Source organism: Puntigrus tetrazona, chromosome 13, assembly GCF_018831695.1.
Source record: "Puntigrus tetrazona isolate hp1 chromosome 13, ASM1883169v1, whole genome shotgun sequence".
Taxonomy (NCBI): domain Eukaryota; kingdom Metazoa; phylum Chordata; class Actinopteri; order Cypriniformes; family Cyprinidae; genus Puntigrus; species Puntigrus tetrazona.
This window is the reverse complement of record NC_056711.1, coordinates 15581458-15635596: the sequence shown is the minus strand read 5'-3', so window position 1 is coordinate 15635596 and position 54139 is coordinate 15581458. Positions and strand designations below refer to the sequence as shown.

General features: G+C 36.0%; 2 protein-coding genes across 2 annotated transcripts; one reads left to right on the top strand and one right to left on the bottom strand.

The window, feature by feature from the left end:
* Positions 1-3026: 3026 nt before the first annotated feature.
* On the top strand, positions 3027-25731 carry crtac1b (cartilage acidic protein 1b). The gene is given in 15 exon segments (XM_043254712.1): positions 3027-3226; positions 4093-4289; positions 4382-4518; positions 8726-8839; positions 8842-8884; positions 10186-10320; positions 10407-10552; positions 13175-13311; positions 14370-14452; positions 15821-15921; positions 17799-17967; positions 20250-20395; positions 20478-20520; positions 21524-21667; positions 22919-25731. Coding segments are annotated over 15 exon segments (1911 nt in total). The 3' UTR covers positions 23035-25731.
* A 1984-nt stretch (positions 25732-27715) lies between these two features.
* Positions 27716-53729, bottom strand: golga7bb (golgin A7 family, member Bb). The gene is made up of 5 exons (XM_043256128.1): positions 52204-53729; positions 43793-43918; positions 42661-42813; positions 39225-39326; positions 27716-36296 (listed from the first exon to the last, which is right to left on the bottom strand). Exons 1-5 carry the CDS (start codon positions 52213-52215, stop codon positions 36213-36215), a joined length of 477 nt encoding a protein of 158 aa, XP_043112063.1. The 5' UTR covers positions 52216-53729; the 3' UTR covers positions 27716-36212.
* Between the last annotated feature and the right edge of the window lie 410 nt (positions 53730-54139).

Genomic DNA, 54139 nt, shown 5'->3' with positions numbered 1-54139 from the left:
ATAATTAGTAGTAGTAATTGGAGTACTATTGTTACTAGTATTAGTTTATTTTCAAATGTATTAATTATTTTTTTGTTAACCATATTTTGAAACTTTATTCAATTCAAAAAACCTCCATCACCTTCATCTAGACCCAGATATTTTTTTTTTTTTTTAATATTTTCACTAAGCTCTATATTTTCACTAAGTTTACTTTAAAGCAGTGTCTTTTTGTAAGAGGAGAGATGCTTGAGGGACTGACTGTGCTGGTGTTTGTCGCAGTCCGATCAGAGAACAGAAATGCATGAGTACACCCTCAAGATGAGTGTAAATATTACTTACGAGGTGAAGGTCACAGGCAGAGAGAGTTCACGGTTTAGTAGTAAGCATTGTAAAGTTGTATATATGTGATATTCTTTATATATATATATATTTCTATATTTATATGACAAACTTTGATTTAATAGTTGTATGAAACATACAGGGAGAAACGTTCCTATGAGATCGTAATGCATATCGTCTAACATCTCTGTGATAACTGCAGTAAGTGTGCTGTGTGATGATAGCTGCAGTGAGATGAAGCTGATCGCATCATTTCTAGTCAAACTGCCTCCTCGAGATGCAGAGCTGCTGCAAGGACAGATTCACCTCTTCTTGTGGTTCCTCTGCCTGTCTGTGTCTGGATTTATGACCCCGTAGCTGTGAAGACTTTTTAGTTTGGAACGCGTCCAGCTCTCACCTCACCCGAAAAGCTTTTACATCATCATATTACGATGACAGATGACAGTACATACGGTACTCTCGGAGCACTGGTGTTCCACTGCCCTTATCCAGCCGTTTGGAATCTTAAAGCTATAAACACTAAATAAATAACAATAAAATGACATGTTTACTCTGCTTTTACTGTTTTCGCTCCGGCTGTTTTGCACTGAGTTATTAATATGAAAGAGGCAACGCTAATGATACAGGACAGGGTAGAACAAAGTGACAACCTCTGCTTAGGCCTTTAATCAGTCTGTCTATGTACATTCTGTCATCGGCACTCAAATTATCAGTGTGCTCAAACCTTTGCTTCAGTAATATGACTAATACAATGCTTATTTGAGTGCTTTGATTACACTTTCATCTCAAACAGCAGAGCATATATTAAGACAACCTTAATCTAAATTAATTACATGGCTTTGATGTTAGAGTTCAGTGGGTTGATTAGTGGAGCAGAGACATGCATATTCCTGAAATTGTTGCTGCAAACGCATACACTTAGCTCTCCACTTTGTGTTTTTACACCAGCATGTCATCTCTCTTATTTTGCAACATACTGCACATATGGCTTTGTTGGAATCCAGATTTTAGCTTTCCCTTATAAACTGAGAATGATAACCATATAGACAACTATAACTGTAAGGGTCTACCAAGGCATAGTAATGTTCTGTTTATTATAAGCACTTCAATCTTGTTGCCTGCCACTTTAAATGCTCAAGCTCTTTAAAGGTAGACACTGACTGGCTGTCGATGTTTCATCGTTCATCAGCTGGAACAAATTTTTTTGAAAGTGATTCCAACGATATCATTCCGCTGTGCTATTATTATTATAGTTCTCGTTGGACTCTTGCTGTTCTTTTACAACCAGAACGATAATATATATCAGATATAAAAAACTTTATCATTATAGTTATTTTCCATTTTATGAATAGGCCTGTGTTATACAAAGGAATTATCCATATTGAATTTTAACAGGTGTTTCACCCGTTTTATTATAATTTTAATAATTATAATTATGCGCTGCATGTGTTTTAGGGTTAAATTAAATATCTGTTAATGTCTGAAAATGTTGTGACGGATAATTACTAATAACCTTTCCTGTTTTTATTATTATCACTATTTACTCACTGTCATGTCATTTCAAATCTATGTGGAACACCAAAGAAGATCTTTAGCAGAATGTCTGAGCTGTTCTCTTCCATACACCCAAACTATCAAGATCCCAATATGGCTAAAAGGCCCATAAAAGTATAGCCCATATAAATTAAAAACCTGGCTCCTTTACCACTTTCATTTTATGTTATGGAAACATTATTTCTGATTGTTCTCTAAAATGTGTGTGTATATATATATATATATATATATATATATATATATATATATATATATATATATATATATATATATATATATATATATATATATATATATATATATATATATATATATATATATATAATAAAAATAATAATAAAAATAAATAAATACACGTGCTCTTACATTTGAGAGAACCTTTCCAGAACTTTCTGAGAATGTTCCGTGTTTGGTGAGAAATGGACAGCTGCTTTTTGTGCTCCATTGAAAAGATATGAAAGACATAATTTTTACTTTTGGGTGGAGTTATCCTTTTACAATTATGACCAAGGCCTTGTTGTCTATGGCTGTGCCTGCATTTACTTTCACATCTACTTAGATAGACAGACAGGTAAATAGATGAGTGGCTGAATGGATAGATCATAAATGTGCAAGTGAGTTCTACAATTGTTTCTAAGAGTTGTTACTCTTAACAAATTTTATTTAATAATAGATAGATAGATAGATAGATAGATAGGCAGACTTACACTTAAATGGATATATAGATGGAGAGACAGATCTACAAAGTTCAGGTTCTCATGTTTTTTGTCATATGGATTGTGCCGTCTAAATGTCTGTCTCATGTGCAGTAAAATGGCTTCTACTCTCAGATCTTAATTTGGTCCATTCTGACCTGTCACATGTCTGCGGTCTCTGTATTTATGTCTCTGTGCAGTGAGTGTAATGCTGGGAAGGTAATTGCCTCTTAACACTGTAGAAAGCAATTCAGTCTACTAAAACTCAATGAAAGTGGAATATCTCGATTGTGTGGCTCAGTTCAGGATGTTTTACAGTTCCTCTCACTTCAGTGAGTCACAACCTCCTTGAAAGCATTTTTCACAGATCAGGAGGTGAGCACGACTGTGATCTTGTTATAGTTTCCAATCCAAAGTGTGGTTTTTCTTAATAAATGATGAATTTCACAGGTGACAATGTCAGCATGGATATTACTGCTCACTGTGGGTGTTTCTGTCCTGGGACTGTCCTGGGGTCAGCGGACTGAACCCATGTTTGCTTCAGTAACTCAGAATGTTTTCCCGCCGGACTATGATAATAACCCCACACAGCTCAACTACGGCGTGGCAGTGACCGACGTGGATGGAGACGGAGATCTGGAGATGTTTGTGACGGGGTGAGTGTACTAGTCTTCTGTTTTCAGCAGAGTAATGAAGCTAAGCATGTATGACTTTATGTTTCTCAACAGAAAATACTTTTATCAGTGTCTAGAGGTTATATGGTGCTTTTGTGCTCTTTGATTGAGCTTACATGTTTGCGATATGGACACAAAGCAGATACATCGGCCAAGAACGTTACCTCAGTTTGTGGCACGAATGTGATATTTTCTAAGAGAGACATAAATGTCAAAGCAATTAATTGGGATTATTTGTAAACCGTTTGTGAAATGATTTGGATCTCTGTGAATTCGTGTTGATGAAAATAGATGTAATTGGAGAGTTCAATGTTTTGTTTGAGTTGGGCTCAAGAATGAAATTAAGTGCAACTGACGGAATCATCTCTAGGGAAACTAGAATCTGTTTTCCCTTCTATTAAATGACAGCCGAGGTGGAATTGTGGGATTGCAGGTCAGCGAAATACACCAACAAAGATGTGCCTTGTTGGAAACTGGAGACAAGAAAATGGAATAGGGTTATACATTAATCCTTCAAGGCATGTTTTTATCTGAGTTAGGTTTTCGGGGAATATATCTTAAATTAAATGTTTTTCTTTTACCCCACTGGCTTAGTTTGTTCTTGTTTTAAGCATTTTTAACGCATAAGAACATACATGCCTAAAAAGCAGATATTAAAACAATTGAATATTTTCATTTTACTATTAAATATGTACTAAAATGGGTTTATAGTATTAAATACTTAAAAAAAAAATATCATATGAAAGGTTTTACTGAAGAACAAGATATATCAATCAAGGATTTTAACATGTGGCATTTTGTTGATTTGTTTGAAATAAATAGCATAGCTCTACCTTTTTTCTCTTTAGCTACAATGGCCCAAATCTGGTGCTGAAATACGACAAGTTTAAGAAGAGGCTTGTTAACATCGCGGTTGACAACCGCAGTTCTCCGTATTATGCACTGAGAGATCGACAGGGCAATGCCATCGGAGTGACAGCATGTGACATAGATGGTGACGGCAAAGAGGAAATTTACGTCCTCAACACTAATAACGCCTTCTCAGGTATGAAACGGTTTCATAAAAGAGGCTCTGAAGGAAATGCTACAGTAAACGGATGTTAGTTTCATGTAAATTGTTCCTGTCGTTTCATGCAGGGAGAGCAACGTACACCGACAAGCTCTTTAAGTTTCGTAATGGGCGGTTCGAGGATCTCCTGAACGATGACATAAATGAACATAGAGACGTCGCCAATCGCGTGGCTGGCCGGTCAGTCGCCTGTGTGGACAGAAAGGTAACACCTCTGCTAAGTTTGCTTCAAATGAGAGCTTTTGGGAACAATTGGTGGTGAAACATTTTCCTCAGCAAAACTAACTAGGTGGGAAAAGGAATAATTAGCATGTTTCCCTCGCACAAAGTTTGTTTTCAAGGTCAATCTTTTCCATGTTTGGATTAAATGATATTGGGCGTGTTTTCTTCTGCATTTTAAAAGATGATAAGCTCAATTATTTTTCTTCCTCTGCATTTTTCTCCCTGTGGTTCTTTTTCAGAGAACTATTGTTCTCAGAACTGGTTTTATGAACAAATTTTTTCCATGTTAATAAAACGTTCATTCGCCTGGTCTTTAATAATCTTCTTAAAATATTAGCGCAACATTTTTTTATATTTCATTATCTTTTTAATATTTTAGTTGGATATTTTTTAAATATTATTACAGTACTTATTTCAGAGAGAACATTCAAAAGTAAAAAAAACTTTTGAAATGTTTAGAGAACATTCCAAAATAGTGTTTTCGTAACATAATGGGAACTTTAGCATAACGTTCTTAGAACATGCAATATGGTTCGGTTATTCTCATCTTTAAAATGTTACACAGACTAGAAATTGCTCTTCTTGAGTGCAGTCTGTATAAAATGATGTTTAGAAATGCTCATACAGTAATCACGAATGACTGAAAATCATGGAAATTTCTCGCTCAAAGGCTGGGAAGACCGTTAGAGGAAAATGTGAATAGTAAGTTGCAGCCCGAGGTATGTATTGATCATCAACAGAATTGCAGAACATCAGTATATGGAATCTGAGGGAAAGTGACTTCTTAAGGGTGTTGAGTGACTGTTTACATCTCGTTACTGTCTGATCGTTTCATCCTGAAATCCTCTGTGGCCATCATTTGCTGTCCGCCATTACCGTCGAGTCCTGCCCCCCTCAGCCAACCAATTTGATTGTTCACTTCAAGCGTTCTGCAGCATTTGTCTCTGACACTGAATCATGTGCTGTGATAATTAGAAAACTCAAGGCCTCATTTGTTTCTTTATGTAAGGAGACGTAATAGGTGGGAAGTGCCGCCTTCATTTGTCTCGCTGCATGTAGGTTTTCAGAGCTCCCACCGTCTGACCGCGCTTCACTGGTACCTATAATCCCAGACGGCGTGATGAATGGCCAAACATGTCAATGATTTGTATTTAGTCCAAAACACAATAAGCTGAGCAGCATATTTGCGCAATTACTTCTGGACTGCATGCCGTTGTGTGGAGCAGTCAGCGGTGAAGGATGCTCAGTAATCCTGGGGAAGAGTTGCGAGGGATTGAAATGGATTTTTTCCACCCGCAGTCATTTGACTGGGCTGATGATAGTGAGACGGTGCTGCTTAAAAGTCCTTCATCAATGATTTTATGATTTAAATGATTTAGGACCATGCTTATAATAGGTTTGGAGAGAAACAAAACAAAATGTGTTTGGAGTTCAGTTGGGAACCAAAAAATCAGCCTGTCGTCGGATACTACGTCGATCCGAAAGGAAATTTTCACAAGTTGAAATGAACTGCTGATGCAGATTGTTGAGTTTGCCTAACTACGGTCATATAAGGTTAAGACCAAGCATCTTGTTAAAATATTATACATTTATTTAATTACATCATTATATTATGTTACCTATATTTATGCTACTGTAACTTTATTGTCAAATAATTAATTGTCATGTCAGAATTGAAAAGGGTCCTGTCCAAACTGTTTCTATAAAATCAGAACACAATTCCCTAGAATATCATTATATGGTTTAACACTGAGATTTGTACACGTGGATATACTAAAGTAGCCAAACCTGTTCATTAGAAGGGGGTGACTTAATACTTTTGGTAATATATTGTATGATACTAGTAAACTATTTGTTATCGCTTTTAATGGGAACCTGAAATAATGGGTTTTCAGTTAAGCTGTCTTTAAACATATATACGGTTTTCTCTGGGAACTGTGAACTTTGACTTTTTAAGCCTAAAAATGAATGACAGCACTTTCCACAGTTAAATGTAAAATGACCCCTGTATATTCCCTTCTGCTTCAGAGACATTAGTATTCAAATGCACTGTGTAGTTTTTCTCTCCTTGAAACCAAAGCATTGTCATTTGTCACTTCAAAGTGGACAGGAAGACACATGGGCCAGTGTCTGTAAGGAGATGGATTGGTCTTCACATTCACCCATCTTCATGGGTTAGTGATTACCTGCATCATGTGCTTATTGCAGCTTTCCTTTGCAATAATACATAAAAGGCAACATTTTACAGTATAGTCAGTAACAACATAGTTTTCTCTCTAAAATATTGGTTTAGAAATGCTAAACGTTAGTTAGTTAGTGCTCAAATGACTAAATACTGCTACAAAAGAATTGTGTATACAATGTGTGGTTGTATTGACTTAATAATAATAATAATAATAATAATAATAATAATAATAATAATAATAATAATAATAATAATAATAATTTATTTAGTGCACAAATGACTAAATACTGACTAACAACTAAATATTGTTAATAATGTTTTGTGGTAGTATTTATTATATCATGATGATAAATAATAATGATGATAACAACAAGCTTTTTTTATTTATTTAGTTAGTGCACAGATGACTAAATCCTGCCACAACTAAATATTGATAATAAAGTTGTGTAGTATTATATGCTTAATAATTACAACAACAACAACAACTTTATTTATTTATTTAGTTGGTGCACAAATGACTAAATATTGACTAAAAACTAAATATTGTTAATAATTATATAACATTTGTATAACAATAATAATAATAATAATAATAAAAATAATAAAACAATATAAAATAATAATAATAATTATTCATAATAATAATAATAATAATAATAATAATAATAAGAAGAAGAAGAAGAAGAAGAAGAAGAATAACATCAAGAAGAATAACAACAACAACAACATTATTTATTTAATGTTTATCGGGTGGAAATTCTGTAGATTTTACACCAACCTTTCAACCCATAATTTACAAACTAACAGGTTTTTTTTTTGCAGGAAACTAGGGTTTGTAAATTATTCTTTGATAGTATCAGTTACCCTTACTTTGCTGGCCCTTGTTACTGGTGAAATTTCTGTAAATCTAATTCTTTATCAATAAACAGAGCATGAAAAACATGGAAACCATGACATTAAAACCTAAGCTTCTAATACATTCCGGGGCAGCATCTGTTTTAAATCCATTATGCTTTAATCTGTATTTTCTGACCTGAAGTGGCGGTTATGTAGAAACCAGAGAGCGTTTGACATTTTCATTGTTGTGCCTCATTAGGATTCTGGTCACGAGCTGCTGATATTTATATACTTATGTATATATTTCTTTATTTCACCATTTCCATGCTGTTGGATTGTGGGTGTCTTTATTGAAACTGTGTGCGTAAGTTCATTTGCTTGGCTACTTCACTGACTTCATGTCCACAGGGAATCTTTCTGATAATGGGGTGTGAAATTAATATCCAAGGGGAGGCAGTTGAAATATGCGTGTGGCGTGTGACGGTATGTGTGCGTGTATATGCAGCTGTATGTGCACGAGCGTCTCAGCTTATTTCTCTTAAGTTATAAGATCACATAAACGCTATGTTGTTTTGCAAATCTTTACTGTGAGAAAATGATTTGAAATATATTAGATTTTCCACAAATTACATGCCACTGCAACTAACGATTTTGCCCCTAATTGAGTTTTATACTTTATGGCCTCTAATAAAGTTAGTGTACTTGTTTACTAAAGAGACAGAGGCGTCAGTGTAGAAGAGCATTTCTGAGATGAAATATGAAGTGTGTAATGTTTGTAAATCAGTGCCACATATGAACAAAATCATTATGTAAATCAACGTTATTAAAGCTGTAATTTTGTAAAACAAGATATGAATTCATGCAAAAAGTATAAAATATTATTTGATGCATTGTGTATAAATTAAATTAAAATTGGAAATACTTTTTAATAAAATTAAATAAAATGATTTTATTTTCTTATTTCAGTTTTAACCATTCTGCAACAACATTAAACTTTAAAAATTGACTCCAGAAAAATGACAAACTATATGTGAAATGTGTAGAAGCATAAAAGTTAGTATGTTTTGTCTTTGCTTTATTTAAAATTAGAATAATGTTTTTTTTAGTTGTTTACGAAATCATAATTAGTTATGACTCAATATTTTGATATTTTTTAAATATTTTTTAGGGAACAGGCCGCTATTCCATCTACATTGCCAACTATGCCAGCGGAACTGTAGGTCCACATGCTCTGATTGAAATGGATGAAAGCTCAAGTGACCCTTCCAAGGGAATCATCGCCCACTGATAAACGTGGCTGAGCAGGCCGGAGTCAACAAGTTCACAGGTGCGTGTCCGCTTATTTATGAATGCGTGAGCGGGAGTGTGTAAGTGTGCGATGATGTCAGTGAATATATTACCCAAGACTCTTTAACGGCCATGAGCTGTAGGATCCAGGTTTTTTGCCTTGTGGCTGATTTACAGTAGAGCTCAGTGCTCATATCAGCTTTGAATCACTGAGTTATAGACAGTGTTTATCAGCTAAAGCAGCCAGTAATAGAGAGAACAGGGCCCTGGAAGGCAGCGCTGAATAAAGAGATGGAGGTTTTGGCCCACTCAGCTGTTTACTGCACTGAAAGTCATGTGAAGGCACAAGGACAAGTGAGCCGTATTTCAGCTCTGACTTACTCAATGAAGCAGCCATTCCATTAATCACTACGAGGAGAGCAGGGCTTTGGACCACCGTTCAGAGCGGTTTCGGAGAGCACTCTTGAGAAGTGTTCGAGCAGGACAGTCTCAGAAGGGAAAGCAAGAAAATTAAGCTTTCGTGATACTCTTGACTTTCTATAGAGGTTCTTGGCTGACTTCACAACCGAATGAAACGGCTTCAACCACAAAATAAAATAAAAAATAAAATAAAATAAAAATAAAATATTTTTCATTATTTAAATGACCCAAATGGTTTAAACAACCAGGTTTTTTTATGTATAATTAATTTAATTGAATTTAATTCACAGTTTAATCAATGATTTCAACTATTTTTATTTGATTTATGTTACACATACAGTTTTATTGTATTTATCCACTTCACATTTTATTTACATTATTCACCTATTATTGCATGTATAAATGGCACAAATATGTAATATACATATATTATATAATGCATATTATAATATGATTTTATATTACATTTTTCATATTTCTTTCACATTGTTGACATAAAACATATATTTTGTTCAATTAAATTCAATTACATTTAATTTAATTTCATTTAATTTCAATCCTGACTTGTCTCTGCATCAGTATAAAAGGTTATAATAATTTAAAACACCAAATTAGAATTTCTGTTCAAATGTCTTTCAGAAAAACATGCATCACGAAAACCGCTATACAAACTAGAGAATCGCTTGCTGCTGTAATTCAACTAGAGGTCAGAGCTGCAGAATAGTGACCGCCGTGTAAGATGTGTGGATGCAAAGCTGGTTAAATGCACATGTTCACACTCCCTGTAATGTGATTATGGGCAGTCAGAGTCTGTGTCAGCAAAAGCAGCGGAGAGCTGCTGCTGGGGAAATGAGCTGGAAAGCCACTAACGATTTCTGCGGTGCGTTTGGTGATGATGGCCGTCTCTGCTGCGTGTTACAGGCGGACGGGGGGTCGTGGTCGGTCCCATCCTCAGTCAGACCCTCCCTGACATTTTCTGTGACAATGAGTACAGCCCTAACTTTCTGTTTCGCAACAACGGAGACGGTACGTTTGCAGATGTGGCGGCACAAGCGGGTAAGCGAGCGCTTTTTGCTTAAAGGTGAGTTTGTTCGCCTTTCACAAGCAAATATGCAATGATGCATCTGTGTTTGTTCTCTCAGGGGTCGATGACCCGATGCAGCATGGCCGCGGAGTGGCTCTAGCAGATTTTAATCGGGATGGCAAGACTGACATTGTCTACGGAAACTGGAACGGGCCGCATCGTCTGTTCCTACAACTCAGCAATAATCGCAAGCAAAGGTTTAAGGTGCAGGTTTTAAAATCACTTTTCATTCTTTTAGCCGTAATGGAAGTGGAAAGGGGTTTACTGCAGTTGCTTAGCTGCCTTCAAAACACTGGTGTTTTACCAGAAAATGCAAATCTAGTTGTTTTTTAATTAGATGTGAATATACTGAATGGTAGGCTTCATCTTTGTTATGCAGAACTAAACGTGATCACTTACATTTTGATCTGTATAATTAAATCCTTCTGAGAGAAGACAGAGGATAAAATAATACCATCTGCTGTCTGATTAGAGTATTCAATTATTCTCTAATCATTGTTCTATTGTTTGCGCAGCGACCTGGCTCTCGTTTCAACTGGTAAAGCGCAGTGATTGTAATTAGTCACAGTAAGATTGAAGAACCTCTTTATTTTCCTGAGACTTACCCAGGAAGTTTTAAAAAATTTGCTGATAGCTTGACTGAATCAAGTCTGAATTTTTTGCATAACATACTTTTCAAAAGTTTGGGGTCATTACTGATTTTATTTCAAAAGAAATTTATTACAGAAAGGATGTAGTCATTTGATCACAAGCGGTGATTGAGACTTTTACAGTGTTGCAAATGATTTCCATTTGAAATAAATGGTGTTCCGTTGAAAGTAACCAGAAAAAGTATGTTTTTCACAAAAATAATAGGCAGCATTTTTATTTTGATTAATTAAATGCAACCAGGAAAAAACAACAACTTTATAGTATGGTATGTGATGTTACCTTTGTGGTACAGTACAATAAAACAATATAAGCTGCAAAAGGCTGTGCATTGTAATCATTTTACCACAGCTTTTGTAAAACAGTGACAAAATCTTAAAATTCAACAAAATTCCCCTATGGTTTATGAAAGGTTTATATTTTAGTTTCAGGAGTTCCCAATAACAATTTGTCATGCATGCAAGGTCGCAAAAAGCTTTCATTATTGTATAATATGCATTTATTTATACCTTATTTACTCCCAAACGATACTCCTCAATGACTAATTTTTCTGAACCCCTCATTTGTGTGACGCTAATTAGCGGTGATTGGTCCGATTTAATTTCCATTCCATAATAAAAGCAGCATTTATGCGTGCATTGTTACCGGAGAAAGAACTATTTTACCGGTCCACCTAGTGGCAAAGAATGAATTAGTATTTTTATGTCAAGTGGGCGGGCAATATGCTAATGTTTCATGTTGAAGTCAACACGAAACGACTTGGGACTCGTTTTAAAAATGACTCGTTTCAATGATTTAGAGTCGACTCTTTCTTTTGAGAGACAATAACTTTACACACGGTGCAATTTCAGATTGAAGTTTTCGTGCATGAAGGGTAATTTTCAAAAATCTGTAATTGAGCCATTTTAAGTTCAAAATGATATTTGTAATGTATTTTAATGGCGGATTTTGTGGGCAAAACTAAGAACATTGTGAATTCTTCTGAAACTCTAGATGAGACGCATATAAGGTCACTACGGTCTTTTTTTTCTAAAGATAAAACTCTGAAATGCATAAGAACTTCTATCCGCTCTCGAGGAGAAACTTTTGCCCCGTGTGGCCAATCAGAATTTGTAAGTCTGCTGCTAATCTTTAACTAATGGTTTAATTAGTCTACATGCAAGCAAGCCTGTCCTTAAATAAATAATAATAATTAAAGAAGTAATGAACCCAAATATTATCCATTTATTTTCCGGCGGTAGTTAGTCATGAACCTTTAGATCTGTATCACCGGAGTGTGTCAGGTAATTGTGTTTGGTATGGATCGGTGCTGTGTGTGTAGGTCTTTCTCAGCTTTGGTTTGATCCCAGTGTTAGCAGCAGTGATTGTCTTCTTTAGCACAGAGATAAATGTCAGCAGGAAGCTGTTTTATGGGGGTCAATTGCTGGGTTAATGTCTCATGGGAGACCTTACAGAAGGATTTGTGCATCAGCTTAGGGCATTGTGACCTTTGCCACATATAATTGCATTGTGATTAAGATGCTCTGTTATTCCGTGCGTTAATTAAACTTTGGCTGAACAAGCACACCGGCCAGTGAAAGATCACATGTGAGTCATAATAAGGGTGAGCTAATTCAGGCTATGGATCTATCTATCTATTGTTCCCACTCCATCATTTTTTCAATCTTTTTTTCCTTCCTTCGTTCCGTCTTTCCATCCATCTGAGATGATCAGTATTGTGTCATGCTCAGCTGTACCTCCTCTGCTGGTTCCTGTCCAGAGATGGCCATCACCTCTCCTTCAACCAGACAGCAGAAGGTCACTTCATGGGCTTTCACCTGCAGGTTTTATGAGCCCTATAATTAAAATTGGGGTTAATACTTGAGAGTGCCGGCTTGCACGATAACTCTTCCATGACTCGTTGCCGCACTATTGAAGCGCGACGATAGCAGTTACTTTTTTCTGCTCCCACTCCCTGAAGTTTTTAGGCCGTGATTTACCCGCAGCTTAGATCTTTATGTCATAGATATCATGCATCTGACTCTCCAAATCTTAACGCTGATGATCTCCTGTCAGCAAAGGAAAAAATACTGTCCCGTCCCATAGAGACGACTGTATCAGAACGAAGACGTTGTTCAGTTTTTTTATGTTACCGAGTGTAGAGTGTGGGGTTTCAAATTTTGATATTCTCTGTACCAGGACATCGCCACACAGAAGTTTTCCATGCCATCTCCTGTTCGCACCGTCATCGCAGCCGACTTTGATAATGACAACGAACTGGAGGTTTTTTTCAACAACATTGCCTACAGAGGACCTTCAGCCAACAGACTGTTCAGGTGTGTACTGTACTGACATGCATAGGCTACCTCTTTTATCGTTGCAGAACACATAAAGGAGACATGTTCACACCGATTTAGATATTAATTAATATTTTGTTTTTATTTAAATTTATATAGTAATAATCGCTTTAACGTTTTTTTATATATTCATTTCATATTAATTTCAGTAATTTTGTTTTGCTTTTTTTTATTATTCCTATCTAGCCTGAATTGATTTTCATTTCAATCATAGATTTAAAAAATATTTTGCTTTTTTTTTTACATTGAATTGAATTAAATTTCATTCTTGTAGTTTTAGTTACCAATAAAAACTGCTGCTCTCTGTTCACTTCCATTGTATGGATAAAACCTTTGTCCCATACAAGATATCAGTATTAATGAAACCACAAATTCAAAAATGTCATAATGAATGGACAGTAACAGTCTTGGATCTTTTTATACATTATTCAGTCGCCTGCTTGATCGAAACGACCCGTATCATCGTTACGTAACAGAGCTATTTCTTTAACATTTACATTGCAAGGTAGGAAATAATTATGGAAACTCTCTCTCTATTTTGGGGATTTGGTGGTAAGCCCAGGCGGCACGACAAGCCAGCAAGTCCAACCGCCAGACCGCAAACAAACCCAGTCCAACCACAACTCTACCTGATGGGAAATTCCCCCAACATCCGACCTCACCCGTTACACGATGGCTTTCTAATGAGAAGACTGGATGTAGCATTAAACAGAACATTGTTTCAAATTAGTTTCTAATCCCATACTCAAACAGTCTGGACCTCGGTTCACAGAAAGTAAAGTCTTGGGCTTTTAATATAAAGAAACCTTTTAGTTAGCGTTATTAGTCATCAAAATAGTATGAACTTGCAGCCCTAGAAATGTTTTAACTGAATCAATATTGCGGGGGTTTCACGAGCCTGTAAATGAATATCTCCTTTGAGACATGTTGTATAACATGCAGCTGACAAGGTACATTTGTCTCTGACTGTTCCTTTGTGTGGAGCTCTCTCAAGCCAAAAGGCAAAGTGAGTAAGTAATTAATCTTTACCATGGCAGAGTTTCTCGGAGAGAACACGGAGATCCACAGATCGAGGAGCTGAACGTCGGGGAGGCCGCCGAACCAGAGGGACGGGGAACCGGTACGAAGGGTTTGGCTGGTTCATTTCATTAAAATGTAGTGCTGTTTATTTTGTAAATCCATTTCATGAGTTTTACAAATGATAAATTGAGAATTCCCCCTTAAAATAACATAAAAATGAACCGAAGCTTTATTATTTTAATTTAATATTTTTTTTTTTAGTTACGAAGGACTATTAATGTTCTCAACCTCATGCTTTTTCAATGCATTTCACCACCTCAAATTTATCGTGTGAAGGCTAGTTGTCATGATGCATCAAAGTAGCGTACTAGCTTGTCAACCATCCATTGTGCTTCAACTTTTCAAAGTTAAAACTAACTTTAGTTAATACTATTAGTATCTCTAGTGTCTAGTAAGTCTCCTTTTTTGACGTGGTTAGTGAAAAATGTAAACTATTATTCAAATTGTAAAAGAATTTAATTTAAAGAAAGAAAAAAAGTTATATTTTTATTACTTAACATCATGACCAAAACATTATGTAGATTAGCCTAAGCTAGGCCATTTAATACATTTTTATGAACATGTCTTATAAAAAAAAAACATTAATGGTGTGCGTCTTGAGATATATTTGTAAAATATATTCTGATATATTTTAAGATCAGTCAGTGCATGTTTGTTTCAGTCGAAACAGTCCAGATTTACATTTACTAGGATTTGACTTAAGCCTTGTCTGTTGAACCAGGGGTATATTTCACATATTTTCTAAAACCTTTTCTTCAGAAAGCTCTTAAAAATGTGTGATGATGTTTACAAAATTTATAGCAGCACAACTGTTTTCAAGAAATGTTTTTTGATCACCAAATCATCACATTAGAATGAATTCTGAAGGATAACATGACACTAAAAACCGGAGCAACGGAAAATTCAGCTGTACCATACAAAATAAATAAATTACAAAAATATATTATTGTTTTTAAATTGTAACAATATTCATTTTATTGTTTAATGTATTTTTGTCTTTCAAAAAACATTTTAAAAACTTACTGAGTCCGAACCTTTAGTGTAAACACAGTGTTGAACGGTGGTGTATGTTAACTGGGCACACATATACAATAGAAATGAGAGATGCACAAACAACTAAACTGTGCAGTGATGGGATGGTTGAGTTTATCTCCAAACCTTAATGCTAGTTATCTCCTCTCTACCACTAGATGGCATTATAAATCCAGGCTTGTGTGTAACTGTATCTTGGGTCATTTACTGACATTTACAATCGAGTGCAGTCACCGCTCAAACTGAATTATCATCATCATCATTAGAAAGCCACTGTATTAATGTAGAACTGGTCTAAATTTACAATTTTATTTTGGTATTCGTGCATAATAACATTCGTTACAGCTGTGTCTGAGTAAAATGACCTGTATTTCAGGAGCAGCCGTGACTGATTTTGATGGAGATGGACAGCTGGATCTTCTGGTGACGCACGGGGAAAGTGCAGCTCAGCCCATCTCAGTGTATCGAGTCACTCAGGTGAGGATGCGTTTTTGACAGGGCAGCCACTTTTAGGCTGAAAACGAGAGATTTTGTGGAGAAACTAGTTTTGTTTTACATGTGCAAAAACAGTCCTTTACTGTATGCTGCTTATAATACGAGCTGCAATGATGCATGCCCGTTATTCCAATTTATTATCATAATAATAAACACGCCGGTTTGTACAGCAAATAGTTAATATCATATACTTAACTTAGATTGCATGGATTATTAGAAATAAAATATAACGAGATGAAATGCTTCCTCTTTTCACAGAATTCAAAATTTCCTAAAATTTCACGGTTTTGGCTTTATTTTCCTATTGACGTGCTCTCTGCAGTCTTCATATGTTATATGTATTAAGACAGAGATGTGAAGTACATGAGCAAATGTAACTAATTACATTTTGCATGGCACCTAGCTTTTCTGAAACAGTTTATTTATGCCACAAAAGATGTCCTTTTGCAAACTAGGGCACTGAAAGTACTATATTTTACCCTTACCCAAACTTGTCAACAGGTTACTTTATAATGTGAGTTCCTCAGGCTGGGTACACACCACAAGATAATCGGGCTGATTTTGAACTGATTTCTGACCATCCCAGGTAATGTCCTGATTATCTTGGTGGTTCTAAAGATCATTTTATCAGATTTTCCTGTGGTGTGATGTGCGTTAAGAGTCACCGAATCTGCTCTGGAAGAACATCGGAGCTGTCCCGATCGTGAATCGTAAATATTCAACATGCTGAATATTTACAATCGGAAATCCTGATGTGTCGGGGGAGCCCCGAGAAGAAAAACATGCGTAAGATCACGTGAAACGAAACAATATCCAATCAGAAAGCTAGCTGACAGAAGACGTAATAACAAACACAGTTACCCCGCAGCACAAAAGGAATGGAGCAGAGATTCAGGATCAGCTTGACGAATTTGTGGCAACATTGTTTATGCGTGTCCTGAAAACATATTTATTTCCAAGTCTCAAGAGATTTTGCAAGAGTTCACAGTCTGGACTTATAAGATTTATAAAATCTTTTAGTGTGTACTCTGCCTTAGCCAGTAGCTGTGAATGACAGGTGTTTTATACGAGATGAGAACATGATTGCAGCTGGCGATGAGGCCCAAACCAGCACATCCACTGCATGAAGACTTCCCCGTTATACTGAAGAGATTTTTTTAAGGATATTGTTTTTTGAATGAATGCATAAATACATTTATGCATTCTGTATGATTGCCCTACTCAAAAGTCGTGTCTGTGTTGTTTTTGTTGCATTTTCTTTTCCTTGTAGTGGACTTTTAAGCCACTTCCTGGTACCTTATCTTATTCAGCTTGTTAGCTTCCTGTGTATATAGAGGCCTAGTCTAGGCCCAGTTGTCTGTTTGTCCGTTATTCTGTTCTTGTTCCTTGTGGTTTTTGGTATTTTCCATGAAACATCTGCACATAGATCCTTGTCTCTGCCTGGTTTCATCAGCTTTCTCTACAACGTTACAGTTTTTCCACTGGCATGTCTCTTTGACTGATGCATCTTTGAGCTTATATTTAATATAATACTTTCATTGAAGTTGGTGGTCATTGGAGACTTTTCACAGTAAGTTATCTATACTTTTATTCAAGTATGGCTTTCAGGTACACCTCTGTTGTACACATAATTGACGTTCTATGTAGATCCCACCTTCTCACACACCACTACTGGTTGATTATGTTCAATGCCCGAATGCTATTGGTCAAAGTAGTCATTACCTTCAGCAAGTACGAAAACAAAGCTGAAAGCCTGACATTGTAGGAAATTTCCAGATCAGGACATAAACAAAAAGAAGATCTGAATTTCTGGTTAAAGTGCAGATGTTGAGTTTTAAGTTGATGGTTTCTCATTGCAGGGCTCGTCTAATAAATGGCTCCGAGTGATTCCACGCACGCAGTTTGGGGCTTTTGCTCGTGGGGCAAAGGTGAAAGTCTACACCAAGCGAAACGGCCCTCACATGCGCATTATAGACGGAGGATCAGGGTACTTGTGCGAGATGGAGCCAGTGGCTCACTTCGGACTCGGTATGTATTTCTTTCCCTAAAAAGCCTGCCTAAAAAAATCTTTGCGGGAAAATCACATTAAGAAAGGAACAGCTATGAAATTGACCAGACCTGTAAAATATCTATTTCATAAGTGCATCCACCGTCTCGGAAATGTTCAGGGTCGCAGAGCAGCGGGAAAACAAGCGTTCGCTCTGCTGACTCATTACAGAGAAACAATTATGATGTAACTCCAGGTCATGTTCAGCGGGGGGCTTCAGGTCTCAGTAACATTATCCTCCGCGTGGAGGCCGGTTCCTTGAATATCCTCAGACTGAGGGTCCGGAGAGAAGCCTGCAGGTGCAGAAACCGGTGGCAGCAGACCGGGACCTTTTCCCCACGGCTCGGCTGTGTTACAGATGCTTGGAGGCACATGGCTTCATCTGGGAGCTATCGGACAGATTTGTGGCAGGAGTAGGCTGCCAGCTGGAAGCTCGGGTTATTCTGAATGTGCTGTGAAAAACAAAACGATAGCCATCAGTGGTCACTGGATCACCCCGAGGGCTCGTAAATATGTGCGTACGTGTTCAGGCCTCTAATCTATGTTTCTTTCAGTAAGAGTGTTTGCAAACTGATGTAAAATATCTGCTTTACAAAATAAATCCGAAGTACAGTACATGATATCAGATTATGGAAGTAAATTCTTTTATTATTTTTAACATTTTTATCATGCAATTGCAGAATTATTTCTTTAAACCGTATGACATAATATCTAACAATGGTAGCTTTTATCTCACAAGTGGATCTATATTTCTCATAGTTGTGACATGGAGTTTATATCTCATAATGCGACTTTTGTTCTTAAAATTCTTGAAATGGTTTCAGATTAAACAGGGTGTTGCAAATTTGCCTAGAGACCTAATTAGTTAAATAGAGCAGAATCTGAATTCTTCAAAATTCAGATTTAGGTTTCAACTAATGGATTTCTTTAACAAAAACATGCCATGGTATATAAAACATACATGATGATTAGATATTTCAAATGCTTAGATTTCTCAGACAAAAAAGGTGCTTCACAAAATGACTTTTTTTTTTTCCATGTATCATATTTTTAGATTTACATTTTTTTTTCAGACTAAAAATACTAATATACACCTCAACACTATTTATTTATTTATTTATTTGAGTATTTTGAATTCTCAGACAAAAAAAAAACATAATGGTAAATGATGGTAAATATTATATATTAAATCTAAAAAATATTTTATATATACAAAAAAACATTTTAGGTTGGCGTTAGGTTGGTACTTTTTGTTAATATTTTCAGTATTACGTGCAGTTACCTAAATCCTGAAATCATCAATATTTTCCACATGCTGAATTTGAGGATAGCCTTTATTAAATAAAAACCCAGCAGATGCACAGTTGTCCTCTCCAACTAAACTGCGTCTTTCAGAAACCGCTGGTGGAATGTCATGCTTTTTGTCTCTCGAGGCACCTGAGCCAGCCCTGGTCCTGCCAGGAGCCCCGTGGATCTGTTTACCTAAGAAATGTCGCTTTAATTAAGAACTGGGAAGGCAGTCAGCTTCTCTCCTGCTTGACTAAAGGCTATAATGGAAAGAAAGTCTAGCGCCCACCTTGTCCCTCCTCATTTTAACTCCTTTGAAGTTCTGCCTTCCTCCTCCACCACATTCATTTCCAATGGATGATCTCTCTGTTCATGATCGCTACGACAGTTTCCTCTAACGGTCGTGTTAATTACTGTCCCTGCCGTCTGTGAGAAAGTGTCTCCGACAATCAGATTGAAGGTAGTAAACGGATGCTTCTGTAAACCTTAAATGAAGTGCTTTCCAACCACTATGCCATTTATACGGCTCCTTATTTCAGCCACCGAACAACAGACAGATTTCATCGGTCTGGCATATGAGAACCTCATTGCTTTAATGCCTCAGTGACTGCTATGCCAGAAACTCTCTGGCCTGTGAACCCCACACACCGGCAGTCATGAGAAACCGGTTCTGCCGACATCAAATGAGACGTGTTCAGGCCTCGCTGCTCACGACGCTGCCCACAGCTGAGACTGAACGCATTCTTGTGCATTTGTTTAAGAGTCTGCGCGGCCTGTGCCAAACCAGAGCCTATTCCAACCTGGCTTTTGCCGAGAAACTTCTTGGGAGGGCCTTTCTCCAGAATGGTATTTTTCCATGGAGAGCTGTACATTAAGAAAAGAAATCATTCATTATGTCTCCTAAGCCTGAGGGGAAGTTATAAAGACTGACTGTTCGTGAAGTACTGAAAGGACCGCTGCTTTGCCGCCCTGACAGGGAAAGATGTGGCCACCAGTGTGGAGGTGTTCTGGCCAGATGGATGTTCTGTGGCGAGAGCTCTGGAGCCCAGCGATATGAACAAAGTGATAGAGATCTATTACCCTGAGAATGAGGAAGAGGCGACCCAAGTGGTGAAGATCGAGGTATGTACCCTACCTGTCATATTCACGTGCTCTTCTTTAACGAGGGGTTAAACTGTTGTACAAATGCTCTTTCTTTTCACAGTGTGGACCGGGATTTGAGGTCAATGAAAATGGCCGTTGCACTGGTAAGGTTTTTGGCCTAAATAAACAAATGCACACAGACGTTTGTTTCACATGTTTCTGTGAATTGTGGGGAATTTCCATAAACTTTTATTGCTTTTATACTGATCAAACAATATTTTCTATTGCCTTTACCCTAAATCTACCCCTTACAGAAGACCTGTTTGCACCGTTACAAAATAAACATAATTTACATTTTTTTCCCCTGTGGCAAATGTCAAATAACGTCAGGTTTTGCTATCCTTGTTCACCACAATGTAGCAAAACAAGAACTCGTACACACACACACACAATATAAAAAATGAATATACATAACAAATACATATGACTATATATATATATATATATATATATATATATATATATATGTGTGTGTGTGTGTGTGTGTGTGTGTGTGTGTGTGTGTGTGTGTGTGTGTGTTAGAGAGAGAGAGAGAGAGAGAGCTGTAGAGCAGAAGGGGCAGTTAGATATAATTAAAAATACTGGATTTGTAAACTGGACTTTTACTGGATTTGTAAGCTGTAGACTATATATAAACTGACGGTGCTGGGGGACTTAAGTTTGAATCCGGCCTCGATTATAACGTGTCCCATCTACAATATAATCTCATGCAATAATGAAAGAAAATGCAATACAATAAAGGCCTTACTTTAATGGAAATTTATACATTAATGGAAAATTCTGAAGTCAAGTCTCCTTTGCTATTCACATATAAAGCCCTGTTTGATAACACTTTGCAAAGCAGTCCAGTCTCTCATGAGGTTACATTTCAGTTAGGATTTTGCCTTTAATAGGAATCTTCCTATAGGCAGTAGACAGCATGGCGACTCAGCAGGTTTTGGAACAGAAGCTGTGTCAGTCATCATGAGTTTGGGGTAGTAGGAGAGAATTCTTTGTTCCATGCGCACATACAGTATAAAGTTATCTAAAAATATTCACTCCCACAAATAAACGTGGTTGTCACTTCTTCGGCTTTGCATGTTTATTCCACTCCTCTTCATTGTTTAGACCAAGATGAGTGCACACAGTTTCCGTCTGTCTGTCCCTCTGAGCGACCTGTCTGCACCAACACCTACGGGAGCTTCAAGTGCCGTGCAAACAAGAGGTGTAACCAAGGATACGAGCCCAATGACGAAGGGACAGCATGTGTAGGTGAGTTTAAGAGCCCCTGAGAAAAGCTTATTTGACCTTATTTCTCAGAGGTAGAGTTTCACTTTTGAGCTTCGGGACAAAAATGTCTCAAACTCTGCTCAGATTTACCAAAGTTTGCAAGTCAAAAATTTCAATATGAGCTTAAACATGATCTTAAACTCACTTACAAAACACAAATTATGCTAATTAATATTCTTAAGTTACATCTTCTACTTTCTAATGTCTTTCTATTTCTCCCAGTTTCTTAATTTCTATTTCTCCCAGTTCATTATCAATATTTTTGAATACTTTCTAATTCTTTCTAATATTACATCAACTATTGTGAAATATTATTATTTCTCCCAATGATTGCTTTAAAAAAGTAGGATTAGGAGTTATTTGAAACATTGAATAGAAAATGTAAGAATTAACTACATTCTAGCAACTAAATGACTTAAACCACATTTTTAAAGGTTTAGTTCACCCCAAAATGAAAATACCCCATGTTTTGGCAGAGTTATGTAAAAAAAAATCAGTCTTAAAAATTATAGCAGGTGGGTTTTTTTGTTCAATTTTCCAAAAGTAGTCAAATAAAGCATGTACATCCATAATAAAATGTGCCTTACAAGACTCCAAGGAGTTAATATATATACATATAATATATATATATATATATATATATATATATATATATATCTATATATAAAATGTTATTAAAACACATATCTGCATCTTGCATTCAACAGTGATTTGTGACAAAATAAAACGCATAAAATGAGGAATGTAAAGAAAAATGCTGTAGGATTTCCATATAAGCCAAGAGAGGAGACTGGTTTTCCTTTGGTAAAATAAAAAAAACTTTGCTTCCTTTTGCTCCTATAAATAAACTCATAGTATATTTCAGAGAACGGCTTGCACATCAGCAGTGAGAAAAAAAGTATAACATTTTAAATACGATTTTTTTTTTTTACAAAAACACATTCATTTGCTACAAAAGGCCTTTATTTACCCCCAGATTCACGTGAGTCACCTTTTATTAAGGACTTGATGTATTTGACTACTTTTGGAGTGTCCTACTCTCATTCTAAAGCTCGAGAAGAGCAAGGAAAATGTTTTATATAACTCATATAGTATTCCTCTGACGGAAGAAAGTCATATACACCTGGGATGCTTTGAGGGTGAGCAAAACATGGACTAATTGTCATTTTTGGGTGAACGTCAACAAATATTTTTTTACAGCATAGTTTGCTTCTCTTTCCTTTATCTCTGCAGCCCAGGTAGCATATTTTGGAGGAAACAGATCCTCAGCCTCTAAGCTCTTGGCGTCCCATCTTTGGCCTCTCATACTAACTCTTCTCGCTGTCTTTACTGCTTGCTTGGGGGCATGAAGGGCAGTGCCTCTCCCCTCTCCTGACATCTCCCACCCTGCTTGGTCTCCGATTCTCCGCTTTCCTTTCTTTTTTCGCACTGAGGTGTTTGGGAGTCAGCTGTAAAACGAACTCTCCATGGACCTGTCGCTCTTGCAATGTCGTCACTAACAGACCTGTAGAAATAACGCTTCGCTTTCCAGTCGGGAACCACATAAGATCCCTGTTTTTCAGATAAAGACAAGTATTCCCACACAAAGATCTTCATGTTCATCAACCGTGATGTGGGATAAGATTGCGATTGTAATGATCTTAGCGAAAGGCCGTGTCCCAGCGTGTTACGGGCAATTATGTGTTCTAGCGCATTCAGTCTCAAATCGGCAGCAGCGTGCTAGCAGGTTTTCCAGGAGAGCATATGCCGGGCCATCTGTTTCACGCAAGGTTGCATTCCTTGTGCTCTGAATAATACATTCACGAGAGTCGTACCATACACTTTTGACCCTCGCCAGCACTCACGACTGCCCTTAGGATCGGTGCATGTTTTTGGCATGGACGAGTTTCATTTAGCAAAATGTTGTTCAGATTTCTACATGTGGGATTTCACAGCGATCTAGCTGCAGAAACACAGGCCCAGACCACATTGTGAAGTAAAACTTTCATTTTTAATCATGTTTGATGTTCTCAGCTTTAAATACTACAATAGAAATAAGCCAAGGTTTCATTTGCGTGTTGGTAGTCGCTTTGATAGGATATGATGTCTTTTTATAATTTGCTATGGCCATAACCAAAAACTTAATATTTTTTTTCTTTTAGATATTTTCTTTTAAATATTTTAACTTCTGTCAGTGGCCATTGTTCAAAAAAAAACCCCTTAAAAGTAGTCCATACATCTGTGCAGTCAAGACAAATAATAGTTTTGTGTGAGAAATAAGCTGATATTTTAAAAGATTGGCTAATGCATATTGTATATACTTTGAAAATGTGTGAATACAATGAAAATTATTTGGTGTAGGATTTATTTGAATCAATTGTCCCTAAAAATTTAACTCAATTTAATACAATTTCAATTTTGAAGTAGAAATATGAACTGTTTTTTTCCTCATGTGAACCATTGTAAATTGATTTTTTTTTTTTTTTTTTAGGCAAACATATTTTTTATATATTTTTTTTTATTATTCACACCTTCACTTTAGTTTTAAACTTTTATGCTGTTATTTATTTTAATAGAACATAGAAAAGAATCTTCACAAAGCTTTTTTTCCCCAAAAAACTAAAACCACCCCCCAAAACAATAATATACATACTTTAAAAGATCATATTGTGTGAAAAACAGACCAAAGTTTAGGTAATTTTTTTAATGAAAATGATGGTTTCTCACACAAAGCTTGCCTGTGGCTTCTGAAATCTGGAAAGATAGCACATAATTCATAAGGACCACTTTTATTGTGTTTTGTTTAGTTCCTTTTAAAGGATAAGTAAATACACAATGACTAAATTTTATTGGTGAGTGAACTAACCTTTTAAGTCATTATTCACTGGTAATGGCTTTGGATTTTCCCCTTATTCTAAAGCGGTCGGCTTAGTAAATGCATCACTATGTATTGTAGATGTTTCTTTTTTTTCATTCATTTTTATAAATTGATTTAATTTAGCATTTTCAACCTTAGTTATTGGGATTGCTATGCAGAATATTCACCCAGGGTTAATGAACCGTCTGCGGCTCAATGAAAAAGGCATTTTAAAATGCAGTACGAGCTCTGTTTGCTTTGGATGTAAATATCATTTCCTACAGAACGTCGTTGACTGGAATGAGACCGCTTATACGGGATCACCGATTTGCCGCAGAGCTCAGAATCCACATTCGCTGCATTTTTTAAAACATCGTGTATTGTCATAACTGGACTCGATGCTTTCGAACAGTCGCACCAGTTAAATTTGACATGAATTCACCGGTCTTTGATGGAGGTGTTAAATAGCTTCTGAACTGACTCACGATGTGTGCGTTGGCTGAAGACCCCTCAGTCTCCAGGGGCGAATATAGATTCTCTTTATTTTATTACGCCGTTCTAATTTTCCATGTCATGACTCAGACGAAACATGTGCCGACTGCTTCGGGAAAAACGTCAGATCTCACAAAAGCTGACAGATGCCACCTATAATTATTATTTAAATGATACATGTAGTTAGAAAGCAGATTAAATCAAGCTTACCTCAGTGTCATGGTTACAAGCAAAGGCACGGTGTGGAATCTCAATAAATGCATGTCGTGGTGAAGGGATACGTGAAAATACGAGCTGTCTTTGTAATGTCTGCCAAAGCGATTCTGTTGGAAATTCCAGCATGAGTTTCTATGCTAGTCTAGAGCGGTTCGAGCCGCTTAACCAGTAAAAAGATTGGTTAAGCTGGTTAAGAAGCTTGGTGGGCTGCAGACCGGCATGCAAAACATAACATGCACTGGTGTTTTCAACAGGGATGAATACAGAAGTGTTGAACGATTAATCAGATTATATGATAAGCTGCTGCCAATGAAGATGTAATTTCCACTTTTATGTCGAAATCATTTATATGGAAAAAGTAACTATAGTTTCAGTGAAAAGATGGCAATGTTTACTTGATCCCGTCTTTTGGTTTTCGAATGAATAGTTGCTCATTTTCTTTGCAGAATTCACTATAGTTTGGGATCCATGTGTAAAATAAAGTCAAGTCTTTTTCTGTTTTGCTTATTGTCTTGTTTTTTTGTCACCGCAACATCCTGAAGCATGCTACCACCTCTAAGTAAAAAAATAATGATGTGATCCTGGACCTTATGTAGCACAGGTATAGCGGTAGCAAGCCAGCAGTACACTGTATGTGTTAAAATGATCGATTTGTACTTTTTGCCAAAAATCATTAGCATAGTAAATATCATGTTCGATGAAGATATTTAATAAATTTCCTACCATAAATATAATTATAAATATAAAATAAATATAATACCATAAAAGATAATATGCATTAGTAAAAACGTAATTTCCACAACATTAATGGCGATTTTCTCAATGTTTAGATTTTTTTTTTTTTTTTTGCATCCTCAAATTCCAGGTATTCAAATAGTTGTATCTCAGCCAAATATTGTCCTGTTCTAACAAACCATACTTCAGTATAAAACTTGTTTATGCATTTTTCAGATGATGTAGAAATGCTAGTTTGAATCATGCAGTAAGATTTTATAAATGTTACTATTCAAAAGTTCACGTTAAATTGAACAAAAGTGACAGTAAAAATGTCCGATATAAATGTTTTTTTTTTTTTTTGAATTTGCATTTCATCAACAAATCAGAAAAAAAGAGTATCATGCTTTCCAATGTAACAATATGATGCTGAGAAATCACTTATAATATATATTATATGCTGTCAGTTGATTAATCGCGATTAACTGCAAAAACTAAATTATCGTACATATAAAATATGAACATGCATGTGTTTGTATAATAAATATATAATAAAAATATATAGTACACATACATACTATGTAAACAAAAACTTTTATTTTGGATGCGATTAATCGCATTTAGTCTTTTGACAGCATTACTAATAATATTTTGTAAAAAATAATTTTTACTATATTTTTATGATATAAAATCTTTTTCATTGTTTAGCCATAAAAATGATACGAAGGTCATTTTAAAACCTTGTTTTATGGAAACAGATTCATTTGTGACGATTCTCACAAATCATAAATTTTACGCAAAACCAATATGCGCATTCATGAACTAAATAGTTTGACTGTTTATTCAGTGTCTCAGCCTCTCCAAAGCAAACACAAACTTCAGCAGGTGTATGGAGGGGTCACTTTAAGAAGTTCATGGCACGTTGGGTTACCCGAGGCTGTTACAGCTTGCTTTCTTTCAAGGGCTCGCTCAAGTAATCAAGACATATTTCAGATTTAAGCCTCCAAGTTAGCCCGAGAGACAAACAGATAAAGAAGAGAATGAAAGGGGAAGAAATGGAGCAAGATCGAATCTGCGAGAGGAAAGCAAACAGTTGGTTGAGATTTGAGATCGCTGTGTGTTTGTTGTGTTTGAATGCTACATTACAACCCAAAGGCTGGGTCTGGGTTTAAAAGGGTGAAGTGTATGGCGGGCAGCACTGGGCCATGGGTCTCACGGTTCAGTACTAGCAGAACTCATACCACTGACGTACCTGTTTACCCAGGTGCTCTCCTCTGGCCATTACTGGGCAACCGGCCAGCAAGGTAGACGAGAGAGACGTGGTACCAGACGCTACACTGAAAGACGACTCACTCAGGTCAGCTTCTCATCACGATTTTTATGTGTTTTCCATTTAACATGGTTTCTTGAGAAGTGAGAATGACCTAATGTTACAGAGAGAGATGAATATATCTCTCTGTGCTTTTTTTTTTGTCTCCATGGTTCTGTGACTCTTGTAAAAGTGAGTTTTGACCTGTATTTGACATTATTGCAAAATTATATTGCGTTGCTTTTCACACATTTCACAGCACTTTCAAACACCAATGTCTAGCGAGAGGTGCTAAAAGCACTTATAGTGGTTTTTTTTTAAAGAAACAGATGGTGGTGAATGCGACAACATTTAATTACATCGGTTGTTGTACATATATTGGCAGGTGATTAGTTCTAAAAGGTTAATGATCTACTGCGTCCACGATATAAGGATGATAGAATTAAGAAATTGCACACACGAATTGAGATTTAATATTTTATTAGCTAACCAAATGCAAAGCTGCCACCAAAAAATGTTTCCTAGGAAGCATATCGAACCGACTTTAGTTACCAGGATGAGTCTGGATTATTCGCTTTTACCAGTTGTTATCACATATGTACTTGGGAATGTCACGACAGACCAATCAGAATCAGGCATTTCACAGAGGTTAAATACAGATTTAAAATCATAACAAAAAATAGTTCAATAGCTATGATACAGGTTTTGAAATCAAATATTTGCATAGTTACCCTGACATCTAGCAATACCATGGAAAAAACAATAAATCTTTGAAATTAAAGCATATGCCTTAAAATTGGAAATAAAAGAGTTATCAAATGAGCATGTGTCCAAAACTCCAGAAACACTGGTGTCTTTTGTATGCGTTTTCAAAAGTAACACATTTTTTAAAAGTGTTTTATAGTCATAACATCTTTATTTATTGATAATCTGCCCTCTGTAGTCATATTTTGTGTCAAAGGTTGTAAAACAAATCTGTAGCTATGTTTTAGTAGTTTTGCAAAACTCTTGGTGCAGTAGCTGTCTTTTAACCAAGCCTATTTTGCAGAAAAGCATAAAATACACCACAGTGTTACAAGAAGACCATCTTCAAAAATGAATAGGAATAACGCTTCAGATGAACACTGGAAACGAGTTGTCTTATATTAATAATCATGTTATGGTTTAATGTTTAAAAGCACATACGGGTGTGCTCTTTGGGTGTCCACATACATTTGGCCACATACTGTATTTGCTGAAGGCAAGAATAGATTCATAGTCAAATGAAAATCTATTATTCATCTCCTGGCCAGTTCTTCGGTTCTCTCTCGCTGTTCTCTCCAGCTTCATTCCTGCGCTGATAAAGTATTGATGGCGTTGAAAAAGAGTGAGCACTTAGATGTTGAAGAGAATGGGAATAAAATTGGTACTGATAGCTTGTATTCTAGATGGAGGAATACAGTAACTCGGTTTGGGAGGTCCGACCATCAGTGACTGCCATTGTTTGCTGCCATTGGCCTTCCTCGCATTGTAAACGGGCCAAACCAAAATGGCTCCTTCTCTTAAATGAAGCACTTGAGGACACTTGGCTATGATGGATTAAAGAATTAAATCTTCTAGACTTTTCCTTCTGATCTCTGTTGATTTGTTTGGGCATTTATGAAACACGTTGGACTGATTAAAATAATTCAGGAATAGTTTTGGTCAGTTTTCATGTAATTCTCGGCGCTTGATGTTTTTGGATATTGTTCATTCGTTCTTTTTTGACCAATACTCACATTATTATCCCATTTGACGCTGGTTAACATGAACATTGTGAATTATAGGAGGGGTTAGGAATGCTTTAAGCAGTTTGTGCAATGTTTTTCAGTCTTGGTGTGTGGCCGAAAGATTGTTTTTGAATGGAAGTCAAAGGCATTGAACAGGTCAGCGTCTTCCTCCAGAAACAAACAACATGTTGTAGTCTTGAATTAGACCCTCCCTTTCATAACATTTATTGCTTATTGCAAAAACGCATGTTTAGATTCAGTGTACACTAGATGTTGCATCCTACGACAGACACAACACATTCTGCGCTACGGTCTTTGAAGTCGAACACCGTTAGCCAAAGCCAACATGGACGGCTTTCGAAAGGACTGATCCAAATTCAGCCAAACCATAATATTTGCAGACACTAAATCCAGCCAGAAATGAAAGAAACGTCATGGAGACTGTATTGTGTTCGTCCTGTCTTATGAAAGCTCTGCAGACTGAGTGTTTAAATAATAAATGAAATGTGCCATGAAGATTGAAAGGATCATGTTCACAATTAAACTGCCATGTAACAATCAGAAGCATGAAGAATTGGAGTTTTCCCTCTGTTAAGATCTCATTCACACTCCGTACTGAATGTTCTGCACATGTTAATGTGATCAGATCGAAATCAGCCGCAATAAAGGAGCTAAAGGAGACGTATTGTGCTAGATCACTGGATTTGAAGATGGGGTAAATACACACATTGAACAGCAAATAATGATGAAAATATTTTTGTTAAATGCAAATAAAAAAGTATAATAAATATGTACAATTATTTCTAAAAATATTGAAATATAAATATGTATAATATTTTCTATAAATAATATTTTATTGTTAATTCTAAAACATGTTATATGGTTTTGATATTTAAAGAGCCCAAATTATGCATGACTGACAAGATTTTATCTCGTTTAATAAATAGTTTCAGCAGAATATTGTACGATTTTGTATTTTTGAAGTGACTGATTTCACAGGATTATTTTTGATCTTACTGAATTTAGTCACGGCAGTTTGCATGAAGCATGTACTGAAACCGAAATGAGATAATTCATAATTGATTTAATATTCAAAAAACAACAACAACAACAACCTGCAGCGCACTTCATCGGCTTATCCGTCATTTTAAAGCGACATTTCCCGGAAGTTCCCAAACGATTGTCACTTTACTTAAAGCGAACTTACAAGAATGTACAACAAAATTTGATCTATTTAGCAAATATGATGACGTCTGCTTCTCAGACAACAATGAGTCTTTCATCCTCCGCCTGCCATAGTCCTTCAATTTCATTCCTCTTTGTTTTTAAAAGTCCAGAACGCCGAGCTGGCCTGCGTTCTAACGCTGGATTGATTTTAATTTTCCCCTCGGTTGACAAAGAGAATGACGTTTGCTTTTTTAAATGGGAAATCAACGGCATTTCAATAACTCTCTGATCTGCTGACCCTGACCTGCGTGTTTACCGCAGTGGGGAATATAAGTAAATAGACTCATGGAAAAACTCTTGCTCACGTTGCACTAAGGCCTTGAATTCATTATAGCCTCGATTTGTCCCAAACAATATGACTCCAGGGGTTTAACTTTTTTTTTTTGCAGCCACTTTGATGGACATTTATGAACTTAAAGGTGTTTAATTGCTGCAAGTGTCGCTAGTGTCATCAAATAAAAAAATGGTAACGCTTTATTTTTAGTTTTTCAGGAGGCTTGGCAGGTTTCTTAAAGCATCTTGGAGACTTTGCCGCAGTTCCTAAATCCAGAAACAAAGCATTCACTGAGCTATTTCATTTGTAGCATTTTTCCAAACAATCCTCATGGAGCAAATCCTTTTTTATTCATTGTTGCCATTTGAAAATCACAAAGCTTGGTTTATCAGCAGGTGAATCTGTTCCTCCGCACTAATATCCTGGAGGAAGAACAGACCCAATGCAAATGCCCCATAAAACTGCAGAACCAAACGCAGCCTGGGGTTGCCAAAGTCATAACTCTAATCCCCCGTCTCTGGCGCAGAATACTCGTCTGTCACATCAAGGGCAATACCATTTCCTCTCAAATAAGAATATATGACTTCTTCACTAGCCAGTAATGCTGCTTAATGTCTTATGGGAGAGAATGACTTTTTTGGAGAGCGTGTGAGCTGGACCTTGAATTAGCCTGTTGAGATTGAACAAAATGATGAACCTGCCGTGTTTGCGAACCGAAGCTCACACGTGCCCAGAAATCAGTCTGTTTTCATTTTAGCACTGTCTGTGTATGCGTAGGGGAAAAAAAAAAAAATCAGCTGATCTCCGTTTCCAGAGGAACAACAAAACATTTTATTTCTGTTGGCATTCTGGCTAAAAGCAGAAGACAATAGCTCTTTTCAGAAACCTGCTTCCATCCAGGCATGTTGAGGATAGATATATATGTATATATATTTATATATAAATGGTATAAAACTCTTTCTTTGATACATTATTTGAATGCAACTTAACAGTAATAAACTAACAGCAAACCAAATATTTACTGCTTTTTATATATTCTCCATATGTTAGCGATAATAAATGAAATAATAAAACAGATAATAAAACACATTTGTCTCTGTAGCAACAACGAGACAGAGATTTTATAATATTTCTAACAGATGTAATAAACAGTTAATGAAAAGTTATGATACTACATTAGGAAGACATGAGCATTTAACATTTTAAAAATCATACCCCAGTGTTTATACAATTGGATCAAAACAATATAATCTATAATACAAAACTAGTATTTACATTTTGCCATATCAAAGTACTTTTTAAAACACACATAATGTTTTTCCTATGGGACACGCAGGATTTTCCACCTTACCTATTCAGTCATACACATCCAATATTTGTTGATGTAAATGAAAAGTAAGTATTGTGGAAAACTCATGGAATGACGCTAGACGCTCTCTGCCTGACACTTTATATGAATTATATACGACCTGTTTAAAATAGCAAGCTTGTCCATATAAACAAATGGTAAAATATGTCTTTTTAATATAACTTACATTTTTATGTCATGTTTTACTGATTTGTATGGATCAGCCTGGGGACCTTTCAGACTAAATATTCTAAACTTTGAAGGGCCCCTCATACTCCATCATTAGAGTTGAAATCAGTCAGTCAAACCAAGCCAAGATATACTGCAGATTTGAAGTCCGTTTTGTCAAACCGTGCGAGCTGTGGGGGGAAAGGTTTGGCAGATTTACTTGTAAAATCTTTCCTGAACAACTTGTCGCTTTCCAGCCCAACAAACAATCAACATGAGCTCAGAAAATCAAAATATACTTTCTTAAAACATGTTCCTAATGTTATTGTGTGCTATTTATTGCTGCTTGCAGTCCCAAATAATAATAATAAAATGCTGGACCCCAAACCAACTCTAAACTAGAAAAAAAAAAAAATCCTAATCCATAAAGATAAAATTAGGTGCCACTGTAAATTGTTTTCAAAAATTTGAATGGATATTTTAATGGCTCCAAAAGCGGCACCTAGTGGCAAAGAATGAATTTGCATTTTCATTAAGACCATCTCAAAAAAGACCAACAAGTGGGCATGCAATATGCAAAAAACTAAATTTAAACGACTTGGGATTCGTTTTAAAAACGACTCGTTTCAACGATTCCGAGACATTAACTTTATACACAGTGTACTTTCAGCTTTAAAACTTTGGAGGGTGTTTTCATTCACTGCATTGAATATTAAACACTGCGTGAAAGGCCATTTTAAAAATCCATAATAGGGGCGCTTTAAACACACTTCTCAACTTCCGACGGCATCATTGTAATAGGACAACTACACACACTCACTCACTAAAGATTGGAGTCCACACGTAGACAAAAAACCCCAAAACTCTCATGCATTATTAGTGCAAGTCATGTACAATATACAGAAGTCCACAGTCCTGATGGATCAGCGCCAGGGTGGGTATCTCCACAGCAGTGAAACATGAAGGCAGCAGCACAGGAGATCTATGAACGCCACCATAATACAGATCAGATGAGTGGCTTTCAGAAACGAGCTGAGGAGCTCACAGGTGGGTTACAGTAAGTTTGGACAGGTGGGGAACTGTAAATGAAATAGCGGAACGAATGACAATGAATGGAGAGAGTTAAAGGGGATGTATCACGAAGGATCAGATTACCTTAAAAAAGTAGTTTCACTGAAAATGCAGTGGAAAACAGAACATTGCCTGAAAGCCAGAAAGTCGCCTGTCCAGTCACAGTGAGGAATGAAATACTGCAAGAGCTTGTTTATCTTAATGGCAGTTATTCGGCTGGTTTTTAACAAGGTCCCTAATAATTTCAGTCCAGTTTTGCTCTGATTGTTTATGTGGTGTATTTTACAAAAAGGCTGAAGGATAGGGCAGTTAAAAACTGCAGTATGTTAGACAGCAAATCCACAAGCTTGCAGCAAATAGGTCATTTTGCTCGTTTTACATGCAAAAGTGTGTTTGCATGTCTTAAAGGCACAAGCAGCAAAAAACCAAAACGGGCAGTTTAATTTTATAATCAGAAACGGTGAACAATATGGACAGATAAATTATGGAGAGAATGTACTTAAATAATTTAAAATCAAGAGGGCTTGTTTGAATAGAAAACTGAACGTGCAACAGACACTCTCTACTCTGATTATGTTTTTGGCCTCTCATACTGTACAGTTTGGGGACAGTAAGATATTGTTTAGCAATTGATTGAGAAAGAAATGTTTCTCAGCAATTACGTATTAAATTTATCAAAAGTGAGGAGCAGAGTAAGGACTTCAGACGCTTGTGACTTGTGACAAGATATTACTGAAGTAATGGCCACTAAAATTCAGCTTTACCCACAAGGGGTAATAATATAAATTTTAAACTACAGTTGTTTTCAATTGTATAATAAATTAATAAAATTAATCCCAAACTTAAATCCAACTGTCAGGGCATTGAGTTGACAGAAAACATGAAATAGAAAAAAAACAGTTTCAAACAATATTCATGATAAAATTAAAAACGTAATAATGCATTATTAAAACAATGGAAAAGCAAATGTGACCTGCATTTGCAATACAAGCATGCCTGCTTTCCTGTGCATTTTCTCTTTAGTCAGGAGCCATAGTAACAACAGACAATGACTGCTAATCTCAATATTAGAGGGACTTGTCCTCAATCAATATGGTTGATGGTTAAAGTTACCTTTCATCCTATAGTGAATTAAATGTTTCAAGATTACATTTGCGTGTGCAAATTGTGCCACTTGTTTATGTGGTAATTCAGTGCAAAATCCTTCGCTTGACTCTCTAAAAATAATCATTTACATAATTCCATAATTTTACATAATGCATATGTAAATGTGTCTTATACAAGTACTGCCTTATATAGAAGGCTCATCGCTACTTTCCTGGCACAATTAATATTGCGCTATTACTGCCCACGTTTCTACTTAAACGCTATATAAAAAGGGTGGCTATTTCTTAAGAAAACAACGAGTTTGCATTCTTGCATGAATTATGTCTGAGAATCTAGCAAATATGCAACACATGAAACCAGCAAGAGCGCTGAAAAATCTCACAGCTCATTCAGAACAGCTGGTGAGTCAATCTTCTCTGAAACACATCAGTCAAAATAAACCGTCTAAGGTGCATTTACATGTTGGACCCGCTCCTGTCTACACTGGCTCTCTCGACTCCCTGCACAAGTACAAACCAGAGGTAGAGCTTATTGTACGAAATATAATTATGTAATAAATAAATAAATAAATGCACTACAAAAGATGCTGCTCGAAGGGCTGCCGTTTGCGATTATCCTCCACGGACACCGAATCTATGAGGTGCAGGTATGTGGTGGAACTAACAGAGGGAATATGAGCCTAGAGCGCTGCGAAGGGTCAAGTCTGCCAGTGAACTGAGGCACTGCTGAATTTGGCCCCTGAGGTACATCATGGGGATGAATAGAGAGAGCTCAGTCACTGTCCAAACTAAATAAGCACCAAAGCCCTGCTGGAAACTCCAGCTTAAACTGGACGCTGTGTTTTGGAACCATCTTACACCAGCAACCAACCAGCCATTAGCCGGTCATGCAAGTTTAAGGTGTTTTTTGAAACATGGTAGCTGGTCAAATTTTTCAAAATTGACAAATTGAATCATATTGTTATTGAACCGAAACACTGAATTGCCTTAGCTCAATAGTGGCATTACTTAGAGCTGCTTATACAGTAGCTGAACTGAATTTATGGACCTTACATTTATCTAACAGTCAAAGTTATCTTTTTTCCGTTTATTACTATGAAGCTGTTTTGAAATGATCTGTTTCGCATGAAGGGCAACCTGCAAATAAAGCTGTTTATTTGAACAAAAAGTAAATGTTAAGTGAAATGTAATAAAATATTAAAAACTTAGCTAGTTTCCAAGGCAACTATTTCTCTTTGTTTAGTTTAACTTGACGTACTAAATACTTATAACTCAACCTATAATAAAAAAAATATACAGATATATTTAAAAACAACAAATACAAAACACAACTAAATTGTTAAAACTTTAAAATTTAAGAGAGCAGAAAATATAAAAATAAAATATTTAAGGTGCTGTATGCAATTTGTCCTAACGCATAAAAATACCATAATATATTTGCAGATATTTCACATACTTATGTCTCGGAAAAGCAATGATTTATGCAGGGATTGTTGAGAAACTTGTGTTCCCGTGTTGGAAAGTCTGTTTTCGTTTTGCTTTTTGTGATTCCCCCCACTGCCACGTTACCAATAGCATTCTGACACCCGGGTTGCCAGATGATTGAAAACAAAGATTATTGCAAAAGATCTGGGTCATAGATCACATCAACCGTACTCTTCCTAAAAAGCCTCAGAATCCGTCTTCAAAACACTACGACCAGAGGTACATTAATATGAGGACAAATCAACTCATCGACATACATTGTCAGGCTCATCACCTTTCGTTTTCATCTGTCATGTGTCTGTCACTAATGGAAATGCAGAGGACGCTGAATTAAATGAGGTGAAGAAAGGGAGGTGTGTTTGTGAGTTAAAGCTCCTGGCTTTGCGCTTGTTGTTTGGAAGAAGCGAGCGAGCAGTACCTGTACTTCCTCTCTCTCTCTTTCTTTAAAATCTGGTGCTCTCATGTTTCAACATGCGGATTTTGGGGAGCGTACCGGCCCCCCTGTACCCGTACCCCTGGTGCTGCTCCTCCAGTCATTGAGCCGTGCCGCTGGACGGAGAACTTCCAGTGGAGCTAGTGCTGGTGGAGCCACTGTCTTCAAAGATGGAGATTTCAATCTGGACAGCCACAGTCAAGGGTTAAATGCTGTGATGGTGAAATATAACAGTGTGTGAAAAATGATATCATTCCATTGTTTAATAAGTCTTGCGATAAATATAAAGGGTAAATATAAAGGGTTCATCAGTTGTCCACTGGTGTCATATTTATAATTATAAATTTGTAAGATTATTTAATCCGAAGGGAATTTTATTGCATTCAAGCTACACATTTTATTAGTCCATGCAATCGAACCAGTACATTATTATTGCTTGGACCCTACTTTTTACTTTTATTTGTATTTTAATCGTATTAATCAAAATTGTTTAGTATAATTTAGAAACACAATGCTTGTATGCTTTTGTAATTTTAACATTTTATTTAAAAAAAAAAAGATACACCCATGAGTTGAAGATGGACTGTTTTTATCCCAGAAGCTATTGAAAATGTAAAGAGGTTATTAAGATTTTTTAAATACAGAAATACATTTAGCAAGCTTGAAACAAATTTTAAGTAGCAAAAACCTTTTTCAACATTGCTAATAATAATAATAATAGTTTGTTGATCACCAAATGAGCATATTTGTCACAGACTGTTGGTTTTACTTTTTTTCCCCTGTTTTGTTCCTGTCTGCCCTTATTTGGTTCTTCCTGTTATTGTTTAGTTGATTGATTTATTACTCCCCACCTGTTTTCAGTTCTCCCTAATTATGTCCTAATGTTTAAAAGCCTGGTTTGTTCAGCTCTCACGGGCCATCCTTAAACTATCTTTCGTGTTCCCTAAAGTAATGTTATGTAAAGTTGAAGTGTGTACGTTGCTGTTAAACCCCTTTTCCTTTTTTTTATATCCGTATTTACTCTCTTCCTTGCAACATGTCACGTTGCAATATCAGAGTAGCTTAAGGATAATGTGACTCTGAAGACTGAAGTAATGATGCTGAAATTCAGCTTTTCCATCACATTTAAATTAGATTTTAATATATATTCGAATAGAAAACAGTTACAGCTACGATTGTGTTTTTAATCAATAAATGCAGCTTTGGTGAATAGATTTCTTTCGAAGGCATAAAAAAAAAATTCGTATCGCCGCCAAACTTTTTAACGGCGTTGTAATTACAATAAATGTTTGTTTTGTAATGTACACACAACATTTAGATGGCCTTAACGTTCATAGACATGCTCTAAAAGCCACACAAACCAAATTTGGACCCTAAAAAGGTTCTAGATGAGAGTTGGACAGCTGTTAAAGGCATAGCCTCCTAACAAGAAGCTTAGACCTAATCAGATGTTGAGAAAATGCAATATTTTGCAAACGTGGTAGCGTAGCAATAATGGAATTTAACCCATCAACCGACTAATTTAATTTAATTCGAAAATGTCTTTCCTATGAGCTAAACCAAAGCTCTGTGATGAGTTACTGGTGGTCAGTGTGGTAAGAACTGAATGGCAGCTATTGTTTGCCCATTGCTCCTAAGGTGACAGCTGGTTGGATTGCGCAGGACTGTGAGCTGACGACGGGTTGCCAAAGCCAGCCGGGCCTGCAGTCAGCGGGAAGAGGGAGGAACGGGATTGCCAAGCTAGCTTGATGGTTCACTGGATAGATTTCCCAAAAGGAATCACCCGAAATTATGGGATCCAAAGAATAATATGTTCCTGGAGGATTTTTTTGGGGGGAGCGCGTTTCACTGTCATACCTGAAGACTTCGGATATAATAGACTTTGAGAGAAAAGAACACGCGGCAGTTTCTTGAAAGATGCTGAAATTTCATTACGTATGACAATTGAATTTATATTGTGGAAAAAAAAAGGAAAGCAAAATAATAATCAAAAAGGAAACGGGTTGCCAAGGCAACTGGCAGAATATTGGGTTACATGCGGTGCACTGAGCCTGATTTCTGCAAAGTGACAAGCATTCAGCCAGGCATCAAAAGACTTGACGGGAGTAATGCAGCAACATCTCATTAGGTGAGTTGCTTAGAAACAATTAGTCTTGCTCACGCTGACCCAGCAAACGACATTTACAACTTCTACAGATGCCTTTTTCCTTTTATAATGTGAGAAACATAACCAGCATTTTCAAAATGCTTACACACTAACCCAACACTCTGTTGTAATTGATTCTAATTTGGTAGTAGTTTGTTGGAAAACTGTGGAAACTAGTCTCAGCGCTGCATTTATTTGATCAAACATTCGATCATGCAATAATAAAGAGAAATACTATTACTATTTTTGTTTTCTATAATGTAATTGTAAAATTGTTTCAGCAATCATTACTCCAGACTTCAGGCTTTATTTCTGAGACTGTTTCTGAGAAGTTACTTAGAATTTTATTTAATTAGGACTACTTTGATTAATTAAACAATTTGTGCACTGGAAGTTAATGGTGTGCTGCGTTGCGACAAAACTAGATTGTTCCCTTTTAGATATAACATTTTTTCCTTTTCTATATAAAATCCAATTGATGTATGTTCGGTCTGGCTTTGAATATTAATCGCTTCAAACTCCAGCTGTCAAACAGTTCAAGTATCTTTAACTTACAAGTGTCTTTTAATCATCTTGACGAACATTCCTTCTCTGGTTATTCTTTAATCACACAGACAAAGTGTTTCCAGGTCTAGCCTCAGGTGCTTTTTGGTCTCACACGGTTTCCTAGCTACAAACACAGCGCTGGAAAATGGAAAGAAACACCTTTCAGCCTTACAAATAAGGCTGATTTTCCATTCTGCTTTATATCAACATATCAAAGTGTCACCTCGGCTGAACGGCTAAATGTGATATTCTTCGTATAGATTGTGACTGAATAAAAAGTGTTCTCACAGTTCTCTTTTTTTTTTTTCTCAGAATTGCATGATACAAACTCGCAATTCTGACTTTTTTTCAGAATTGTGAGATATAAGCTTTCAATTGCAACTTGTAAAGCCAAGAGTGCTAGCACAGGACAAAGGATACCACTCTCATGCCTCTGTCGATGGGGTCTGTGAGGAGCAAACCTCTGGGTGCATAGATCTTCTCGTTCTGCTCCTGAATATACATGCTGATCTTTTTTAGGATCTGTGGGGGTCACAGAAAAAAAGAAGGAAAGTAAAAGGTTATTATGATTCCTCTAGTGATCCATTAATAACATAAAAACTAAACTAATGCATGAGTGATATGCATAATGTTCTATAAGCTGAGATGAATAATAATAAATAGGTGTCATGACACTAAAATAATGTAATAAATATTAATTTAATGACATAAGATCTAATAAAAAAACAGTATTAGTTTTTAACCATACAGAGTAAAGGAAATTACCACATGATTTTTGCAACCTTTTACTATTAAAATTAGACTAATTATTTTTACTGTGCATAAAAAAAATATAATTAGACTAATTATTTTTACTGTGCATAAAAAAAAAAAAAAAAATATATATATATATATATATATATATATATATATATATATATATATATATATATATATATAATTGTTTATATTGAATTAATATTTTAATCATTATACGAAACAACTACCACACAGCTTATCTAAAAACAACACAATTCTGTAGTATTATAAAGCTAAATAAATGCGCGTAATAGTATATTACATATTGTCAGAACCATATGTGAAAACATCAAAGCTGTATAACAGTAGTTTATTTAGATTGCTCAAGTTTATTTGTTTGACTTGTCAAGTGAGCATTGCAAAGGCAGTGTGTGTTTCTCTACCCCAGTGGGGTGAAACTGTGCATCACTTTGCTTCGCTTTGCTTTCCACTCTACAGAACTGGCCGTGAAAAGGGACGAGATGTTTGTAATAAGGGAAGAAAACGGATCTGTTCTGAGTTCAGTGGCCATGAACAAACTTCAGGATGAGCAATGACTCACAGGAGTAAATCCAACACATGCTGTTAATATGCTACTTGGCGCAACTCAAAATGAAATATATTTTTCCAGAACAAAGTGTACTAGCACACTCTTATCCAAAAACGTACATTCATTTATCATGATAAAAAATTCATGTAAATATGCAGTGAGCTCCAAAAGCCCGAGACCACCAGTGGAAATGCCTTTTCATTACAACTTATATATCAGCATAATATATTGAGTGGAAAGTTGAACTGAAAAATTAACATGAATATCTTAGTGTTTGGTATGTTGACCTTTAGCTTTAATTACTTTAATGCTCTTACATTAACATTGATTCATTTTGCATACTCTTTTATGCAAAGTGACTTTTATTTGCATTTTTAAGGTAAATGCTGTATTAGTTAATGCATTCCATTTTCAGAGCCACGCTGCATATGTATATATTTGAATTTGAGTTTAAAAACTATTATTTTTTGTTTTATTTTATTGTGTAATCTGGTATATTTAATAATTTTTTTTAACTTTAAAAAACAACAATAACTGCAGTTTGACTGAGATTACCTGAATACACAATGAAAAAACATGACTTTTTAAAAATTTCTAATCTATTTTTTCAAATGAACTCTTCATTTATATCTTATATTTTTATGATGAGCTTGCTAAGGCATTCTGGTCCTCACAAAGTTTTATTTTTATTTATATTATTAAATGTCACAGTAGCACTAAAGTAAAGCTGAAAGCAACAGTCAGATTTTCTGCATCTCATTTTCTCCATTAAGAAACTAATTTTTAGTACTATAACTATTCAGAAGGAGATGTACAATGAGATCTAAAGTTGTCAAGCAATGATTTGCACTTTTGGAGAAGCCAAAAGAGCTCAATGGTAGCTGTCTATTCCAATAAAGCATTGCAGATGCATTTCTCTCTTTCATTAGAATTTTTTTCATTGCTCTGGAATTAAAAGAATGTCAAATATATCACTGCAGGCAAGGCAACTTAAAAACTGGCTTGTGATTCCTGTACATGGGACAAATAAATTTAAGCATAAAAATGATAAGTGTAAAATTGCTTTTAATTATTGTTGCCTCTCCATGATTTCTGTTTATTTTAATAGTAATTTTTGTAAAAATAAATCTGATACATTCCCCTGATTTACAGAAGACACCAACTAAAATGTCATTCAGTGTAACAATCTTGTCAAGCATATTTACAATAAAAATATATTTATGACATATTAAAAGACTATGTATCTTTCACTTTCAAATACAAATTATTAAAAAGTTTTTCATATTTTTCACTATTTTATTTTTAGTAATTTAAAACACAATAAAATGTTTATATCCTCCCATATTCATTTATATATTTTATCATGCACAAGTCAGAATAAGCATGTTTTTTTATATTTTTACACAAATATTGTGTTACACTGATTGACAATGTAACTTGACAATTATTCAAACCAAATTTCGTAATTTTATTTTCCAAAAACTTATCTTAAAAGTTTAATGTGCTTTCTATGGACATCCCTTTAGTACATTTATTTTGATGCGTACATCTCGACATCTTTGTTTTAAATATGGCTGCTCACTTTTTAATAATAACATCGATTTATTTAGATTTTGCATTAAAAATATACAATTTCCAACTGGTGTGTCACAGGTTGAGAACTGCTGCAGCTGAACAGAAAGAACGGTAATTTTGTGATTTACAGTCTCAAGCCTTGACGTGTGACACAGTGCAGTACGCTCTAAATCTCTGTCTCCACTGCCGTGACTTGTGTGTGTGTGTGTAATCACTCGTCTTTGATGAGAAAGATGCTTATCGTGCTAGCCCAGGGCACGAGAGAACTCATCCGTGTCCACTCATGTGTGGCCTCCTGTCAGCTGGAGCGGCAAACAAAAGCGCTCATCATGGGTGGGTGCAGTTTATCAGAGTTCGCCATTAAGGTGAGCATTTTAACAGTCTGGAGTTTAGAAATAAAGCTGGAAAAGCCTGATGTGACCTCGGAGTTCAGGCACGAACGACGTCACTTTTCGAACATGTTAAAGCATGAAGATGAATACGGTGTGAGAGAGACTTTCGACTTTACGTCTGCTCTGTCTCAGTGCAGGTGAGGCACACCTGTGGCGGCCTTCGGAAGCGTATTGCGGCACTGAATGCCATGTTATGATTTGGTCAGATATGCCCGCTGATGGACAGGTGCTCACCACAAAGGACTGTTGTCTAAGTAGCGTGTATCTCCCCATATCAAACCTCATCTCGACTTTGTTTGCTTGCTATTCAAAGAAAGTGATTTCCATCTGCCGCCGCGAACGTGTGTGGTCAGATTCAAATGGGCCGGCACATCAAAATGTTCAAACTTTCTAATGTTTTGGTTCTGTGTGAATCCTTGGGTGACCAGGCCTGAATGCTCGTCTTTGATCTTCAAAGGCGTCCATGGGTTGGAGCTGTTCTCAATCTTACATCTCTGAACTGGCCTCTTGATGAATGTTGAGTGCATTGCAAATGAAACAGGAGAAGACTTTATCTTGATACCTTTTCATAGCGTGTCTCCATGCACAGGAAGATGATGTAGGCCGTAGCACAAGCCAGGCAGCCTTCCAGGTAGGACTGACCGCCAATCTTTTCAGCCTCTGCATAATAGCAGTTGAGCGTCTTCACTGTTTCTTCAAACAGGCTCCTCTCGATCTGCGCACAACGGTTAGGTTAAAGTCATTCAGTGAATGGGTGCCATTCAGGGTTCCAAGGTTTTCTCAGCAAAACCCACCCAATTGCTACAAAAAAACTAACCCAAAACTAGCCCAAATAGCATTTCAGGGGCATTCCCAGAAAAAACATAATTAAAACTTAAAATAATTTCTTGGTCCTCTATTCATAATACTGCAGTGACAAGTTGTCTGGTTTGAATCAGGAGAGAAATCTGCACAGAAAGGTCCAAAACTGTTCCAAACAAATATGTCTGGGTGGAATTCTTCATTGGAGAAAGCAATATTATTGATTATGTATTATACCCAAAGTAGAATTGATGTTTTAAAGTCAAAATCCCAATTTTTTTTCAAAAACATATAGTCTTTGAACTGGAGTGATTACTAACTGGATTACTTGTGGATTATTGTGACTTTTTTTATCAGATGTTTGTACTCTATTCACTAGAGAAAATTTCATTGTTAGAAAGTGATGTAATGCTTATAAATGGATAATATTCTGGTTTTGAGAGTCCCAAAAACACTTAAATTTTCTTATAATATGCATTTATTTTTACCTTATTTGTTCAATGACTCCCAAATGATTAATTCAAATATTAATTTTTACAAACCACTGTCGTGGTTGGTTAAAATTCATTTAAAGCAGTGTTTGTGGGATTTTAATGCTCCAAAAGCGGCACCTAGTGGCAAAAAATAAATTTGCATTTTCATTCAGACCAACCATGCAGGCCGGCAATATGCTAATGTTTCATCTCGATGTCAACATAAAACAGCTTTGGACTCCTTAAAATAAACTCTTGCTTGTTTTAGAAGAGACAATCTTTTTACACGATGCACTTAGAACTTTGCAAGATGTTTTCATACACACTGCATAGAAGATCATTTTCAAAAATCCTTAATTGGGGCACTTAAAGAGGAAAAGAATGCATCATGGAAACTGAGACCACATAAACGAAACCCACCCTGCTGTCCAGCTCTGCAGGGAACTTGGTCTGGAATTTGCAGATGGTACCATCACTGTAGTCTCTCTGAATGAAGACCTTGGTGGCCAGAGATGCACTGTGACGCAGCTCCTGAAGGTTGTGAAACTAAAAAGAGGTGCAAAATACATCAGGAATGTCTCAAAGGGGGCGCTCATGAGCACACTTCTGAAACTTAAAATGACAAATGGCACAGTCACCAGGCCAGTGATTTGACTAGCGCTTTGTGTGTAAATCATTTCAAACATTTTGTCATGTAAATCATTACTTGCACAGTTAAATCATTGTACATGTGGATAAGAATTTGTGATTTGACACTTAAAATTGAGAGGGTCCTGACAGTATGACATTATGTCATTTAATTTAATGATTTACGGTTTCTATCTCTTCCAAGACACACAGAAAACCTACAATATAAAATGATAGAGACTGGCCCTACGTCAAGAGTCTATCGAAATGAAAAACGGAGAGGGGCCTCTGAAGCAATAATATTTTAAAATATGAAGGAATATGTATGCATGTTTATAAAATTCGGGCCAGAAAGAAGACAGAGCATCAATCAAAAGGAGGAAAAGAAACACTCAATGAGTTGTTTTAAGACTTTATGTGTAAAAACCATCTTCACCAGCTCTGGAAACATCATGAAATAGATTCAGAGAACCAAGAGAGAGAATGAAACCTGAGAGATTCAAGACACAAATCCAGCTCTAATGACCATTTGTTGTGTCCCATTTCTCCTGATTCTCTAACTGACAATCAGACAGACATATTCCAGCACTCAGTCTGTCTGCAGTGGCTGCCGGCATTTCATTTTCAAATAGTAATAAATGCATAAATTAATAACAGACTGCAGTTTTCTGTCTGAGCATATCACTTAACACACTGTAAGCAATGCATCAGTTTCTTTCTTTCGAGACCTTGTTTCCCCCTTGTAAACAAATCCGTATTTTAACAGATCAAGACGTAAGATGAGGCTAGAAGCTTTATTTTCAGCAAAAATGAATTGGCCTTACAGCTGCGGTCTCATTAGTGTAATTGCTGAAAGCTTTGATGCCAAAAATAAGTCTATTGTTAATTCTCTCTATTGCTAACACAGTTAAGTTACTTTGCAAGGCAAGCGCTGAAACAGAAAAGGTTCTTTAAGGTGTGAAATATGACTTTATGGGTTGTAGATGACAGAAAGAAAAAAAAATAACAAAACTTCAGATTAAAGAGATAGGTAACCTAAAAATGAAACTTCAAATGAAATTTACTCACCCTTAAGCCAGATGTATATAACTTTCTTCTTTTTCTTTTGAACCATTTTATGAACTTCTATACATCTGTAAAGTTTCATGTATCATTTTTTATTTTACATTGAGTAAATTAAGTTAAATTAAACAAATTTAATAAAAACTTGCTCAAGTGTAATAAGTTATAAAAAAGTTATTTTTCATATTTGGTTTAACTGAATGGTTTTAGTTTAACCATAACTATGATATCCCTGGGGCATTGGCATTAAAAAAATATAGAAGCAACGCTTTAGAGAGCTAAACTATATTTTAAACTGTGCCCATATTGCTAAGTCTGCGATCAAAGTCGGGCGCTGTAGTGTTTCAGGAGAAACATCCCTGACAAAAGTCGATAATTAAATGAGGCACTACTAAAAGAGCCACCCCTGAGCAGTATTTCAGGAATATACCAATAAATTGAACTACATGTTGTCATTATGACTATCCAGAACTGGAACGAATACAAAGAAAGTCAGAATTAGCAACCAAAGCTTCATAAGGATAGACGTGAATGATAATTAGTCTTCACTGTTGCCACGACACACAAAGCCTTTTAGTTCACGCCAAATGAGACAAGCCTAATTATCCCTGCACTCCTCCACGGAGGCATCGCTCAGAGAGACTCAGGTTGAGGACGCTCATAATAGCTGTTCTGCTGTCTGAAATCCCACAGCAGCTGTTAGCATAACCACAAGCAAGTGGCTTATCTGGCCACATGACCGTCCACAGTTGGATTTCTCCCAGAAGATATGATTAATTATTCACACTTGGGAGGTCATCTAAACTGTTATCTGCAAGTTATGCATGTTGTTCCAAACCTGAATGATGCGCTTTATTGTGCACAAACAGAAGACGATTTAAAGGGATAGTTGAGAAAGTTTGAAAACTTACTCATCCAAGATATAGCATGGTTTTTAAGGTTGTAGTAAAGATTTTAAGAAATGTAACATTGTATCACCTGCTATCCTATGGATTCTCCGTAGTGAACAGGTGCCAGAGAAGGCAATATTATATATTACGGACTGTCCAGAATTGATAGCTTTAATTAAATTAAAATGTCTTAATGATGGATTTGTTTATTACAAACGCACGGCTTTTCACTTCATTAATTGAAGGACTGGAGTCATGTGGATTACAGTGAAGCTTTTATCAGCTGTTTAAATTACTCCTTTTAAGAACATTGAGGTTCTAGCGACATTACATCCGTAGATTATAGATTTTAGACATCTTTCATCTTCTTCTGTGATCCAAAGAAGAAAGTCATACAGATTTAGAGGATGAGAAAATGCTGGCTATTTTTGCATTGATTGATTGATTGCTGAACTATCCCTTTAAACAGATTTGTATTAGTGCTGTCAAATGATTAATTGTGATGTATTGTATCGTAAATAAAGGTTTTTATTTAAATAACATATCTGTGTGTACTGCATATATATATATATATATATATATATATATATATATATATATATATACAGTATACATTTTACAAATTTTATGTTATATACAATATATAAAAACACATTTTTCCTATGCACAGTGTATATTTATATATGATTAAAAAATACATATACTGTGTTAAACAAAAACTTTTATTTTGTATCCAATTTGACAGCATTATTTTATATATTAGTATATTATTTAAAGAATTAGTTCAAAAATAAAAACAAAACAGTGGAATATACAGTAGCCTATATCAGAAGTGGAATATATTTTGATTGTTGATATCTAGTACATATCAAAGAAAACACTTTGATGAAACTAATTTGTTACTATTTAGTTGCTAATTTATTTATACGTATACTGGCATGCCTCTCAAACATATATCTTTGTGTAAAAATGCTTAATTCAACGTGCATCTTATACCGTTTCTTATGCGTATTTGTAATTAATTATAAAAGTTACTAACAATTCCAGAGTAAAAACTGCAATGCAATTGGAAGCGGCACTTTCCGTGAGCTCTTGCCATTTTTGTGTTCAATTTGCATCAGACGGTCAATAAACGGATTGTAGGTGGTTTGTGGGCTTAAGCTATGACTATAAAAAGAGTAACCATCCGATTTCTCTAAATCCTGAACTGTCAAAGTCAGCATGGCTGTAATTGGGGAATAAGCCTGAAAGGTGAATGAGGAAACATTGACATTCCTGAAGTGAGACCATTAGCATCATTGGCCATCACAACTCTGAGCAGTGAGATGGTCACGGGCCTATTAAAAATCATCAGGTGAGGAAAAGGTTATGAATTTTAATGAAACGGTCTGTCCAACAGGAACATCTGAAGAGTCAGAGGTCGATTCTAGGTGCTGCCAATATTGAGCCGTATTTCAGAGGTAGCTGAGCAGATCTGCAGAAGCATATTAGGAAGAAAGATGTGCACATTCAAAACTTCACAGGCTCTCGGGGCATTTCCTCTTACTTCCCTTGTGAATGGGGAAGATGATTTTAAACAGATGTGACACAGGCAGAACATTTACAGCTCTCGGGTTTCTTCCCGCAGAAAAAGAGAAATGCTGATGTGCTCTCAAACCCTTGAGAGACACTGTAGAGGAAGCAAAAGATAGACTCCCTTCAGTTTAATGGTGGTTTATAGACCTACATGTTATAAGCGAATGAGTCCAATCTAAGGGGGAAAAAAAAACTCTTTTCTGCCCTGGAGGGCTGGGTGTTTAGCAATATTTTGGAGTCATTACACAGAAAATAAGTAAGCCAGCCAGCTTATGAGCTCATTTTTAAGCAGAATATAAAAGAGACTTAAACCATTCAAATGAAATATAATATATATCAATCATATCATGTTAGTGCTCACTTAACTCCTCAGAATCTAGGAACTGGAGCTAATTATTTAGACTCATATACGCCAATAAATGGAAAAAGAAATAAAATAAATAAAAAGAATAAATAAAAATGTGTATATGTTATAAGTGTAGATTTGAGATTATATATATACTGTATATACACACATATATATTTACAAAATATTTACATTTATATACTTATATACTTAAATTCTTATAAATATAATATATAAACAACATTTATCTGAATGTTTACATGAATGTGTTTCTGTTCATAAATATACACAGTAAACATATAAATGATGCAAAAATCTATAAAGGGATTAATTGTGAGTGTTTAAATAATAATAATAATATCCTAAACTTTTTTAAAAGATTAAAAATTAATATTTTCATTAAATTAATACTGTTTAAAATTTATAATGAAAAAAATGAATATATATATATATATATATATATATATATATATATATAATAATAATTTTTTTAATATTTATTTATTTTTTTGTATTTATTTATTTATTTATTTTATTTTTTTTTACTTTAATGCATCTGTTTTGCTCAACTTTTTACTCGAATTACTTATCAGTAAAATAAATAAATTAAAAAAATAAAAAAAAAAAAATATATATATATATATATATATATATATATATATATATATATATATATATATATATATATATATATATTTTTTTTTTTTTGTATTTATTTATTTATTTATTTATTTATTTTTACTCCGATGCATCTGTTTTGCTCAACTTTTTTACTCGAATTGTTTACCGTTTTACTTTGCCCACAAACAGATCAATAAGCATTTGATACCCATCCTGTGCACAGATGCCTTCATAATCTAACACTGCTGATCCTGAGAACATTTTGTTATCCATGTTAATTAAATACCAGGAGATTATAAACTGACTTTTCAGTCCCCCAAGAGACTCATTTGCTTTTAAATAGAATGCGGCTGCCTTTTGAAGCTTGTTTATAAGTGAATGATTGTCATACCAAATAGATTTTTGCAGAAAATCAGCCGAAGTGCAGCCAGTACAGCTCAGGCAAAAATAAACTCGCACAAATTGCTTTGAACTTGTATTTAGCATTAAGCACAGAAAAGTATAGAGTAGAGTGTTTAATCGCATTTAAAAATAGTTCATTCAGTTAGATGGAAAATATTAAATATCAAACCAAGCAGTATACACTTTTAGCACTAATACACTATCATAATAAAAATGTCATCTGCATCAGAAACCATAATCTTGAACAAACTAAATTTATGTCAAGTATTCTCGATTGCACTCCAAGCACCGTTCTGAAAAGCCATAATCGTGCAGGTTACATTCAGATTGTTAACTTGCAACTGACCTCGCATGTGCTGAACATCTGTCACTAGAGACCGAACAGAAGGAGCACTTCAGAACGATTCGGCGGATATGTAAGATTCATTGAGAGTAAACAGTGCATGGATGCTATGGCTTTAGAAAATGAAGTGCTCTTGAAAGGGCAGCGTGTCGCTCTCTAACCGCTAGCAGAGATGCTGAGTGCACATGGCCTCGGGGTCACATGAAACAAATTACAGGTTGCTTTGGCTGTGACACTTTAAGAGGGCTGTTGCACAGTAGAACTGCTTTCTGTCGTGCTAGTTCACTGCCCTCGCTTGTCCACCCTCTCTCGCTCCCCTCTTTCTAGATGCAAAATATCTTTTCATTAAACATTCAGCCTGTCTCATAGTTGTAAATGTGTTTCAGATCAGTTTTCTGGTTAGGTCTGGTTAGTTCAGTTCAGTGCGAGAAGAATGACTGCGTTATTAAAATGTCGCTTCTAATGAAATCAAGATATGCTGGAGATCGAAGTTAAAAAGTAACACAAAAAATCAAACAGTTTATTGTGTTGTATAAAATTAATTAGATTTGGCAGAGGGTGCAAGCATGCAAAAGGAGATAGCTGTGTTCAATATAGAGCTCTGCCTTTGTACTTTTGACTGGATTGCCTAGTTTTAGGATGGCTGTTGTTGTTATTGTTTATTAAATATTATTGTTCAGTAAATAACATTTCATATAAATAATAGTGTTTAATAATAGTGTTCAGTACTAAGAAAAATCAGTCAGCAGTAAAGACTTTTTCAATTAAAAATTAGTAAATTTATAAACTTTTTTTATGTATGTAAACGCTATAAACTGAAGTTATTTTCAGGTTTAATAACAACTTGATGCAGCCAACAAATACAGCAAAGTCATCCTTAACAGACACACACACTAATATTTCTTTGGTTAATCTATATTTGTATATAGCTGGTTTTATATAAGCCTAGAGTGTATGCATAGCAAGTACTTCCTACATTATGGGGACTGAATGTCTCCACAAGGATGGAAATGCCAGTAAATGCTCCTTGGTCCCTATGAGGAAATCAGCATATAAATCATGAGGGGTATATGATTAGGGTATGGAGATAGTAAATACAGTTTGCACACTAAAAACCATAACAGAATGGAGTGTCCCCATAAAACATGATACCCAACACGTGTGTGTGTGTGTGTTTGAATGTAGCTACCAGGCCCTTAAAACTCAACAAATCAATGTTGGAGTTTTTAATAGCCATACTATGTGCCCCTTCACAAGGGTAAAAACACTGTTGACTTTGGACTCTCATCTAGACAGATAAATAGCATGCAAACCTCCAAGGACTGTCTAAAGCATCAGCTCTGCATAAAAACAGAAACACATCACACATCAGCTGTCACAGTAGCCCCAGAACATAAAACAACCTGATTTATTTCCAGCAGTAGTTATTTTAAGGATTAACTGCAGTTAATTTGAGGTGCATGTCATCGAAAAGCTAGAGAGCCATCTAAAGAAGCCTCAGAGTTTATGGCACCAAATGCTAAATTGACCAGTGAAGCGAAGGAAAGACTCTCGGAGCGTTCCTGGAACATTCCCATGACTCATTACAATATTCTTTAATGAAAACTAACCGGATGTAGGACAAAAAGACCACAAGATGCCCAAAGCGAGTGCTTGACAACTCTTCTTGTGACAGCAAAAACGTTTTTTTTTTGCCCAGCGAATGTTGGCTAGGTGAGAGTCAACAATCAGTTTCAATATCCTGGTAAAAGTTAAATCTAGGTTGCCGAGGGATACAATTGTTTCCCTGAATACATTACAAACCATGGAATCTCATTGTGTATTCTCACTGGAGGGATTTGTCTTGCTACCTTTTGAATAAATCTGTAAATAAGATGGCTGAGCAAACAGAAAGTGCATGCAATCTATACAGATGCCTAAATATAAAACATTCATCACGCTGTTTGGATAGGAGTTGACGATGCATTAAGGTTAAAGGCAGCCATATATTCCTAAATACAGAAAATAAATGGTATTTGGAAGCTATGCCTTTAGAGAAAATAGGATGCTTATGCATATTAAATATGCCCCTCCATGCTTGCATTCTCTATTTAATTATGAATAATGATGCATATGATGTCAACAAGGATGAAAAACAAAAAAAAGAAGACCAACACTCAAACTTATCAACTTAGCACATGGTGGCCAGGGCTTTGCCAAATGGTTGCCAGGATTTGTCCGAATCACTCTAACACAAAATATATCAATATAACAAATATCACACCAGATAACGTATGGACCGTGAGTATTAAAAATGCGGAGAAGGAATGACTTTGGTTCTTGTGTTATGCTTTATATGGAAGGCGTATTACACTTAAAAATAAACTGATTAACACATCCAAAGTTTTTTTTACACATCTGAATTGAACGGAAAAAATGCACCTAAAAAAAATAACAATGTAAAAATAATAAGATTACTTGGAAAAACATGGGTTTCCCCAATCAGCTGTTAGTTATACTGTTACCACGATCATTAATCGAAAATATATGAATGGCGCAGCCGACCAATCAGAATCAAGTATTCCAAAGAACCGCGTAATAAATTCTTTTACTTCAGCCTCTGTTGGTTCTTTATTCAGTCTGTGTATTTGTGTCTCTGTCCAGGGTGCTGAATCACACATCAGTCTGTCTCTACCATTCACACTTTCTCCGGTAGATCCTCTTTTCCCGACCACAAAATATCACACGCTTCACTTTCGGCTGGTTTCACCGGAAAACTCCGTGTCGCGTCGACGAAACCAGCCTTTAAAGGAAACCTCGACTTCATTTCTCAACTGCCTTCTTCAAACGGGTCTCGTCCGAAGCGTTTACAGAAACATCGTGATTCAACCCCACAGCAGGTGTCCAAACAACTTCACCCGAACCGCGCGAATGAAACGGACCCGCTCTCGCACGAAGCTCAAAAGAACGCGTTTATAATTCTTACCTCCGTCGCCATGATGCCCGAGACGCCGGTGGATCTGTCCCGGTGCTGAAATCCTCTCCACTCGTGGGACGGGGGACAGGAACGGACGGAGAGATGAACGCGCTGGAGAGGGTGGAGCAGCGTCCTGCTGATGGAGGAGGAGTGACGGGTACAGAAAGTACAGATGTGCTTCACTTCATGTCTGTAGATACACTGGATCTTCGTGGAGACTCTGAGAGAGGGGGAGCAGGACCACCAGAGGAGTAGGCTATCTTACCACATAAATACTGGGGTAAAGAGTAATTCATCAGTAAAGAAAGGCTCTCCATTTTCTCTTTTTCTCTAGAGACGTTTAAAGCGACTACACTAACTGCCAACAATAATAATACAGTATCCAGCTAACAAAAAATATATTACAATAATGTTACGTTAACTAAACCTTATTATGTTTAAAAAAATGACTCGCTTATGCCATTGTCAGAGAAAACATTAAGGGAAAGTTACATTTAGCAATTCTGGAAACATTGTATTTGCGAAACGTATAGGAAAATAAATAAATAAATAAATAAATATTACACAATCTAAGGAAAACGTAAAAGCCGATAACACTGAAGAAAATGTTCATAACCTCCGGAGAATTTTGCCAGAAAATTAGCCAACATTTCCGAAAACACATTTAAAAATGTGCATTGAAACAGTGACATTGCTTGGCGCTCAATATTCAATATTCACGTTTTCCTCGGTGAGTTTCAGCTAATGCCGAAGATTCTGGAAAAAAATTCTAAAGACTAAAAAGGTTCAATCATTCATTCTTGCCATTAATATCTCAAACACTAAAATATATTTGAAATGAGGTTCAAAAAGGTTGTATAGTGTAACGATGAAGGTGACCCGTGAATGTATTAACAGTGTACAGTACATGTGGATGGAGAACTGTATTGAGATGCAGGTGGTGGTGTGCATATTATATAGGATGGACTGGTGTCTGATGTAAATCCTAGTATAAATAATTTTTTTTTTATCTTAGCCTAATAAACGCCTAACATGCCATCTGAAATGAAATGATGACAGGTTGATGTTGCGCTGAGTCTGTTTGTTGCAAAAAATATATTTGTCCTGGCGATCATTGCGGTGAAACGGCCTGACTCACACATGCATGAAACAGACTGCATAATTCACTGGGAAAGGCGAAGACTCTTAAAAATTTATCGATTGCGCCGCTGATGTTTGGATGCTCATGGGCTTCGACCGATACGCGGACCAAAGAGCAGTCATGTTTTAACCACGAGCGGCCCTAATAAAAACAAGCGAGGCGCACTCCGCATACGGGCGTTAGATTTAGCCCTAAATGAACATTTCAAAGCACAAATCTGGCGGAATCCGCCGTGCAAGACTATCGGAAAGCACACCTTAACCAACGGCCTTGACACGCCACGAAAATAAGATATTCTTGAACAAAACACACCCGCTCTCCCGCCAAACAGGAACATTTGTCATTTTCGATAGCTGGAACCCAGATATAGCTAATCTGAATCATGTTGGACGCCGGACGATACCATCTGCTCCCGTCTCTGACAGAAGACTGTAACTGCGTTCTACATAATCGTAGCAAAAGGACTTCGCCTCGCGATCCAAACAGTAAAACAATTTGCATTACAGGCCCACGGGCCGACATAATCAAAAAAGCTTATCGCCCAAGGCATGCAGAGATTCAAAGATGATACATCCCAAAAAAAAAAACAAAAACAAAAAAAAAAACAGAGGAAGTGTATAATCACAGCTTATTTGATTAGACAGCATAACGCCTTTGGGAATGTCAGATAATATAAGGTCAAATTCGCACAAACATGCACAAACGTGAGAAGCAAAGCCGCTTCATTTAGCTTCTGATATCAAAGGAGATTGTAAATGACTCCGGTTTTTCATAACGAGCACTTTTGATTTCGTAAATCTTCAC

Coding starts and splice junctions, on each gene's coding strand:
- golga7bb (XM_043256128.1), bottom strand. Junction 42,814..43,792: donor CTGCAGAGCTGGACAGCAGG/GTGGGTTTCGTT, acceptor CGTTGTGCGCAG/ATCGAGAGGAGCCTGTTTGA. Junction 36,297..39,224: donor TCGACAGAGGCATGAGAGTG/GTATCCTTTGTC, acceptor GTGGCTGTCCAG/ATTGAAATCTCCATCTTTGA.